The sequence below is a fragment of the Oryx dammah genome, unplaced genomic scaffold (assembly GCF_014754425.2).
Source record: "Oryx dammah isolate SB20612 unplaced genomic scaffold, SCBI_Odam_1.1 HiC_scaffold_18, whole genome shotgun sequence".
Taxonomy (NCBI): Eukaryota; Metazoa; Chordata; class Mammalia; order Artiodactyla; family Bovidae; genus Oryx; species Oryx dammah.
The window spans coordinates 29,478,872-29,550,960 of record NW_024070202.1 but is presented as its reverse complement, the minus strand read 5'-3'; the positions used below and the strand labels follow the sequence as shown (position 1 = coordinate 29,550,960).

The 72,089-nt window shown below is 37.4% G+C and overlaps 1 pseudogene; it reads left to right on the top strand.

Moving 5' to 3' along the window:
- The first annotated feature begins 14,501 nt into the window (after positions 1-14,501).
- LOC120878280 lies at positions 14,502-50,975 on the top strand (annotated as a pseudogene).
- The last annotated feature ends 21,114 nt before the right edge of the window (positions 50,976-72,089 follow it).

Here is a 72,089-nt window from a genome sequence, read left to right as displayed (position 1 = left end):
AATGAGAAACATTTTCTATATTCAGGCTTCTCCTATATTTACTCCATGTCATCCAATTAATGATAATTTTAATACAGATTCTGACAAAAAGAAGCCAGTTTCTTAAAGCATCAGTAACTGCTATATTTTTCTTGACGCCAGAAACCATGACTTAAATATTTTTATCTGTTAGATGAACTTAGGAGTGGAAGTGATACATAATAAGGACACAGTATTTCTTTAATGAATGGAAAATTTCAAACCACTCAGAGGACCTAGTTTAAATTGCCTTTAAGTACCAAATAGATTAAGAAGTGGTTATAATTATATAGGCTGCTGATGCATGAATACAAAAGTGAAAATACATTGTGAAATAAGTCTTTTTACCCTATACTTATGTGAAAATATGTGGTGTTGCAGGCAAAAGTTTTATTATTTATTATTACATAAGACCTACTAAGGCAGTAGGTCTTATGTAAAATAAAACAAAAAAGAAACCTTTAGGTGGCGGCCAAGAGCTATGATTATGAATCCATAGCCTGCTTTTGTGAGAATTTATGATCTTGTTTGAAAGAGGTCATGTTAAACCACAAAAATTTAGTGCAAAGCAAGTACAAGAAATAAAAATAGGCCTGAAAGGAATGGATTTGAATAGAATATTTCAATCAATCAATCAAATCTCTAATTTTGATTAAAAAGATAGTATTTTGATTATGAATATTAGGAAAGATAATTGTATTGGTATTGAGTCATGGAATTAATTATTCTTAGCAGTTAAATAATTGTTTTAGTTTTGAAAGAAATCATCTTTAAACAAAATGGTAGCCTTTTAAGAACTCAGAGAGTGTAATAAAGATGTCAAAACTGTCCAGTGCTCCTTGTGCAATTGGAAACTCCACTCAAAGTTGACAGAAAGTCTCAACAACAAAAAAAAAAGTCAATGAGCTAATTCATTCTTGCAACATCTGCCAAGCTATGGCTTCTTGCAGCATAATGTATTCTTTTTTTCTTCTTTTGCTGCTCTCTCAAATGAAGAGCCGACCAAATCCATCGTACACCTCTTTCAGTTTTAGAAAAAAAGAAGGAAAACTGAAATCTTTTAAAAGCATTATGGTTTTTCTGACAGTGTGCACTAGTGTTTCTTCTCTGCTTGTTCATTTCTTCAGTATGCACCAAGTTACTTAAAGAAGAAACAGTTTTAAACATCACTATTAGATACTGCTCTATAAAAGGTATAATTTTAAAGTTTTTACATTAATGATTAGTTCTGTTAGCATTTAGATTCATTATGTACATTTTTGACAATGTTTTTGGCAACATATACTTTAGATATTTGCTTTCATTTAATCAGAACTTTGGTGATTAAGTGTCTCTAATTCAGTTCTTATCCACCTCAGTAGCACACATTAAACATCAACTGTATGCACACCCAGGGGCATGGAGGAAAGAAAACAAAAGACAGATTCAGTATGCATGGAAATTGATAAGCTTTTCAGATGCAACAAGAGAACAGAAGCAAGTAAAAATACTATAGCAAAAAACACACATTGTTTTTGAGCAATAAGAAAGGAGAGAAGGTAAAAATATGAGTTGATATTAATTAAGAAAAGCTCTATAGAGAAGATAAAATTAAACTGGTATTAATAGTTTCCCAGTACACCATTGGAGAAGGCATTGGCACCCTACTCCAGTACTTTTGCCTGGAAAATCCCATGGATGGAGGAGCCTGGTGGGCTGCAGTCCATGGGGTCGCTAAGAGTCAGATGCGGCTGAGCGACTTCACTTTCACTTTTCACTTTCATGCATTGGAGAAGGAAACGGCAACCCACTCCAATGTTCTTGCCTAGAGAATCCCAGGGACGGGGGAGGCTGGTGGGCTGCCGTCTATGGGGTCGCACAGAGTCGAACACGACTGAGGCGACTTAGCAGCAGCAGCAGCAGTACATCATTGGGAAAGTAAGCATTTTAATTCATAAGAAACTTTATTTCAATTACTTAATGTTAATATTCCAAAATTATACTGTAGTAATATAGATGAAACAATAGCATTGAACAGTTTCTTTTCTAAATATTCTTCACTGTGTTAGTCAATGGAGATGGTGACAGTTCAGTCACTCAGTCTTGTCCAACTCTTTGTAACCCCACGGACTGCAGCACGCCAGGCTTCCCTGTTCATCATCAACTCCCAGAGTCCACCCAAACCCATGTCCATCAAGTTGGTAGTATCATCCAACCATCTCATCCTCTGTTGTCCCCTTCTCCTATCTTCAATCTTTCCTGGCATCAGGGTCTTTTCCAAAGAGTCAGTTCTTCACATCAGGTGGCCAAAGGATTGGAGTTTCAGCTTCAGTATCAGTCCTTCCAATGAATATTCAGGACTGATTTCCTTTAGGATGGAGTGGTTGGATCTCCTTGCAGGCCAAGTGACTCTCAAGAGTCTTCTCCAACGCCACAGTTCAAAGCATCAATTCTTAAGTGCTCAGCTTTCTTTATGAGCTTTCTATATAAGAACCCCATGAAGAGAATTAAAAGGGAGATGGTGACAGCCCCACTCAAAAAAGCATTTAGTATGTGGCTGGATTACATAGCAAGCTGCACAAGGAGGATTTCTCAGAAATTATTTTAGTCCTTTAGCAGTTTGCAATGTAAAACTGTCTAGGAGTAAAACTAGGCTAAAAATCTGAAATTTGAATCTATGGGATTTATGTGGTAGAAATATTTTCTATATCACTGTGAATGTATTCAAAATTATATTCTTGAAGCTAGAAATCTGAGAGTTGGCTCTTACACTGTCTCTCATGGTGAATATGGTGATAAAGTTGTGGTCAGAGTACATCATTTCTCTGGAAGTATCTTCCTTCTATGTAACATGAAAGAGGAAAACTGTGTCTCTAAATTTCCTCTTAACTCTAAAATGTTACATTCAAGGATTTTTAGAGAATAAAACCCAAACATAATTCAACATTATCAAAGTAGTTTTTTTCCATCTCATGAGTAAAAGCATGCCTCAGTGAGAACTGCAAAATGAACCTAACTGTATATAGTACCCTATGCATAGGTCAAGGTGACTCCCTAGCATTGTGCAATATTCAGCCTGCATGACTTATATGTTGGCTTTATAATTATATCAATAATAAGGAAAATAGGTATAGAAAACTCCTCTACAGGAAAAATTTTATTATAGGAGAACACAGAATTTTACAAATTTGGTTTTGTTTCCAAGTCACGGTCCATTTTAGAATCTGAAGTCTTTAAGCAAGATAAAAACTGTTAAATGCAAAAGCAGTAAACTGAAGAAAACAGAAAGAGCAGATATTTTGACTATGGTGAATGATAATGATTGACCAAGGTTTTGAGTGCTGTAAAACCAGTAGATATCATGGGGCATGAGTGTTTTCTGATGGATTTAAAAGGGTGAAAATTAGTCAGTGACTGAGTGTGACTTTTAGGTTCTTAATAAATATAATTTACATTAAAAATTAATTTCAAGTATGACAAAGAGAGCATACATGAATAATCTGCCACTGTGCTAATAGATATATTGTAAACTGCAAGTGGATAGAAATTTGGCTACCTTGGTTGAATGGGAAGGAAAGTTGATAGCTTCAGTTGGTTATATCTTTATTCTGCTTTGTCAGTCAACCAACTATATATGAAAGTTATTTTATATTGAGTGGCAGCAACTCACCATGCTGGACTTACTAATTTCTAAGTTCTGTTCTTCTCTACATGATTAGGGTGAATAATGCCTGACCTACGTAAATAAAAGTGACAAATCTCATTGATTCTGCTCACTGTGAACTTACAGGGAGGACAAAAAGACTGGTTAACAAGAAGCCAGCCTACTATTTAAGATGCTATTTCCTAAAGCTGAGTTTTTCTTCCACTTTTATCATAATAAATTGCTCCAGTCATAATCTTTGACACAAAGTCTGGGATTCAAAGAATCAGGAAAAGTAATACATGGAAAGAGAAAAAGAATTAATCCAGAAACAATACATAATAATAAAAAAAGATAGAGCAAAATTTACAAATTTCTAGGAGAAGAGGAAGAACAAAGAGAAAAAGAAAGGGTAGCAAGAATGAAAATAAAGGCAGGTAAGGATAATACAGATTGAAGAGGAAAGACAGTAAGAAACAAGAATGAAGCCAGTGAAAAAAGTGACAAAAATGTAGAGCAGAAACAGCAGAACAAAATGGGGGAAAGGAGGTCAAAGCTTAAGAGCAAAAGCATAAAAAGGGCTAGAGGACAGCAGGCAAAGAAGTGAGAAACAAATGGAGAGGGTGCAGTTATCTGGATTATAAAGCTGGGAGAAAAGAAGGCAAACAGGATTGCAGACCAGAAAGTCACCAGAAACAGTGGTTTTCCTTTGTCTTTTATTAATGGACTTCATGCCACTTGAATGGAACTTGCAGTTGAGTGTGAATTATTTTACTGGTATCATTTATCATTCCAAGTCTGCTATAATGATGTTAGGGATTTGGCATAGGGGTGTGAGCCTTAACTGAGGCTATCAACTTCCCTTCACATTCAACCAAAGCAGTCAAATTTCTATCTACTTGCTGTTTACAAGCTCTATTCAAATGGCATAAACTGGCAGTAGGTTGACTAGTCAAATTCTGGACATTAAAAAAAAGAACTAAAAATAATCTCTTTGTATTAAAAAAATTAATTGTATGCCCATTTGCTCACAGTCTCATTGTTAGTGTATAGGTTGGGTTGGTTGGTTGTTTCTCAAATCAAGTTGACTTAAATTTAGGCACTTTCATGAAAATTCCCCAAATTCTTGAAACATGTAATTGCCACTATGAGAGCCAGTCAAATTGTTAAAATAAAACAAACCATCCAGTCACTATTTTAAAAGGCTTTTTGCCCAGGTAGTGAGTTTTAAAAACTGATTTGGGGAAAAAAGTCTATTTAAAGTTGCAATTAATGATACCAAGAACGATTTGTTATTAGCAGGTCAAAAGAGATCAGAGGTAGTTTGTTAGCTTTTAACTGCAACTTGAAACCTAGATATATTTTCTGCTTTTCTGTCTTTTCATTTTGCTGTTTAATAGCTGCTGAGCAAACTATCCATCCTGTGAAGCTTTATATCTTCAAGTTCATCTCTGTTTAGGTGTTCATTTTTATTTCTCCATGGGAACAACTGTGTTGCCAGGGAAACTGGATTGCACAGAATATAGATAGTTCAGAAAGCTTTGTAGGAAATAATCAAGCTCCTAACACAAAGTAAACTACATAATGCAAGTACTTAACACCTAACAGATTATGGCATCTCAGAAATAATAATTTGATCCTATGGGTTATCAAAATTTGTAAAAATAAAAGGAAATTATACTCTTTTCTTATTAGAAAAAATATAAAGATTTATTTTTCATTAAAAAATAGAAACTGTCAAACAAATTAATTGTGATTATTTTCATTGAATAAAGATTCCTTCAAAGATTTTCTTTATGAGTGTTCTTTGTACACTGACATTGTCATCCCACACCACATCTATGGTGAAGTATGCCAGACCTCAGATCAGGGAAAGAAAAGTAAGCAGGAAAAAGAGGACTGGGGTCAAGACTCTGAAGTGGGTAGGTGACCAGCATTCCTAATTGTAATATCGGAGATTAGGAAAACTAGGATTGTAGTACAGAAATGATTTTTAAGGGGTTAGAACCTGGTGGGAGAGAATATGGCAACAGTTCCTGGCGGTGCTAACTTTTAGCTCCAGGCAAGGGAAGGATGGAGCTCATTCACTTGGAAAGCAGAGCTCTGGTCAGTGTCCAGGGAGGGGGTGTGAGATACCAGGCCAGATTCTAGTCAAGGGCAGGTCCCTTGTTAAACCAGCAGATATTTAACTTAAAACACTGGTTGCAACCCCAGGTGTAGAGGATGTTAGCAGGGACAGGAGTCCCATAATGCAGACTGGACATCAGAATTGTTGAGTGGGAGAGTAGATGCAGCTTTCTGGGAGCACGAATGCATAGAACAGTCCACAGACACTCTGGATTCTGGGCTCAGGACCTCATGTTTAATTCTAGCCTCTACTTAATGGTTTTGGACAGAGCTCTTAATAATTTGCCTGGTTTCATTAGGATTGACTTGGAGATTGGGAGGGGCAGAGACTGAAACAGCAAAGTTTTAGGCAACTGGAGAGGCTGATACAGTGATTGAAAACAAGACGAGACTTGATATGCTGCAAATCAACCCATAATAAGAATTCTACATTCACGATTTAATGTTAGTACAACTGTGTGTAGGAAGCATTTGTAATTCAGTGGCAAAAGGAGAATGCTCATACAGACCCCACATTTAGTTTCATGTTTTCAGGGTTATGCTATCCCAGCAATAATTTTATATTATCTTTAAGTAAGCAAAATATCTGATGTGACAATGACCCCTTTAATAAGTAACAAAATAAACTTTAGTGAAAGAGTTAACTTTCTAAACATAGGCTTAGGTGCCATCTACTTAACCTTGTATTTTCCAGTCCTCCGTAGCTGTTTGGCAGAAGCTCAAAGCTACTGCAGGGAATCCATGGGAGCTGCACCTTGGTTCATGAAGTCTGAGATCAACAGACTGTCAACTCAACTCTAAAGCTTTCTGAAATAATGTAGTCATGCTGTGTGTGCCTCATTGCACTTTGAGGTTATGGTTCATTTAATTTTGTGGAATAAATCAGGTTTCTATGTAAAGTAGCATTTTCACCTATAAGCTTGGAGAAGGAAATGGCAACCCACTCCAGTATTCTTGCCTTGAGAATCCCTTGAGGAGCCTGGTGGGCTAAGCTAGTAGCAGTAAAAAAACAAAAACAAAAACAAAACCTAATTTTTAAGTAAAATCCAGTGCCTCACATAACTTGCATGTAAATTCCCCATGCCACAATTAGAAAAGTCCTCTTACTAATATAAAACAGAAAAATGTGGAAAGTAATAGACAATTGTTATTTTTAAAGGAAGTGAACATCCAAAAGAGGAAGATGTGAGGTTAAAGGAAACATTGGAATTAAAAATGATACTGGCAAAACTAAGAAAAAATGAAAATAAGCTGATGAAGATTTTTAAATTATTTTTAAATTGTAAAGCTTAATATAGTGTGTGATGTCCCTCTTATGATGTGTAGGTTGAGACAAAAACTAATGCAATATGTTAGATCCTTTTTCCTCATGGCCCTGCCTATTCACAGTAGTCAGATAACAATGTTCTCCCTTTCTCTATATGCAGTTATTTAAAGATTTCTCTCAAAGAATTATTGCCTCAGTGGTGGATAGGTATCTGTGTGACAAAATACTATTTAGTGATTTCATACATAGTGTATATATCTGTACATACATCTGTACAGAAATCTGACAAAATGTTGTTTAATCATTTTACTTTATTAACCTGTGAACAAAAAACAGTTTGCCATTTGTAACATGGGAAACACTGTACAGGTACTGATCTGGGCACTTGGAGTATACAAATAAGCACAACATAGCAAGTAAGAGGGATAGTTCAAGGTTTACAAAGTGTCGAATTAGAAGCAGATATGAAGTGCTGTCAGAAGTGAACAAGGCAGACACTAAGGGGGTAAATATAGATTTTAATCAGTAATGGCTATTGCAATAGGGAAAGCAGTCCAGCATGCCCTGCACTCAACTTTAATTTGTACACAAGTGGTTCAGGGTTTTAAATGGAGAATGAGGGAGTAGGGAAGCGAGTGATAGACTTTTTCAGGGAAGTAAAGAAAAATTACAGAAGAAGGAAGGGAGCAACTGGTCTGTGTGAAATCCATTTGGGTTTGCTACCTGGCACTTATCAAAATTAGGGTCCTACCCTCCCACAGAGACTGGGAGATGGGGACCCTGTTTTCAGCTGTTGGTTGGAACAAGTAGTGATTTCTTTTGGCAGTATTGAGCTTTTTGGGGCAGGTACTTTGAGGGGACTAGGATCATCCCAGGGATGCGGCCTTGAGCTGTTAGAAACTATCCTAGTGTTTATTCAAGTCTTACAGGCCAAGGTTGAAACCTCATTGAGCAGAGGACTCAGAGGAACCTGACTAGAATTGAGTCAATGAGAAACGTCTGTGCTGGGAGATCCCTCAAGACTCCATGTCTGAAACCGCTAGAGTGAGGCATTAATTTTGCCAGCAGTCACAGTGGGGAAATTAATGGGGCCAAATTTAGTCAGGGCAGGTGGCTTGTGGAGTGGCAGGAAATTAGGCTGAAAGGTAATCAGGAGTGAGATAATATCAAGAGTTGGGATTTTATCCCATAGTCAAGTGCTTCCCAAAGGGTGGGGCTGGTCTAAAAATGACCTTTTGATGGTACAAGGGCACTGCATTAAATCCTAATTAAGTCACACAATGAAAAAAATAATTTCCCTTGCAATTATCATTTAATCTCTCTAATTTAAGGAGAAAAACTTAGGTTGATACTAATTTGTGTCAAATGGTATTTGCTAATCATCATTTTGAAAAAGGAGTGGATTTCTACTAAAAATCTATTGGCATTGCTTTATTTTCATTGAATTTTTAAAGGTAATTTCTTTTATAGTAACTAGTGGAGGTTTTCATATTAATAACATGAAGATTGTTTTTTAAATACTTATCAGTTAAAAATGCTGAGTCCATTGAAAGACAAATATTAAGTACACCAGCAGAAGAGTCAAGATGTATTCCTTTTTTGGAAGTTGCTCAAGGGAGAGAATGGTGCTGTCATTCATTAACTAATATAGAAATTACAGAAAAATGACCAGTGTGAAATAAAGGAAAATAAATACCAAGAATAAGAAATGTCTTGCCAGTTGTTACTCGGCGTCCAAAAAAATTTATTTAGACCTATTGTCTTCCAAGGTCCCATTGCTTTAAGATGAGAGCCAACACACCTTCACATTTTCTGCTATACAGCCAATAAAAGCAAGCCATAAAAACAGCCTTATTGCAAAACCTGCCTTCTTACTGCTTTGCTTCACCTACATCATGCTCAGGTAATTTTTCTTCCTGCCAGGCATTAAGTCTAGACTATGTCTTTGGTTTCTAGTATAATTTGGCCTTAAACTTTGGGGTTTTCTTTGGTCCTTATTTTACTACTTTCACTTTGGGGCATTTCTGAATACTCTCCCTAGCGAAGCATTGAAGCTTTGTATATCAGATCTTGGCACTTGTTCTCCTACAGTAAAATACTGTCTTGTATATGTATGCTCAGTGTCACAGGATGATCCCTCCCTCTTGCATGCCAGCTTAGTAGTGGGACTTTGTAACACATAGCTTTTTGTGTGTTATTCATTAACGTATCTGAGGTAAAGAATGACAAAGCTTTCTTCATCTTTGGATATCAGCCAGTCATTTTCTTTTCTTATTTTTTAGCAGGGGCAGTAGTTAAAGCAAAATCTCTCCTTGGGAACAAGACCTCAACTGTTTTTTCTTTGTTTTGAAATAGATTTCTTTTTCTTTTGAGTTTCTCTTTGAGGCATGTATCTAAAGCTATTCTCTGTGTCTTCTGAGATGCTGTGTTTTATCATATAAAAAATACATGTTGTATATGACTGTTATAACCTTGAAGATGGCTTTTCTCTGCTGAATTGCTGTGGTGAGGTCAGCCTGCCTTTTAGTTTAAATGAGCCCCTTTAACTTGAATCTTAGACTAGCTCTTTAAATGAAAACTTAGCACAATTATATTTTAAATTCTTTTTGTAATCAAATTAAGTACTTCATGGTTTCTTGTTTTCAGCATTTTTGGAAATTTTGTTACATTTTGAGATAAAGTAATAGATTCACATTTTAAAATAAGTTTTAAATTTTCATAGGAAGTTTATAAGTATAATTAAACCCAATAATAGATGCTCCTTTCTGTTGCTTATTTTTCAATTATGGGCTTACTTTTACTGAAATATTGACATAGGTGCCTAAGAATGAAAGGCCTGCAAATAGATTAGACTTGTAAAAACACAAGTACATACTTCCTGAAACATATGTAAAGAAACATTTTGTCTTGACATATTTTATGTATAACTTTAACACTTCCACTTTTTAAAAATAGATGAGTCATTTCCTCTGTCTGGAGGATGACATTTGTTAGAGCACAGGATCCAAGTTCAGTTTCCAATTTCATCGTGACTTAAAATAAGGTGATGCTCTTATTAAGATAAATCAATGAAGGAGTAACTGACTTCGGTTCAGTTCAGTTCAGTCGCTCAATGGTGTCCGACTCTGTGACTCCATGAACCACAGCATGCCAAGCCTCCCTGTCCATCACCAACCTCCGGAGTTTACTCAAACTCATGTCCACTGAGTCGGTGATTGTGGAGGAGATGGAAGGCTTTAAGCAAATACCGAAAATGTATTTGCTCCACTCATGACGAAGGTTGGAAGCTGGGACAAGCATAACAAAGGGTTATGAGCATTCACTGAGTGCCCAAGGCTGGGAACAGATGACGAAGGGTCAATACGCCCGGCCTTGAGGCGTTCGAAGGCTTCCTTCTGACCACCTGTATCTGAGAACAAGGACTGTTGTTTCATGATAAGACTCCCTTTAGAGTTTCGCCAAAGCTATGTTATGGCTTCGGTGGTGGGAACTGTATTTTATGCTTAAATGCTTTAATGTTTATCTGGAATGGCTACGTGCAAGTCAGCCTTATGCTCTATTCCCTAAAAATTATAAAACTACACAATTGGATAATAAACTTTGTCAGTCCACTAGAGGCTGTCCCTGAGTGTCCTTTTCAGAGTGCGGTTCTCCGAGCCTTACAGGTGATGCCATCCAACCATCTAATCCTCTGTTGTCCCCTTCTCCTCCAGCCTGCAATCTTTCCCAGAATCAGGGTCTTTTCAAAAGAGTTCTTCGCATCAGGTGGCCAAAGTATTGGAGTTTCACCTTCAACATCAGTCCTTCCAGTGAACATTCAGGACTGATTTCCTTTAGGATGGACTGGTTGGATCTCCTTGCAGTCCAAGGGACTCTCAAGACTCTTCTCCAACATCACAGTTCAAAAGCATCAATTCTTTGGTGCTCAGCTTTCTTTTTGGTCCAACTCTCACATTTGTATATCACTACTGGGAAAACCATAGCCTTGAACAGATGGACCTTTGTTGCCAAAGTAATGTCTCTGCTTGTAATATACTGTCTAGGTTGGTCACTGTGGAAAATTCTGAAAGAGATAGGAATACCATACCACCTGACCTGCCTCTTGAGAAACCTGTATGCAGGTCAGGAAGCAACAGTTAGAACTGGACATGGAACGACAGACTGGTTCCAAATAGGAAAAGGAGTACATCAAGGCTGTATATTGTCTCCCTGCTTATTTAACTTCTATGCAGAGTACATCATGAGAAACGCTGGACTGGAGGAAGCACAAGCTGGAATCAAGATTGCCGGGAGAAATATCAATAATGTCAGATATGAGGATGACACCACCCTTATGGCAGAAAGTGAAGAAGAACTAAAGAGCCTCTTAATGAATGTGAGAGAGGAGATTGAAAAAGTTGGCTTAAAGCTCAACATTCAGAAAACTAAGATCATGGCATCTGGCCCCATCACTTCATGGCAAAGATGGGGAAACAGTGGAAACAGTGGCTGACTTTATTTTTCTGGCGATTCACTGCAGTGAATCACTACAGATGGTGATTGTGGCCATGAAATTAAAAGACACTTACTCCTTGGAAGGAAAGTTATGACCAATCTAGACAGCATATTGAAAAGCAGAGACATTACTTTGTCAACAAAGATCCATCTAGTCAAGGCTATGGTTTTCCAGTGGTCATGTATGGATGTGAGAGTTGGACTATAAAGAAAGCTGAGCCCTGAAGAATTGATGCTTTTGAACTGTGGTGTTGGAGAACAGTCTTGAGAGTCCCTTGGACTGCAAGGAGATCCAACCAGTCCATCCTAAAGGAAATCAGTCCTGAATATTCATTGGAAGGACTGATGCTGAAGCTGAAACTCCAGTACTTTGGCCACCTGATGTGAAGAGCTGACTCATTTGAAAAGACCCTGAAGCTGGGAATGATTGAAGGCAGGAGGAGAAGGGGACAACAGAGGATGAGATAGTTGGATGGCATCACCGACTCAATGGACATGGATCTGGGTGGACTCCAGGAATTGGTGATGGACAGGGAGGCCTGGCATGCTGCAGTTCATGGGGTCCCAAAGAGTTGGACATGACTGAGCAGCTGAACTGAACTGAACTAGGTGGTCATAACTTCCTTCCAAGGAGTAAGCGTCTTTTTATTCCATGGCTGCAGAAACCATCTGCAGTGATTTTGGAGCCCCCAAAATAAAGTCTGTCACTGTTTCCACTGTTTCCACCATCTATTGGCCATGAAGTTATGGAGCCGGATGCCATGATCTTAGTTTTCTGAATGTTGAGCTTTAAGCCAACTTTTTCAGTTTCCTCTTTCACATTCATCAAGAGGCTCTTTAGTTCCTCTTCACTTTCTGCCATAAGGGTGGTGTCAGCTGCATATCTGAGGTTATTGATATTTCTCCCGGCAATCTTGATTCCAGCTTGTGCTTCCTCCAGTCCAGTGTTTCTCATGATGTACTCTGCATAGAAGTTAAATAAGCAGGGTGACAATATATAGCCTTGACGTACTCCTTTTCCTATTTGGAACCAGTCTATTGTTCCATGTCCAGTTCTAACTATTGCTTCCTGACCTGCATATAGGTTTCTCAAGAGGCAGGTCAGGTGGTCTGGTATTCCCATCTCTTTAAGAATTTTCCACAGTTTATTGTGATCCACACAGTCAAAGGCTTTGGCATAGTCAATAAAGCAGAAATAGATGTTTTTCTGGACCTCTCTTGCTTTTTTCATGATCCAGTGGATGTTGGCAATTTGATCTCGGGTTCCTCTGCCTTTTCTAAATCTAGCTTCCCTCTGGAAGTTCACCATTCATGTATTCTTGGAGCGTGGCTTGGTTAATTTTGAGCATTACTTTGCTAGCGTGTGAAATGAGTGCAGTTATGTGGTAGTTTGAGCATTCTTTGGCGTTGCCTTTCTTAGGGATTGGAATGAAAACTGACCTTTTCCAGTCCTGGCCACTGCTGAGTTTTCCAAATTTGCTGGCATATTGAGTGCAGGACTTTCACAGCATCATCTTTCAGGATTCGAAATAGCTCACCTGGAATTCCATCACCTCACTAGCTTTGTTCGTAGTGATGCTTTCTAAGGCCCACTTGACTTCACATTCCAGGATGTCTGGCTCTAGGTGCGTAATCACACCATCATGATTATCTGGGTTGTGAAGATCTTTTTTGAACAGTTCTTCTGTGTATTTTTGCCACCTCTTCTTAATATCTTCTGCTTCTGTTAGGTCCATACCATTTCTGTCCTTTGTTGAGCCCATCTTTGCATGAAATGTTCCCTTAGTATCTCTAATTTTCTTGAAGACATCTCTAATCCTTCCCATTCTATTATTTTTCTCTATTTCTTTGCACTGATCACTGAGGAAGGCTTTCTTATCTCTGCTTGCTATTCTTTGGAACTCTGTGTTCAAATGGGTATATCTTTCCTTTTCTCCTTTGCTTTTTGGTTCTCTTCTTTTCACAGCTATTTGTAAGACCTCCTCAGACAGCCATTTTGCTTTTTTGCATTTAGTTTTCTTGGGGATGGTCTTGCTCCCTGTCTCCTGTACTATGTGAGATCTAGTCCCTTAAATCTACTTCTTACTTCCACTGTACAATCGTTAGGGATTTGATTTAGGTCATACCTTAATGGTCTAGTGGTTTTCCCTACTTTCTTTAAGTCTGAATTTGACAATAAGGAGTTCATGATCTAAGCCACAGACAGCTCTTGGTCCTGTTTTTGCTGTCTGTATAGAGCTTCTCCATTGTTGGCTGCAAAGAATATAATTAATCTGATTTTGCTGTTGTTATGTACTAGTAACTGACTTAGTACATAACAAATTAACTCTCCCTTGTTACCATCTCCACTAGAAACAAGTGATATCTCAAGCTTTGAGTTTCTGAAATTCTCTTACCTGAGACTGTAATGAGCTAAATTCTTACAAAGGCATAGCCTCCTTGCTTAAATTTTGGTCACACGATGGACCAAGAATTTAGGTTGAAGAGTGATGTCATAGGTATAACAAAAGAGATGTTAAAGAAAACTTATAAATTTTTGCCAATCTGTAGTCCAGCGTTTTAGCAGAATAAGTGTGAACTTCACCTACCCAACTTAATAGCTGTCATGAACTTGAGAAAGTTACTCAGTATCTTTCAGGTTCAGAATTCTTATATCATTCACTTGTTGTGAAGGTTCAATTAAAAAGGTTGTTGAATATAGTAATATTTGTAAAATGCCTTAGATGTCACCGGGCATATAGTTTTATTTCCCCAAATCCCCCGTCTTGTTCCTTATTCCTTTCCTTGAACGAGAGAGAGAAATTTTTTTTCCCAGCATCACCCATTTCTTGATAGAAGATGATACCTTAAAATCTATAAAGATGAATGGTAGGTAGTGACAGATAATGACAAAAAACAAACAGATTATGATCTGGGTGAAATATCAGACCCTGTTAGGCAAGACTGTTTCCTGCTTTCCCACGTCTTACACATATGAGACAGAACAGGATTTATTTGCTTAGTGGAGGTAGAACACAGTTTGCTTGGAGAGTTCCTGAGAAGTTCTTATATGAGGTAAGTTTTTGAAGGCATAGTGTTGGCCTCACCAGGGGTTTAGGAGTAATGTGTGTGATATAGAGATAAGGTTGTTTGACTACAAGGGAGCAGAGAAGGACAGAATTAAGAGATGAGAGGGATGAGAATGGGAACAAAGCAGAGGATACAGGAGATAGAAGAAAGCCATCCTATGAATAATATTACTTTCCTCAAAACCAGTGAAGTTACTAGACTCCCAGAATGCTTATTATGTGTTTTTTTTTGGTCGATATCAGAAAAGTGACATGCCTAAATCTATGGCAGGCTGACAGGCTGCATGGATTTAGGAATGGAAGCAGCAGGGAATTAAAAAAAGTAAACCCTAAGAGATTTATGTGCTTCCAAAGTAGGTGCTAGTGGTAAAGAACCTGCCTGCCAATGCAAGAGACATGAGACACGGATTTTATCCCTGGATCAGGACAACACCTGGAGGAGGGCAATGGCAACCCACTCCAGTGTTCTTGCCGGGAGAATCACATGCACGAGAGAGTCTGGTGGGCTACAGTCCATAGAATCCAGAGTCGGACACAACTGAAGTGATTTAGCATGCACAAGAGATTTATAGGTATAGCAATAATCTTCACGTGGAGGATTTGGAGCATCAATCTGAAACCAATGGTTTGACTGAGACTCGTTTGGGTCTCTGTGTGTGAATCTCAGGTAACACTGGCTTTATACATGGCCATGTAACATTTCAGATGTTAATCTGTAGAGTTATGATTTACATTAATGCATATTTGATAATCTGTGGTGTATATGTCATCCTTAGACATTATTATGAATCAGAATTATTATGAAATAGAAGTGTCAAGTTCTTAATCTTTTGTAGTAAATATCTTCTTCATATATTAATATGAAGCAAAATCCTTTAATAGAATCCTAATTCTGATTTATTCTAGAGGTCAGATTATATTCTCTTTTCATGACAACAGAGCTAGTAATGGAGATCCCACTCTTGTTCCTATTTACCATCATTTTAACAATATTTAGTATTTAATCTTTGCTGTATTCATGACAGGTCTGTTATGTACACTGACAAAAGATTGTTGAAGACTTAACATATACCTATAAAGGCAATGATAATCAAATGACTAGCAGTGCTATCAAATGAAACCTATCATAGTAGAATGAGAAAAAGCTGTTGCAGAAAGTGACTTTTGGAAGAAAACATAGAATTGGTTGATTTCAGTGCCATGGCTGATGGGAAGTAATCTGTTTACATATATGCTATTAAACATACTTGACTGATTTTTAAAAGAATGTGCATTTTCATATGATGTTTAAATCAAAAGAATCTGAGAAGTGTTGGATTCTTACTCTGAATCTTAACAGATCTGCATGGAAAAGGCATAATTGTGCCTAAGGACACTAGAAAATGGCCCATGCCTTCTTTTTCACTCTCACTGACCTGGTTCAGATGACGAACTTCTGGGTGTCAGTGACAGTCTCATAATCATCTTTCTGTCTCTAATATTTCTCTCCTCTGATTTCTTCTCAATGACTCTGTGAGTGATGTTTTATAATACATTGCTGTTAGGGTTAAAACAAAACGCTTTACAAGCTCATTGTTCATCAGTCTCCTTTGCTTGTGGGCAGATCATTTACCATCTGAGCTACCATGGAAGCCCAACATAGGTCTGTTTAAAGGCAGTGCTCCTGTGTCTTCATTAGCTGTTCCCTTCTTCAGGGGATCTTCCCAAGCCAGGGATCAAATCCAGGTCTTCCGCATTGCAGGCAGATTCTTTACCAACTGAGCTACCAGGGCAGCTTTGTTTATCCGTACAGATATAATTGCAGTTCATCATGCATGCGCTGTGGACGCTGTCTCATCTTTGGGCTTTTATTAAGCATTCAGGACTTTCTTTCCCATCTCCCCAGAACCAGAAGTGGGGGTAAGGGGTTAAAAAATAGTCTGAGTGGTAGTTGGGAGACAAATTTTTCGTTAGGTGCAAATTAATGAATTGGAGACAATCAGAGAAACAAAATAGTCTTAAAGGTAAAATAATCCTTGACAGTGTAGAAGATAGCTATAAGAAACATTCGGGTAATTAATGCTTGTAAGATTTCAAGAAATTTTTTTTCTTTAAACTTTAAAGGGAATATTGGATGATGACTGTGTGTTAGTTGGGGTCATGGCTGGAAACAAAATTCCTCTCAAATGATTCAAATGAAGATACATTGATGCAGTGGTTCTTAACCTTGGCTGTGTTTAAAACACTTGGGGAGCTTTAAGAAAACTGATGCCTGTATGCTGACCCCAAAAGTTCTGGTTTAGTTGGTCTGGTTTGTGGACTGGCCATTGGGATTTAAAAAATCTTTCCAGCTGATTCTAATATGGACCTCAAATTGAGAATCACTGCTTTAATGAAAGGACTGATTTCAGAGGTGTGGGTTGTATTAAGAAAGGATGGTAACACACCAGAGACTAGTAATGAGGAAGAGGAAGAATCATGAACTACCCTTATAGCCAAGGGACAAAGAACATAATAGAAACAGAATGACCCAGTGAGAGTTGGACTTGTGGAAAAGGGGCCGTTTTACCAGAGTGTAGTTTGAGGAAGACACAGCTACTTCCAGACACATTGCTGAAGCAGGGCGTATTTGTCAAGGTTTTCCAGAGAAACTATACTAATAGGATCTCTATGTCTCTGTCTCTACCCCAGTATATATATACACACACAGATTTATTTTAAGAAATTGACTTGTGATTATGGAGGCCAATAAGTGGGTCTCCAATACTCTAATACTTTGGCCACATGATGTGAACAAATGACTCACTGGAAAAGAAGACCCTGATGATGGGACAGATTAAGGGCAGAAGGAGAAGAGGGTGACAGAGGATGAGATGGTTGGAAGGCATCACAAATTTAATGGATATGAACTTGAGCACACTCTGGGAGATGGTTGACGGACAGGGAAGCCAGGCATGCTGCAGTCCATGGGGTCATGAAGAGTCAGGCATGACATGGCTACTGAACAGCAAGTGGGTCTCCAGCCTGTAGACCTGGAAAAGCCTGTGTTGCTGTTCAAATCTGAAGTCTGCCAGCTGGCTGAATCCCCTTTTATTAGGGAGCGATCAGTCTCTTATTCTATTTAGGCTTTCAGTTGATTGGATGAAGTCCACCCACATTGTGGAGGGTGGTATGCTTTAATCAAAGCCCACCAATTTAAATGTTAAGTGAAAGTGAAAGCCACTCAGTCATGCACTACTTTTTGCAACCCCATGGACTATACAGGCCATGGAATTCTCTGGGCCAAAATACTGGAGTGGGTAGTCTTTCCTTTCTCCAGGGGATCTTCCCAACCCAGGGAATGAACCCAGGTATCCTGCATTGCAGGTGAATTCTTTACCAGCTTAGTCACCAGGGAAGCCCAAGAATACTGGAGTGGGTAGCCTATCCCTTCTCCAGTGGATCTCCTACGTCTCCTGCAGTGCAAGCGGGTTCTTTACCAGCTGAGCTATCAGGGAAGCTTAATTTAAATGTTAACCTCATCTAAAAACCATCTCACAGAAACATCCAGAAAATGTTTGTCAACATATCTGGGCACTGTTGCCAAATTTATACATGAAGTTAATGGTCACAAAGAGAGGGATTAGAAAAGTAGTCCAAATTTTTTCTCTTTCCTCTTCCCTTCCTTTTGTCAAACAGCCTCCACAATATGGAAAAGAATGAAAAATCTATCTGAAGAGGCAAATGGAAGATGTTCTGCATGTACCACTAACCCATTTGTCATAGATTTGACCATTGTTTTGGCAATGTCTTTTCTATTGTTACAATTCCAGTTTAACTTGAGCAATATTGTAACATTTTACTTATAAAATGTTTTTATGTTTAAAATAAAAACATGTTTAAAAACATTTTATTTATAAAATGTTTTTATTTTTATTTATAAAATTTATTAAAACATTTTATTTTTTAAAAAGCATAGTAATGATCTAGTGGTTTCTAAAATGATTTTCTAATGATCTTTGCTGGAATAGTTTCTGTTTAGACTAGGGTAACATAAGGGGGCTTGTGTCATAAGCACTAGTGTTGTTTTTATTAACCAGTAAGAGTAGTATTGAAATTTATTGTCAGTTTAAATGGATATACTATCCTATTAAATTTTATATTACATGATGTGACAATTTTCAGGTTTTTAGCAAAACATGATTGTATATTATATACTTTATTATGTTCAGAATAAAAATTGTCTGTGTATAAAGTTGTAAAGAAATAGTATTTGCAATATTACCAAGATGGTGGTTGCAATAATTCAGATGAGAAATAATTGGTGTCCAAGTATGCAGCTATAGAAGTGAAAAACAGAGCTTTGATTTAGTCTAGCAGCCTCACCTATTTCTTGCTTGTGTGTTATAATGGACTCAATAAATGGAGGAACAACATGTTGATAATGATGTGTCTATAATACACTGAAATGGAGATAGTTGAGGAGCAAAGGGAAATCTTCTTTGAATCTTGGAAGAGCATTGTGGGATTGTTGTTTACAGATTGGACAGTCATTGTGCGCGAGTGATGGATGTCATAATGGCCATGTAAAGCCTGCTTTCAAAGAATGTGCTGAAAGAAAGCAGATACGCATTAAGCTTTGAGTGCCACTAGTATTTAAAGAGTGTACAGAGAACTAAATGACGAATGCTCAGAGAAGTGAGAGAGAAACTAAAAAATAAGAGGACTCAAGACAGCAAAACTAAGAAAGGATTTCAAAGATGAAGTAGTACCAAGTGATAAGAAGATGTTAACCTTAGTGAGAACAGTTTCCAGTGTTGAGGTGGAAACTGAACTATAACAGGGTGAAGAAAGAGTGTGAAGTGAGGAACTGGAGACTGTGGGCAGAGAATTCTGTTAAGAAGTGTGGCTGTGAAATAAAGAAGGAAATGGAGCAGCAGCTGGAGAGGATGAATGGAATTTTCTCCCTTGCTCCCTCCCTCTCTCCCTTCTTTCTTTTTCTTCTCTCTCTCTCTTTTCTTTAAATGGAAGAAAAGAGTTAAAATAGTACTTTGTACTCAGAGTTTAATATTCTTGGGTGCTAAGTCACTTCAGTCGTGTCTGACTCTGCAACCCTATGGACTGTAGTCCGCCAGGCTCCTCTGTCTGTGAGATTCTCTAGAATGGAGTGGGTTGCCATCCTCTCCTCCAGGGCATCTTCCCAAACCAGAGATTAACTCCCATTTCTTAGGTCTCCTGCATTGGCAGGCAGGCTTTTTACCACTAGCGCCACCTGGGAAACCCTTGAGATGAGTTAATTTTAGAGGTTGACTAGACCCAGGCTATGACTTGTGGAAGTTGAGTGATGGTAAAGATCTTTGGGATAGAGGAGGTCAGTTGTGTAGCTCAGATGTGGAATAGGGTTTTATAGGTAAGGATGAAGAATGTAGGTCACATAACAATATTACCATTAGATGGCAGGGAATTGTCCAAGGGTTAGAAGATGAGAGCTGCAGGCTCAGGTAAATGGATGTAAAACCACATAGCATGAGCTTAAAACAAGAGGGGCTTCTTGAATGAAAATAAATGTGTGACAAATAGTAAGTGGGAGTAGGGAGCCAGGAGGATGCCAGCCCTGCCACAAGGGCTGAGATGTTTATGTTGACATACGGGAGAATGCAAAGTTCCTGCTAGAGAAGTCAGCATGAGAAGAATTGACCTCCCTTTGAGGTTAGGTTACTATTTAAACAAAACAAAACAGCCATTCAGGACATGTCCTGGGAGAAGTTAAAGATGTAAAGATATAGAGGATTTGGATTTGCTTGCTTCTTTTTCAGGATGAAGAGTTCCAAAGACCCATAGAAGGATCTGGAATGAGGGCAGAAATGGAGGGAAAGGAGAAGAAGGAAGATGGGCCACTAGGGCTAGTGGTCTTATCTGTGATATCTAAGATGGAGAGGGGGGTAAAGAGTTATAGGTTAGCCATAAGTGACATAGGTGGGATTCCATTTATTGATGGAAATTTGATTTCTAGTAATTTTGGTAGTGCCTTGAACCCAAGTGTCCAGTTATCTGATTTTATAGATAGCCTGCTTCATGTAGATACTAAGATGATCCAGCCTGCCAGGAGGCCATGGTGATCATTAAGGCCTCTTGCTGCTTCTTAGCCTCTAGCATGTGTCAGGTGGGTCCAAACTTTAGGAGGAATGAATAGTTGTTACAGTCAGTGGCAGTCATTATAGTAGGCATGACTAAACGTAGTGATTCCATTATTCTCACTTAGCCCTCAGCAGGACATTCTGGAATCTGAGAGGTGCTTATGGGAAACCTGTGGTTCATCAGTGGGATTGTTGAGGAACGCTTGTTTCCATCTCTTTCCTTGTAGGGGTTAGCTGAAATTCCCCAGTAGCCTCATAACAGAGAGTTAGTCTCTTTCAGTTCTAAGAGGGAAGAAGTAGGGATTTTTCAGGAGAAAGGAGAACCCCCAGTCTCAGTCCCAGTATTCTTTATAATCATATACAAAGGGACAAAATTCCTGAGGTCATGGTATGTATTTTCATGCTTTCCACTAGAACTTCCGGAGAAGGCAATGATAGCCCACTCCAGTACTCTTGCCTGGAAAATCCCGTGGATGGGGGAGCCTGGTGGGCTGCCATCTTTGGGGTCACACAAAGTCGGACACGACTGAAGCAACTTAGCAGAAGCAGCAGCAGCAGCACGAGAACTTCACAGGGCATGTATTTTTATAATCCATATCCTATCATCTCAGAAACTTCATCTGGGTGTTTGTATCTTATTGTGGTTTTGTGCATTCATTTCATTCTTACCAGCAGATTATGTCTCTCTTAAAAGCAGTTTTGTGGACATATTTTTTAAAAATATGATTCAGATAAAATTTAATTCTTGATTTTTACTTCTTGTTTTCCCCCAATATCTAAGTTGTGACTATGAGAGTAATTGTTTTGGATTCTAAAAGCATATTGCCAAGTTAGGATAATTATTCTTGTCAATAGGCATTTATGGAACCCACAGGGGAGGTATACTCCTATTGTATTTGAGATAAAGAATGACTAAGTAAAGAACAATCCATAAGAAAGAATACTGGAAATGAAAATTATTGAAAATTCTGCAATATCAATTATTAAACATATCTATTAGAATATATTTTGGAACCATTGAAAAAAGAATCAAAATTGTACAAATGTATTGAGAAAACAGTAGGACAGTATGTTCCAGCATCATATTTCATCTTCAATTTAGAAATTCTTTTAAGAAAATTATATTTTCATTTTAATGAGGCATTTTATTCATTGCAAGTTCAGTGCTATAGATGACCGCTAAGAAGGTTTACCTGGGCATAATAGGATTCTGGGGAGATTGTGAAGTAGTAGGCACCAAGGGTTCATCCCACCCACGCAGTAGTTAAACAGACAGAATTTGGCTGATGTAACTGTTTTGAAACCCTGGAGTCTAATGAAGGCTTGCTACTTTTAAGGGAAGGCTTGGACATTAAATCATGCTTAGTTGCAATTTCAGCACTTAAGAACTACCCATCCCACATTCCTCAGCCCAATGGCATATAGCTGTGCACATGTTTCTGAAGCAGCTTCTACATGGCTTGCAGGAGCCAGCGTGGCAATAAGAACTCTGTCCTTCAGATATCAGGGATTTATGTTCTGATTGCTGATTGCTATTTCTGATCATGGATTTGCAGACAGACACAAAGGTGGGCAGTTGTATTTGTTGCACCACATCTTATTGTTGGAAGCCCCTTCTGCTTCCAGATGAAGTGAATTCCAGGATAATTAAAGGGCCCACATTCCCCTGCTCTACACTTTATTTTTCTTTTTTTCACATTTTGGGAGCCAGAGATTAAAGATAAGAATATTCAAAAGCAACCATGTGTATAGTGGAAATTAGAAAGCAGTCATGCATGCCCAGAGTTCCAGAGAAGAGCAAGGAGAGATAAAGTCTTCTTAAGTGAACAATGCAAAGAAATAGAGGAAAACAGTAGAATGGGAAAGACTAGAGATCTCTTCAAGAAAATTGAAGATACCAAGGGAACATTTCATGCAAAGATGGGCACAATAAAAGACAGAAATGGCAAAGACCTAACAGAAGCAGAAGAGATTAAGAAGAGGTGGCAGGAATACACAGAAGAACTGTACAAAAAAGGTCTTAATGATTGGGATAACCACAATAATGTGGTGACTCATCCAGAGCCAGACACCCCAGAGTGTGAAGGCAAGTAGGTGTCAGGAAGCATTACTACAAGCAAAGCTTGTAGAGGGATAACATTTCAGCTGAGCTGTTTCACATCCTAAAAGATGATGGTGTTAAAGTGCTGAGCTCAATATGCCAGCAAATTTGGAAAATTAAGCAGTGACCACAGGAATGGAAATGGTCAGTTTTCACTCTAGTCCCAAAGAAAGGCAATGCTAAAGAATGTTCAGACTACTGTATGATTGCACTCATTTCACATGGTAGCAAGTTAATGCTAAAAATCCTTCAAGCTAGCCTTCAATAGTACATGAACTGAAAATTTCCAGCTGTACAAGCTAGGTTGAGAAAATGCCAGAGGAACAAAAGATCAAATTGCCAGCATTCACTGGATCATAGGAAAAGAAAAGGAATTTTAAAAAACCTACTTCTGCTTCATTGACTATATCAAAGCCTTTGACTGTGTGGATTACAACAAATTGTGGAAGATTGTTAGAAAGACGGGAATAAAAAACCACGTTACCTGTCTCCTGAGAAACCTGTATGCAGGACAAGAAGCAACAGTTAGAACTAGACATGGAACAATGGACTGGTTCAAAATTAGGAAAGTAGTATGTCAAGGCTGTATATTCTCACCCTGCTTATTTAACTTACATGCAGAGTACATCACATGAAATACTGGGCTGGATGACTCAAGCTGGAATCAAAATTGCCTGGAGAAATATCAACAACCTCATATATGCAGATGATACCACTCTTATGGCAGAAAATGAAGAGGAACTAAAGAACCTCTTGATGAGGGTGAGAGAGTATAAAAGCTGGCTTAAAACTCAACATTCAAAAAACTAAGATCATGGCATCTGATCCCATCACTTCACGGGAAATAGAAGGCAAAATAGTGGAAACAGTGACAAATTTTATTTTCTTGGTCTCCAAAATTAGTGCAGATGGTGACTGCAACCATGAAATTACAAGACGCTTGCTCCTTGGAAGAAAAGCTATGCCAGACTTAGAAAGTGAAGTTGCTCAGTCGTATCCGACTCTTTGCGACCCCATGGACTGCAGCCTACCAGGTTCCACCATCCATGGGATTTTCCAGGCAAGAATACTGGAGTGGGTTGCCATTCCCTTCTCCAGGAGATCTTCCCAACCCAGGGATTGAACCCAGGTTTCCCGCATTGTAGGCAGACGCTTTACTGTCTGAGCCACCAGGGACAGTGTATTAAAAAGCGGAGACATCACTTTGCCAACACAGGTCCATATAGTCAAAGCTATATTTTTTTTCCAGTAGTCATATACAGATGTGAGAGTTGGAAGGTAAAGAAGGCTGCGTGCCAAGTAATTGATGTTTTTGAACTGGAGAAGACTCTTGAGAGTCATTTGGACTGCCTGGAGATCAAACCAGTCAGTCCTAAAGGAAATCAATCCTGAATATTCATTGGAAGAACTGATGCTGAAGCTGAAGTTCCAATACTTTGGCTATCTGATGTGAAGAGCCAACCCATTGGAAAAGACCCTGATGCTGGGAAAGATTGAAGGCAAAAGAAGAAGGGAGCGATAGAGGATGAGATGGTTCGATAGCATCACTGACACAGTGGACATGAATTTGAGCAAACTCTGGGAGACATCGAAGGACAGGGGAACCTGGCATGCTGCATTCCATGGGGTTGCAAAGAATTGGCCATAACTTCGCGACTGAACAACAGGAACAACAATGACTCAGTAATCCTACTCTGGATATACATCCAAAGTAAATGAAAGAAAAGTCGTGAGGAGTTATCTGTACCCTCATGTTCATAGCAGCATTATTCATACAAGCTAAAACAGGAAAGAAACCCGAGTCCATCAATGTATGAATGGATATGTACAATGTGTTATATCCATACAATGGGGTTTTATTCAACCTCAAAAAGAAAGGCAGTTCCGGCACATGTTCCAACACGTTCCAGCATGTTCCGGCACAGTTCCAGCACCTAATCAACCCTGACGACACTATGCTTAGCGAAATAAACCGATCACCAAAAGACAAATAATGTATGAGTTACTTGAGTAGTCAAAAATCATAGTGAAAGAAAATAGAAAGATGGTAACCAGGGACTACAGTATAGGGAACTGTGATGGCAAGATGTAGTTTAATGGGTATAAAGTTTCTGTTTTGCAAGAAGAAAATAGTCTGGAGATGGATGGTGGTGATTATTGCAGACCAATATGAATGTGCTTAATAATACTGAACTTTTTTTTACTAAAAAACGATTAGTTCTGAGTTAGACATATAATGTTTTAGAGTCATTGAGTAGATGAACTGTTGAAGCCCACGATTGAATTAGGTCACTTGGAGAGGGGAGGTAGAGTGAGAAAGCAGAGCATGATCCAAGGTTTTTACAGTCCAATTGAGAAAAAGAAGCTTATGCAAGTATCTGAAAAATAATTACCAGAGTAAAAGGAAGAAAACAACTGGGCAATAAGTAGTGGCAGACAAGCCTGGATAAAAAGGGATGGCTTTAGTAAGCTCAGTAAAATCATATATATGAAATAATCATATATATGAAATATATGTAGCCTAATATGGCTACGTATTCTCTTTTTACATATGTGCTTAGTTTATTCCTGAAAACTAACTGTCAATAAAATTCATATTATGGTATTTACACAAGTTATACATATATCTCTGCAGCCTTGGATATATCTATAGCTGTGTTAATATCAGCACTTATATTTATATTTTAAAATATATTGTATATTTATATATACCAATCTCTAAAAAATTCTGGGAAATATGTTTTTGTGTTTTGGGGGGAACAACATATTTTATCAAAAGGAAGGGTGACCCTTATAAACCAAAGTATAATAAACCAAAGAATAATACCTTCAAGAAAGAGCTTTTGTAAATATTATCAATGTTTTACAAGTTAAATAAGTGAAATGGAAACCTGATTGTATGCAAGATTGTCACAAGGTCATTGGTGAGCTATAGAAGATGACTTTTAGAGGAGTAGTGACAGAAATCAGACTCAATGGATTGAGGAATGAAGGAACCTAAGAAGTAATGAGGGTAGATTATGTAACACTTTCAAGGAGGTCAATGGTAAAGACAAGGAAGGAAATCAGCAATAGTTTTTATAGTGTGTAGGAAGAAGGATTTTCTTTATCTGAATACAAAAATTTACCATTTGTTGGATGAGGGAAGCTGACTCTGGAAAAAGCCATATTTAAAATAGAGGTGATAGGGTAGATGACTAGACTAACATCTCAAAGGAGACAAAAATATTTACATTTAGAACACAGATTAGCCCACCACAAATAGAGTACTCTTTCTTACAAGATAGGTTGCAAGATTATGAAAATTGGTGTCATTACTGGAAAGTAAGATAGGTTGCAAGATTATGAAAATTGGTGTCATTACTGGAAAGTTAGATGTGTAGGGAGGAAGCTTGAACATACGCATATTTGATGGCCTATAGATGTCTGTGAAATTGGAAGCAGAAGTTTTTGCTCAAAGATGAGAGTGAGAGTCATGATCCTCAAATGGTGCTAGAGATTCGGGACAGTCCCTCAGAGAATGTGAAAGGGAGTTTACCAGGAACAAGACAAATGAAAATGAAAGGATTGATGATGAAAGCTATCATGTTTCTAAGTTACAATCATCTATCAAAAACTAATTTGAAAATGCAAGCACTTCTGCTACACTGAAAAATTCACTATGTTTGGAATGTGAAAAATTATTTTTAGTAACATGTACAAAATGCTTTATTTAAGTCGTATTGATGTTTCTATCCACAACTCTGACCCACATATATGAAAAGTCTGTGGCATGTTTGCCCATCATGAAAAAAACAATGGCAGAAATGGAAAATATAAGAGTAGAGGTGTTGAAAATCTCTTAATTCCTGAAAAATAAAGTTAATTGAAGTAATTAATTTAGAAGCAAGCTCTGTAGACGGACAGACTGGATTTGAATTTGAAGCTTCAGTAATTGTTAGGCAAACATTGTCATTGCTCTTCTCCTTTTATCTGCAAGTTAAAAAAAAAAAGCCATATTCAGTGGGTTTTTTGAGACCTATGAAATAATTTAAAATGCTTTAAAAAATAGTAGTTGACATATGTCCAGTTGACTGGACATGGAATGGCAGACTGGTTCCAAATAGGAAAAGGAGTACATCAAGGCCATATATTGTCACCCTGCTTATTTAACTTCTATGCAGAGTACATTATGAGAAACACTGGGCTGGAAGAAGCACAAGCTGGAATCAAGATTGCCAGGAGAAATATCAATAATGTCAGATATGCAGCTGACACCACCCTTATGGCAGAAAGTGAAGAGGAGCTAAAAAGCCTCTTGATGAAAGTGAAAGTGGAGAGTGAAAAAGTTGGCTTAAAGCTTAACATTCATAAAACGAAGATCGTGGCATCTGGTCCCATCACTTCATGGGAAATAGATGGGGAAACAGTGGAAACAGTGTCAGAATTTATTTTGGGGGGCTCCAAAATCACTGCAGATGGTGACTGCAGCCATGAAATTAAAAGACGCTTACTCCTTGGAAGGAAAGTTATGAACAACTTAGATAGCATATTCAAAAGCAGAGACATTAATTGCCAACAAAGGTCCATCTAGTCAAGGCTATGGTTTTTCCAGTGGTCATGTATGGATGTGAGAGTTGGACTGTGAAGAAAGCTGAGCGCCGAAGAATTGATGCTTTTGAACTGTGGTGTTGGAGAAGACTCTTGAGAGTCCCTTGGACTGCAAGGAGATCCAACCAGTCCATTCTAAAGGAGATCAGTCCTGGGTGTTCTTTGGAAGGACTGATGCTAAAGCTGAAACTCCAGTACTTTGGCCACCTCATGCGGAGAGTTGACTCATTGGAAAAGACTCTGATGCTGGGAGGGATTTGGGGCACGAGGAGAAGGCGATGACAGAGGATGAGATGGCTGGATCGCATTACTGACTCAATGAACGTGAATTTGAGTGAACCCCGGGAGTTGGTGATGGACAGGGAGGCCTGGCGTACTGCAATTCATGGGGTGGCAAAGAGTCGGACACGACTGAGCGACTGAACTGAACTGAACGAAACTGAACCTTGACTGTGCTTCTTATACCTAAAGTTTCTTACAAGTTTTTGTTCAAATAATGAGCATTGTTATCATTTTTATTTATTTCTTTTTCTTTTCTTTCTTTTTTTTTTTTTCTTTTCACCATGAGCTAGTGGTGCCTTCATATTAATAGAACTCTACCCCTGGCATTTACTGACCCATATCTGGAGAGGTCAAATACAACAGCTTCTTCTTGGATCATAGTAAAACTTCCTCCCTGTTATGGAATAGAGCAATTAATACAATGTCAAACACTCTACTTCCTCTAATTTAGAAGACAGTGTAGAAAACCAGCACATATATTAGATACAGAGTTAGCAGACTTTCTTAGACTCAACTGTGTGGTTTCACTCAAAAGTCACTTTCACAGCTCAAAAATATTTACTCCTAGGACTGTGAAATTCAATCAGGGTACTGTGTTTATGAAAGCATATCATATCTGAAAGGCTATAAACCATGAAGTATTATTGTAATAATATTTATTTATATCTAGCTTTAAAATAACTCTCCACTTTAAGTAATGATCCAAAAAGAAAAAAAAAAGTTTTCCTCTAGTAAAAATATCAGTGTCAAAATTAAACTTTCAAAAATACACAAGAAATAGTTTTCAGTGACTTTTGTAACAATAAAACTGAACATAGTCACAGATTCCGATTACCAGTAATTTTTTGTAGCCTAAATATTACGGATGTAAGTTTGCAAAATTAATCCTCAACTTTCAGATAAAAATGGCAATCTAAGAATATGTGCTTCTCCAGTTTTCCTACAAGGCATTGAAATGACAAAACCAAAAGCTATAAACAAGGGAGTAAATTTATAACCACTCTAGGGCATAGTAGAGGGCCAACAGTCAAAAATTTCTGCAGATTAGAAAGGATTTGGATTTAGTTTCAAGAAGAAACCAGAGAAAATACATTCTTCAGTAGAGACAGGAAAATACTGGTAAAGAAAAGTAAAGGTTAATGGGTTTTTCCCCCCAGTGCATCCTAGAGAAATTTTAAGCTTGTAGTCGTCAAGAACAAGATGGCATTTACTCTCTGGATCTCAAAGTCCTGGGAGAACAGCATTATAGAAACAGTGAGAATCTTCTAGGGGGAAGAAAAAAGGAGGATCTTATAGAAGCAGGGATGGAGGAAAATAAGAAAAGCATGTTCAGAATGCCATTAAAGACTCAAGTAAAAGAAAAGTAGAAAGGGCACAGTTTTTCAGCTTCTTTGCTACTGACATTTTGGACTGGGCGTATTTTTGTTGTGGTGGACTGCCTTGTGCATTGTAGGATTTTTGCTAACATCTTTGGGCCATATTCATTAGATGCCAGGAGCTCCCCACCCCCACCACCCAATTGTAACAACTAAAAATGTCCATAGACCTTGCCTTCAGATTTAGATGTTAGATGTTTTTCTATTTCTTTAACATTTGTTAGATGTTGCTAGTTATTTATTACAATATTATGATTTATAAAAAATACACATTTGGTCCAGATGACCAGAATATATATTTCTTCTTTGGTCTTTGTCCATAATTCCTTTCTTATAGCTCCCCAAACCCTTGGAATTTCCTCAGTGTTAAGAATGATTAGGGTGTCTTTTGTTAAGAGTGATTAGAGTGTATGTTAACAAACATCTTAGGATGGGTTGCCAAAGAAACCAGCCTTGTGTTTAGAGGGTGGTCCTCCCACTTCTGATCTCAGGGGAGTGGAAACAGGCTAGAGGTTGAATCAGTCACCAGTGGCCAATGAATTAATCAATCATGCTTATGTAGTGAAGTCTCCATAAAAACCCAAAAGTAGAGGATTCAGAAAGTTTCCATATAAGAACACTTATATGTGCCTCAGTGCCAGGCCCCAAGCTCCACAAGGACAGAGACAGGCCCCTGTGTCTAAGGTTTCACTTTATCTGTGTTTCATTTGGCTGTTGATTACTATCCTTTAATATCTTTTGTAATAAATTGGTTATCTAGTGAGTAGATGGGTTTTCCTGAGTTCTTGAGCTGTTCGAGCTGTTCTAGCCAATTAATCTAACCCAAGGAAGGGATCATGGGAATCTTTGAAGTACAGGAAACCTGGGCTTGCTATTGGTGTCTAAAGTAGAGGGTGGACTTGGAGTGAGCCTTTTACTTGTGGAATCTTGATTCAGTCTCTGAGTGGATAGTGTCAGAATTGAGTTGAACTCTCAGACACCAGGTTGATGTCCAAGAATTGCTTGTTGGTATGGGGATATATGGGCTTCCTGTTGTGGCTTAGTGGTAAAGAATCCACCTGCAATGCAGAAGCCACAGGAGACATGGGTTCAATCCCTGAGTCAGAAAGATCCCGTGGAGGAGGGCACGGCAACCCACTCTGGTAATCTTGCCTGGGGAATCCCATGGACAGAGGAGCCTGGAGGGCTACAGTCCATAGGGTTGCAGTGGATACTACTGAAGTGACTTAGTAGGCACACATGCGTGGGGATAAACACACACGCACACATTGAAATTGAGTACAGGGGTCTAATGTATTACTCTTGATCATATTCTCGGTTTTTCTTAAATGTTTTATGATTTTTTCATTATCTCTTCATACTTTTCTCTGATTTACTAGGTTGATTGGTAATCAGCTGACACAAATTTTGTCTACAATTCTGTAAGTACATTTCCCCAGTTGGCCTCTTACCTAAGGGCTGTTATGGGCACTCTGTCAATGAAGGCAAAGTATAGCCTTGCAGAGTTCCTCTCTGGTAAACATAAAGTAGAGTGGAAGTCTTGAGGGTCTCACAGTTAGTAAAAAAAGGAGTTTAATCTGAAGGTAGAGAGCTTCAGTATTTATCACTTGTAAGCAAGTTTCTTTCCTTTTTAAAGTTATTCTTCTTCATCCATTGTGGACTTTACCCTCCCCCCTCCAACTTTTTTTTTTTTTTTCAGGATTTCCATATCTGGCATGATACCACACCCCATGAGTCCTATTAGAAAAGACTCTGCATTTTAATTTTAGAGCAAATTACAAACACTGTCCCTACAGGCAAACAACTACTACTGATAGCTCAGTGTGATGGAGCTGGGAGGAGGTATTTCTACTCCAGCTACCTAGTAAAGATACCTTTAATTAAATTATCTTTACTTAATTAGTTCATATATAAATATATAGTATAATTAGTTATAAATTAATTTGGTTAATTGGATAATAGCTACTCAGTTCACTCCTCTTTCCTGTACTCATTCAATCCAAGATTGGAGTTTTTCTGAGTCTCCATTAGAAAGACGGTTCTCACCTCAGCAGTTTTTCCTTTAGATTGTGTTGCTCTATTTTGGTTTCTCTGTCAATTTTATTCCATCTCCTTTCTGTCTATAAAGCTCATTTTCCTTTTACAAACTGCTGAATGAATCCTATCTGCTCTCAGAGCTTGGACTCTACTACTTTCCTTCATTTCTAGTCTTCCAGTTATCTTCAAGTCCTCACCACCATGGATTTCTAGAAAATAGAAAGTACAAAATAAATAAATTACCAGACCACCAGCATCTGAAGAAAAATAAAATAAAAATAAGGAACCCAAAAAAGTCAAAGAAAGTACCCAAATTCCAAAGCCAAATAAACATACTTGCAATAATAGGAATGTTTAAATGAGATATAAAACCAATGTATATTCACCAGACCATTTATATAACGTGAAAAAGTTATTTCTTCAGTTTCTTTAGAATAAGCACTATAACTTGAATGTCCAAGGAAGAGAGAAAATAGTTGAATTATATTAGACTCTTGATATTCTTTAAGTTACAATTGGAAATGAGTTCTACGAAGTTTCTATTATCTTGACAGACTGTGATTTTTTATGTATAGTTTGTTCTCTCCTGGATAATTTGATTGGTAGTAGATATGGTTTGTTAATTATTGGCTGCATCCAAGTAGAGACATTACTTTGCCAACAAAGGTCCGTCTAGTCAAGGCTATGGTTTTTCCAGTAGTCATGTATGGATGTGAGAATTGGACTGTGAAGAAAGCTGAGCACCGAAGAATTGATGCTTTTGAACTGTGGTGTTGGAGAAGACTCTGGAGAGTCCCTTGGACTGCAAGGAGATCCAACCAGTCCATTCTAAAGGAGATCAGTCCTGGGTGTTCTTTGGAAGGACTGATGCTAAAGCTGAAACTCCAGTACTTTGGCCACCTTATGCGAAGAGTTGATTGATTGGAAAAGACTCTGATGCTGGGAGGGATTGGGGGCAGGAGGAGAAGGCGACGACTGAGGATGAGATGGCTGGATGGCATCACTGACTTGACAGATGTGAGTTTGACTGAACTCCGGGAGTTGGTGATGGACAGGGAAGCCTGGCGTGCTGCAATTCATGGGGTCACAAAGAGTCGGACACAACAGCAACTCAACTGAACTGAACTGAAGTGCTTTTAGGTTGCCCATTGCTTTCTTTTTTATTAACTCATTTGTTACTATAGACAGAACTTAAGGGTAGGCTAGGCAAATAGTAAGGAAACTTTATTAGATTTTACACGTGAGGAAATAAATTATTCTATATTACAAAGTATTCCAAGGTATATATTTAGCAAATTATAGTAGACATGCTAATTATTTTCTACCTACTCACAGCTCCAGTTGATGATTCTATTTTACTACAGTCATAGTTGGCTGACCAGATGTTTATGATAATCTGTAGTTACAGACAGACTCTGGGAAGAGTAAAAGAGAGGAATAATCAATTAGAAGTTTGGAATTAAAGAACTGAGGAATCTGGGTCAGTCAGAATTCAGCCCAGAATTTATTGGTGATTATACAGAGCTGGACTTTTAGCCATGTTAGGCTATGGTAAAGATGGGTAAGCAGAGGAAGATGATAAAAATATTACATATTGAACATATTCATATAATAAATACATAGTGTACACAGTTCTGAAAGAGGGAATATTTTTGGTTTCTAATCTTGTAAGCCCAGCTATATTTCATTTCTGTCTTGGTATTCTGAGATATTTCATATTGTCTAATTGACCTATTTTTGAATTTTGTTAGTGTGAATATGATTTGCTTCTTGCAAATAAAGGAACCTGGTTGGCAGCAATGATCTGATTATCCAATGCTAGTAACAGGATCACTTGTTAAGTGTTGGTGATGAAGGTGATGAAGACAACCAATATTACATATTAAAAGGGAACAATGAGATGACCAATAGATTCAAGAAGTTAAACCTGGCAGACAGAGTGCCTGAAGAACTATGGATAAAGGTTTGTAACATGGTACAGGAGGCAGTGACCAAAACCATTCCAAAGAAAAAGAAGTGCAAGAAGGCAGAGTGGTAGTCCGAGGAGGCTTTACAAATAGCTGAAGAAAGAAGAGACGCAAAAAGCGATGGAGAAAGGAAAAGATATACTCAACTGAGTGTAAAGTTCCAGAGAATAGCAAGAAGAGATAAGAAGGCCTTCTCTAGTGAGCAATGCAAAGAAACAGAGGGAAAAATTAGATAGGAAAGACTAGATATCTCTTCAAGAAAATTGGAGATATCACGGGAATATTTCATGCAAGAATAGGCATGATAAAGGACAGAAACTGTAAGGACCAAACAGAAGCAAAAGGATTTAAGAAGAGGTGGCAAAAATACCCAGAAGAACTATACAAAAAAGGTATAATGACCAGGATGACCACAATGGTGTGGTCACTCACCTAGAGCCAGACATCCTGGAGTGTGAAGGCAAGGGGGCATTAGGAAGCATTACTGCAAACTAAGCTAGTGGAGGTGATAGAATTCCAGCTGAGCTATTTCAAATCCTAAAAGATGATGCCGATCAAGTGCTGCATTCAATATGTCAGCAAATTTGGAAAACTCAGCAGTGACCACAGGACTGGAAAAGTCAGTTTTCATCCCAATCCCAAAGAAAGACAATGCCAGAGAATGTTCAAACTATGGTATAATTGCACTAATTTAACATGCTAGCAAGGTAGAGTTCAAGCTAGACTTCAGCAGTACATGAACTGCAAACTTCCAGATGTACAAGGTGGGTTTAGAAAAGGCAGAGAAACCAGTGCTTAAATTGTCAATATTCCTGTTGGATCATAGAGAAAGCAAGGGAATTCTAGAAAAACATCTACTTCTGCTTTATTAATTATTCTAAAGCCTTTGACTGTGTGGATCACAACGAACTGTGGAAAGTTGTTAAAGAGATGGGAATACCAGATGTCTCCTGAGAAACCTGCCTGTGGGTGAAGAAGCAACAGTTAGAACCAGACATGGAACAACGGACTGGCTCAAAAATGAGAAAGGAGTACGTTAAGGCAATATATTGTCACCCTGCTTATTTAACTTCTATGCAGAGTACATCCTGTGAAATGTAGGACTGGGTGAATCACAAGCTGGAATCAAGGCTGCCTGGAGAAATATCAACAATCTCAGATAAGGAGATGATACAACTCTAATGGCAGAAAGTGAAGAGGATCTAAAGAGCCTTTTGAGAGTGAAAGAGGAGAGTGAAAAAGCTGGCTTCAAAGTCAGTATTCAAAAAACTAAGATCATGATCATCCCATCTGCTGCTGCTGCTGCTAAGTTGCTTCAGTCGTGTCCAACTCTGTGCGACCCCATAGATGGCAGCCCACCAGGCTCCACCGTCCCTGGGATTCTCCAGGCAAGAACACTGGAGTGGGTTGCCATTTCCTTCTTCAGTGCGTGAAAGTGAAGTCGCTCAGTCGTGTCCGACTCTTAGCGACCCCATGGACTGCAGCCTACCAGGCTCCTCCGTCCATGGGATTTTCCAGGCAAGAGTACTGGAGTGGGGTGCCATTGCCTTCTCCACTTCATGGCAAATAGAAGGAGAAAAAGTGGAAACAGTGATGGATTTTATTTTCTTGGTCTCCAAAATCAGTGTGGATGGTGACTGCAACCATGAAATTAAGACACTTGCTCCTTGGAAGAAAAGCTATGACAAACCTAGACAGCATATTAAGAAGCAGAGACATCACTTTGCCAACAAAGGTCTGTGTAGTCAAAGCTGCAGACAGCATATTAAAAAGCAGAGACATTTCTTTGCTGACAAAGGTGAGTCTAGTCAATGTTCTGGTTTTTCCAATAGTCATGTAAGGATGTGAGAGTTGGACCATAAGGAAGACTGAGCACCGAAGAATTGATGCTTTCAAATAAATAAATAAGGGACTTCCTTGGTGGTCTAGTGGTTAAGAATTTGCCTTACAAAGCAGGGGATTCAGATTTAATCTCTAGTTAGGGAACCAAGATTCCACATGCTACAGAGCCCCTAATCCAAGTGCTGCAACTACTGAGCCTGCATACTCTGGAGCTTGAGTGCCACAACTAGAGAGTCTGTGTGTTGCAACTAAGAACCACAACTAAGACCCAACATAGCCAACTAAATAATATTTTTTTAAAAAAAGAAAATAATATTTAACTGGATCCAACAATAAAAGCAAGGCTATGTATTAAAAAATCCACAAGTGATATCAAATTTTTTACTTCTCTTTTATTGTTTCCTGTTTTACCCCTAAAGAAGAATTGGGTAAGATATGAAGCTGTTAGAATCATTCATGCTTCAGTATATATTCTTTGAAATTATGTTTTAGAAAATTATACATACTGAGACATGCATAATAAAATGAGGATTGTCTAGAATGTTGAAAAGCAAAAATTTCCTCTCTCAGAACATGTAGAAAAATTTAGCAACTATTATTGATGAAACATGCCTATGTCTCTGAAACCAAGTCCACCTGAAACTGAGTTCCCAGCTGAGTTTATGATTAATCTCTATCCAGAACTTTATTCACTTTCCTGTCTTGCCTGTTCCCCTCTGGATTGAGGATTAACAAGGAGAAGGGAGGGGTACTAAAACCAATCAAGACATTGTGAGGTCTTCCCAGATATAAAAGTTCCTTCTGTCCCACATTACTTTTTTGGAGGGAAAAAAAAAAGTCTTCCTAGTCCTTTGAGTTCCAAAGAGCAGGCTCAAGCACTTAATAATTAGAACACTAGAGTTACAGAACTCCTAATTCCTCCTGAAGGGATATAGATGGAAATCTGATGTATATCTTTGAGCTGTTCTGTAGAAACTAAGATTCCACCCATGTGGAAAATGGTTATTACATGCTGACCACAAGGGCTTAGACCCCTGAGTGCTTGGAACCAGAAGGCTGACATTCCCAGAACATCACCCCATTACTTCACCACCAACCAGAAGAAAGTCCATGAGTTGGTTACATATCTTCCAACCCTCTATCCTAACACTGTCTTTAAAAACCATAGCCTGAAAGCCATTGGGGAGTTTAAGTCTTTCGAGCATGAGCATTCTTCTTGCTTGGGGCCCTGCAAATAAAGTCTTCACATCCATGCGTGTGTGCTAGTCATGTCTAACTCTTTGTGAGCCCATGGACTGCAGTCTGCTTGAAACCCTTACTTTGTTGCCAACACCTACTTTCAATTTGGCTTTGTGTTTTGGGCACTGGAGCCCTTGATCCATAACATCACCAATAAGCAAATCATGCACAAAGCCAACAGCACTCCAAGTACACACATAGTAAATTTATTTAGTGATTTGATTTCCTGTCACTTTCTTGGAATACATTGGTTTCAACCTCCGGATTTTCCCTAAGATTCCTCCACCATGTGTTTAGACATCTTTTGGTAAAAAGTTGTTGGCTATTTTTAAAGGAATATGTTTATAAGAGTAAGATTGAGTAAATGTATATCAGTAAGGGTAGAAAAATTTGTAATCTTGGGGGAAAAAAAAAGATTTTATCTATACATTAGATTTAGATTTACCAATCTGAGTCCTTTTGAGAACTTTACTCTATGATATGAATGAAACTAGTTTGGGTTTTGAGACTCACACTTTAAGTGCCTCCCTTTCCTTCCTGATTTGTGTTGAAGATGAAAAGCCTTGCGTGAGATGTGGTACTTTACCCAGCTCTGGCTTCTTGATCTGTAAGACAGTAACTTTATTGTCCATCATTCTTGAGTTCTCTTTTTAGATATTAACATAAAACCACTTAAAATCAATGTATTTCTTACACCCTGAAAAATTTAAGTGAAAATAAATGGGAAAAAATGGCTAACAACACATGAATATAGAATAAAACAAACAAGTAAAGGAATGCTTATTATGTTTAAATGACCTTATCAATGAAGTTACCATTGCTTCTCTGTAGTCAAGGCATATTCTGAACTATAATTGTTTACATATAATTGTCACTATTATTAGTGTATTAAACACCTAGTTTTTCAGGACATGTAATCCATGCCCACTCCCTGCTGGAAACACTTGAAAAATTATCAAGAAGATCTTTATTTGGGGAACACAAATGGAATATGTATCTTTTGTGTGTGTGTGATTTTAGTAATTTAATAACATGGCCTTTGATAAAAAAAAAAACTTGAAACTTAAAGTTATATTTTCAACTTGTAAAAAAACTTATATTGGACACTTGTTTACTACAATTTGCAAATATCTAAAATTTCAGAAACAATCTAAGTTTAAAATAAGTTCAATGGAAACATATTATATGTTCCTGGGAGATTGTGTCTCACCATGATCACAGCAGCCCTGCTATCCTGTGTACTCTTTTGCAATGTGACTTTGGCCCTTCACACATCAAAAGATAGAGTCTACACACTTTCCTTGACTATGGCCTTTTGATTTATTTTGGCCTATAAGATGCAACTTTTAAGCCTAGTACTTAAGAGAACTTGTGGAATGAACTTTTTCATTCATTTAGGAGACAGTCACCATCTAGAGAAGTTGAAGATACTCTATGTGAAAGGGATGTGGAAAGAGGCCCTTGAGGATAAAGGCCAAATAGAAGAGAAAAGGAGGGATCTTAGCTGAAGCCAGCAGCAACTACTAAGATGTAAATGAAGACATCTTGGATGTCCTAGCCCTAACTGAATTGCCAGCTGAATGTAGCTACATGAATGATCCCAGTCAAAACTAAGTGGATCAGAAAATCAACCCATAGAATTGAAAGAAATAAAATAGCATAGCTGTGTAACTAATTTTTAGGATGGCTTCAGATATAGATAACTTACATGGGTTTTTTGTAAACATTTTTTCCCCAGCATTTGACTTGTTTTTTCATCCTGTTAACCTGTCTTTTGCAGAGCAGAAAATTAGAATTTTTATGAAGTTATCAATTCTTTCTTTCATGAATCATGCCTTTGGTGTTATGTCTAAATAGTCATCATCAAACCCAAGATTATCTAGATTTTCTGTTATGTTTAAGGAGTTTTGTAGCTTTGTGTTTTACATTTAGGTTTATAATACATTTTGAGTTAATTTTTGTGAAGGGTATAATATCTGTATCTAGATTCATTTGTGTGTGTTTGTGTGTCTTTGTGTATGGATGTACAGTTAGTTGTTCCAACATCAGTTGTTGAAAAGACTACCTTTTCTCCATTGTATCCTGAAAGAGACTATGTTTGAATTAAAAAACAGTACGACAAACAAAACAGTTAAACTTTCTGTGGTGATGGTATGAGGAAGTATATATATATATTTTTTTCTAGCTTGTTACTATGTAAATGCTTCCTTATTATAAATGTGTACAATCAATAAAATACCAACTTCTGAAGATATATCTAAAGAACAGCAGACAGGCACAGATAACCACTGGGCTATACTTATAGGATATCCAGTGAAAATTTCATGATGATAATTCCTGAGTCTCTTCAGTGTAACACAAATTAAATTTGTCCTTTGTGTGAATTAAGAGATAGAAGCTATAAATGGAAATATCCTAGAGATTTTTCAATCTTTAATTTCTCCTTTATTTTGTTAAGCAATGAAGAGCTTTCTAGATTTCCCCACCTTGGCAGTGTTCTCAATTTTGTTCCTAACCCTGAAGAAGGCAATTAAGAAACCCATGGGGCTCCCCATGGAGGGAATGTGAGCTGAGATCCCCAACAGAAATGGGGACATCCAGTGGGAATTCACCCCCTTCCAAGGGAGTGTCCCTTTCCACCTGGGGAATACCTGGGGTGTTACTCGCCCAGTTCTAAACCAATGGGGTGTATGTGGATATACATAAGGTTTTCTTGAATTTGTGATGGTGGCTAATCACATTGCCACCATCACATTTGGCTCCACATTGCCAAAGTCTGCTTATGACTTCAGATGACAAAGTTCCTGATTGTAGAGGTGACTAGTATTTATTTTCTCCTTCCGCACTAAGGTTGTGAAACATGAAGTGCCCAGCTTCGGTCTACGTCTTAGTTTCCACTTCCTCAAAGACTCAAGAAAGAAAAAAAAAAAAAGATGAAAGGAAGGAAGGGATAAAGAAAGTTATCCCTTCAGTGAGTAGGGAGATGATGAGAAATCTGAGTTCATATGTAGGTTTAGATTATGTCTGCTAGGCTGCCTCTAACTTGTCAAGTTATTATGGTTCTTTGCCAAATCCCCAAAATATGAATTAAAAATAGCATGTTGCTTTAATGTGCATTATTGCTGAGTTGTTTGTGGCTTCATCATGAAAGTCTGGTTTCAAAAACAGTATGAAAGCGAGGGTTCTCAGCAGGATTGTGAGTTTTCATTTAAAAACCAGAAATGGAAACAAGGAAGAATAACACACCATAGAAGAAAAATGAAACCACTATATACAATATGACCTAGCCAAAAACAAAAGTAGAAATGCATTTTATAATTTGTCAGAGGCTTAAGAGACATACAGCAAATGTATTTTTGACCTCAAATTAGCTGAATTTCTTCTTGTTTGAGGTTTAAAAATGAAGTACTTTCTCACAGATCTGGTTTAGAGTTCTTGAAACTGATAAATGCTGTATGTTTTGTATTCATTTGGCAGATAAATAGACACATTCCTAAGTATTTGTATAAACAAAATTATTCAACTAAAAATTCCCTGTGCACTAGAGTACCATTTCTTCAGATGTTTTTCCCTTTGAAGTAAGATGTTGGGAAGAAAATGCCATTGATATAACTATCACTATAAATAACTCATTGTTGCGTATTTGTAGGTTTAAAGTTCCTAGCCTTATGACTGTATGTTTTATGCACATTCTTGTAGCTACCAAATAATGAATATAGCATAGTAAGTCCTTGGTATAAGAAAATTTGATTTTTTGAGAGTAGACAATAGTTTGGATTTTCCCATATGACAATACTTTTATAAAACTTTTAATTTAGATATTGTTTCACACTTCCAAGTATTGTAATACTAGTGCAAAATTTATAAATTGTTTGTGTTTTGCCCTATTTATAACTTTCTCTTGCTTCTGTTGCTGTGTGTGTATAGATATATACATATGCATACACATATAAATAAACACACATGTGAATTTATATGCATGCATACATGTATATGTATATACATGTATATCTGTATAGATACATATACTCTTTATGTATGTGTATATTTGTATAAGTATGTATGTATATGTGTATATATATATTATATATGTATGAAGATGTAAGAGCTGTTGTCAAGTGTATATAGGATTGCTATATGGAAAAATTCAAAACCTATGTTCTGTGGCTTGTAGTGATCAGATAATGAATATATTGTGTACAACTTTGAGGTAGGCTTTCATGTCCAACTCAATGAACATGAATTAGAACAAATTCCAGGAGATAGTGAAGGACAGAGGAGCCTGGCGTGCTGTAATCCATGAAATTGTAAGGAGTCGGACAGGATGTTGCAACTTAGCAACTGAACAACAAAGGCTTTGCTTTAACATAAGGAAAATTTTTCAGCATCTCAATTGACATAGATATGATAATTTGTTGACAAATAAATGCCTCTCTTACTAGATGCTGAGGCATAATTCATTTTTATTGAGGATATGTAAGAGAAGAATTAGATATTTTCTAAGTTCCTATAGTGATAGGAAAGAAAACCATTTAAATTTACAAAAGAGCCTCTTAGTTTTTGACTTAAGAGTTCAATTTGTGGAGAAGTGGGGTAGATATCTTATGTGACACTCTGTATTTTAAATTTATATGAGAAAGTGGCAAATACAATGGAAACAAATGATTGTCAATAATATTATTACTTTCCAAAACACCTTCAGATCATGATATGGAGTTAGTATAAACTCTTACATCTGTCACACCTCTGAAGGGAAAAAAATATTTATAAGTACTGTCTTAAAGAATTATAAGTTCCTAAAATTTGACCAAAAAATAAATCAGTACTTAACAGAGAGCTAAGAAAAGAGTAAGTTATTTATAAATAATTGTTGAAATAAAAATGAATTAATCACATTAGTAAGTTTTAGTGTTAAATGGATTTTGTAGTATTTTAAGTGTTTTTAAATGGATAATCCATGTTTGGTTTTTTACACTAACACTCTATTAATTAGAACATTTGATTACCTTATTCTTGAAACATGCCAGATAAAGCTAACTTAGCTCTTCTTTTTTCAATCTGCCAAAAAATTTATCTAACAAACTAACATCTGTTTTGCATTATAGTGTGGCTCACTCTTTTTCTGGGGCTCTGCCCTCAATATGCGCAGAGTCAAGAACTCACACTAGTTCGCGCCATTGTTATATTTTGCCTATGCCATGCTGCTGCTGCTGCTAAATCACTTCAGTCGTGTCCGACTCTGTGCGACCCCATAGAGGGCAGCCCACCGGGCTCTGCCGTCCCTGGGATTCTCCAGGCAAGAACACTGGAGTGGGCTGCCATTTCCTTCTCCATATACGTATATACATGTATAGCTGCATATGCAAATACTTGTATAATATTTATGTGTATCTATATTTAATACAGAGAGAGCGGGGTTGTTGTTAGCTGGATCTTCTAAGATAATAAGACTTGACAGTTGCTGAGTATTTACTGAGTGCTCAGCAATATGTCAGGTGCTTTAAATGCTTTTCTTTCTAAATGTTCATAAATGTTTGAAATCCTATTGTTACCATCGTTTGAAAGATCTCAAAGCTAATATGTGGTAGAAGTTAGGTTCACAGTGTGAACTTATGGCTGTTCACAGTGTGATTCTGGCTATTCTTAACCATTGTACCTTATGACCCACACAAAGACAGTCTTCACCATTTCCATACCTAGACACGGATTCGCGTCTCCATATCACAGTATGCTCCTATGTTTATCTATCTCTATGTCTGCAGCAGCATCAGCAGCAAGAGTAGTAGTTGTCTAATGGGGGCAATTTTGCCCTGGATATAATCAGCAATATCTGGAGACTATTTTCATTATTATATCTGAGAGGGTATTATTGGCAGAGGCCAAGGATATTGTGACTGTCCTAAAATACACAGACTAGCTCCCCACCCTGACACACACACAGCAAAGAATTTCCTGACCCAATATGTTAATAGTGACAAGATTGAGAAACCCTCAACTGGAGAGATAAATATTTGAAGAGAAATGTAAATGTTTATATGTATATTTTTACATAATTATGTTTATTTAGAGAACTCTTTGAGTTGTTAGAAGACAATGGCCTTTAAAATGTTTTAAAATTCTCTTAACAGGTTATTTTGACCCACAAAACACATAACTTTATTTCTAATTCAGAGAACAGTATTGCCATGTTATCCCTGATACTGAACTGTGTTATATGTCCCAAATATCTTGACTTAGTGTTGTCGACTATGCTCATTAAAAACAAAAAGAAAACCAAAAAACTTCAAGCATGTACAAGAAACCTGCCATGAATTGGTCTTTATCTTAGTCTATATGGTATTATTTGACCTATATTGTGTTGAGAAAGAGGCAAAATAGCCAGCAGTAAATAAACAAGTCTTCTCTACACAGTCATTTATTGCTTTTAAACTGTTTGAGGCTATCTCCATTCCCTTAGTTGGCTACAGCAGACCACATTTCACAATCCAAAAGGACCAAGTCATCATCAAACTGCAGTGCCGTCTGGCCTGTCAAATTTCTAGTAATATAAATTTCCTTAAATCAGGTTTAGTTCTCAAATTTGCAGTGTGAGTCATCAACAGCCATAAACAACTCTGAAGAAAGAGTTATTGAAAATGAAAAAAAGAACTAAGACGTATGGAAAAGTATATGAGTATAAATTGATGCATATGCAATAGTCAAAATTTGATGTTTTCCTCTATAAATATGGCAATTTCACATAGTTAGACCTAAATTAGTTTTGGTACTTGAATATATAAGGCACAGTGGCCCTGCAATTAACTTGTTAGTTGTTCAGATTGTGGTTCTACATCTTATTGCTTCTGAACTTGAGACCATTGTATAACCTGTTTAAATCTCAGTGCCCAGAGCCTTCAGTTTGCACATTTATTGAATAAGCATATTTTATTTGTCTTTACAGCAGCAGGGAACTTGACTATTTTTTCATGGTTCCATTCCCATTCATTAGACAATGTTGACCAGAGTGGTTGTGGTCAATATATTTTGAACATTTGTTGAATGAATGAATGCATGAAGAATAATAGCATTTATCTCATGGAATTGTTATGAAGCTTCAATGAGATTATGTATGTTAAAGTCCTCAGTATATATAGTAAATGTTAAATGTTAGCTGTGATTATTATTAATTCAAACAGAAAAAAAGATTACAGATAAGTTTCAGAAGTTTATTTATTATTTTACATGTATTTTCATCTTCATTTTGAAAATACACTTTTTGATTCATTTTCATTAGTTTAAACTTCTCTCTGATCCTGGTGAATTTGTGTGTCAGAATCTCATACCACACTTTGAGAAATGTGGCCCGAATTCTTTTGTGCATATCAGTTCAGTTCAGTCGCTCAGTCGTGTCCGACTCTGCGACCCCATGAATCGTAGCATGCCAGGCCTCCCTGTCCATCACCAACTCCCAGAGTTTACTCAAACTCATGTCCATCGAGTTGGTGATGCCATCCAGCCATCTCATCCTCTGTCGTCCCCTTCTTCTCCTGCCCCGAGTCCCTCCCAGCATCAGAATCTTTTCCAATGAGTCAACTCTTTGCCTGAGGTGGCCAAAGCATATAGCACTGTGTAAATTGTTTAGTAAATGAATAAATAAATAATTTCACTTCCCCTTTTCTCTTTAGTATTTCTACTCTAGACTGCAAGAGATTAAATTTTCTTCAAAAATATCTGTAACTAGGCAGGTTTCCATTGCAAATAGACACAGTTCCAAGAAACCATCTAGTATCTTAAGGTTTTAGGCACATTCTCTCTTACAAAGAGTCCCATGGTTCCTTGGCCACAATGGCCACATCAATCTTCTTGAACCATGTTTATCTTGGGCAGTATCACATCTCTCTGTGCATAATGTAAGGGTGATGATGGTATTGCAGTATTCACTGATTCATAACTTGTTTAAAACTGGTATTCCCTATGGTAGACTAGGGAGTATTTTTCAAGCTTTTGAGAAAACAAAGCAGTTGGGGCTTCCCCAGTGTCTCAGATGGTAAAGAATTGGCCTATAATGCAGGAGACCTGGGTTTGATCCCTGGGTTGGGAAGATCCTCTGGAAGAGGGTATGGCAACCCACTTAAGTGTTCTTGCCTGAATAATCCCCATGGAGAAAGGAGCCTGGTGGGCTACAGTCCATGGGGATGCAGAGAGTCAGACATGACTGAGCGACTAAGCACAGCACATTAATGAATGAACTCTCAAAATTTTAACTCACCTTTACTATTGCTTTATCTTGTTTCACTGAAGTTGTTTTTAATACAAAATTCCATATCCTGTAGCCATCCCTGGACCATTTAAAAGAGTGGTTAGTATTCAGAGTTGTCTAGTTTCATAATCATTTGTAGAATTTAAAATAATTACACTTGCTAGGCTCAACCCAATGGAAATTGTAGGTATAGGAATCAGTAGGTATAGGAAGGGGGTCCAAGTGTCTATATATAGATGACATGTTGTTGTTGTTCAGTTGCCAAGTCGTATCTGACTCTTTGCGACCCCATGGACTGCAGCACGCACCAGGCTTCTCTGTCTTTCATTATCTCCTAGAGTTTGCTCAAATTCATGTTCATTGAGTCAACTGTCTCATCCTCTATTGCCCACTTCTCCTGCCCTCAGTCTGGATGGTATAACATCTTTGTTTTAATCTTTTCCTAGAACAGGGTTTCATTAAACTTAAGCTGAATACTAATTACCTGTGGAACTTATTAATGACATGGATACCCAGGCCCTATCCTCACTGAACCTAATGAAGTAGTTCCAAGATAAAGCAGCCAAATCTGCATTTTAAGTAAGTGTCCAGGTCAGCTTGTGTTTCACATTCTGTTAGCACATTTTAAGAAATGTGGTCTTAAATTTTTCCACATGTAGCACTTTGCAGATTGTTGGATGAATGAGTGAATACATGCACTTGTTAAAACTGTTGTGAGACTTAAAAGGGGTATTGTAGATAGTGTACTAATTAAATACACTAAATGTTCATTGTTAGCTCTCATTATGATTTATATGTAAAAGCATAGATTCAGATGCTTGGAACCTTTTTTCTTTCTCCACATTTATCATTATTATTCTCATCAGTTTTACCCTTCAAGTCTAGTAAGTCAAAATTAACCAAATAATTACATAAATTATTATTTGACTCATTATGATAATGTAATAAGTTAAACATTTAAGATACTGTAGTAATGAATAAAGGAGCTTGGCTAAATGAATCTAGTTTAAGAATTTGGGGAGGTTTTCTGGAGAAAGAAAAGTTAATTTTTGAACTAGAACTTGATATGATAAATAGGAATAAGCCAGGTGAAAAAGTAAAAGAAGAGTCTGAAGTGGCAGGGACACTACAGGCAAAATCCATTTCTTAGTAGAATTGCTTAGAGATGGACAAGAGAAGATGGAGGCCACAAGGAGACTGTTACATTAATCCATGTAAGAGATGATGGAGACCTGGAGTAGGAAGCAGCAGTATTGTGGGTATAATGTGGAGAGATTAATAAACCATATGGTTTTCAGTGACGTATTAGCTGAGGGCAGGGGATGAGGAAATAAAGGTGTTGGGTTGATTTCTACATTTCTGGCATAAAATGATGAGTACTGGTTCTTAACAACATATAATCACCTGGAAGCTTTTGAAGAAAAAAAAAAAACCCACACCTGGATTCCACACCTGGATCCCACTTCTAGTTATTCTGTATTTGGGTGGGGCTCAGGCATAGATGGTCACTAATAGGAGCTACTTGTTTTCTGCAGTATTTGGTAGATTAAAAGCTGGAACACACTGAGGAAAGTACAAAAGTTGTCCTTTACTGAATCAGATAACATTTTCTTTACTTAGTTCTCAAGAAAATGATGTTTTTCCATATGTTGAATATGGGTAGCCATTCCCTTCTCCAGGGATATATATATGTATATACACACACCATAAATATATTAATGTATTTGAAAAATATCCTTTAGAAAAGAAAAATATTTATTTAGTTAATAGGCACATAGGCCAGTTATGTTTATTGCCCCTCAGCTCCAAATTCGTCCTTTTTTTCCTTCTACTCTGTGATAAAAGTGGGCCTGGTTGAACACTGTAATACAGAGTGTTGAGGGGACAATAGAGGAGAGAGTGGCCTTCTTCCAGGTTCAGGTGTACTCGTTTAGTTGAACTCCTGAAGAGTGGATTGGCTTTTTTCAGTGGTGTTCTAGCATCAAACAGCAAGTGGCACCTCCCCAGCCTCCCTCCACACTAACCCCATCTTGGGTGGTTTCCAGCAGTAAGTTCGATGGGACTCCTAAGGGCAGCTAGCAAGTGCTATGGATTCACCAGCTTGTTTCCCAGTGAATCATCAGTGACCCTTTCTCACACCCCTGCTACTTCCAGGTGACTTTCTATGAGCCCAGATAGAACCCAAACTGGCTTTCCAGTGAGTCAATAACAAGCTGAACTTGTAGCTTCTCAGCAACCCTGTTGGGTTGAAATAACCCAGCCAACTTTCCCAACAGCCAGTGGGATTCAACTACACCGTCTGTAGTGAGATCTGAGTCCTGGCTTTGAGGAAGGATTCTTTCCCTCCAAGTTTGTCCTTTCCTTGAGTACTCTCCCTTGGTAGCACTGAGTATCCCTTAGAGTCCACATCCCACCCCCTGACCTTTAATCAATTCCCTATTACTTCAGTCTATTGTTGCTATTTCTTTATACTAAAATTTCCCTCTTTCAAATACTGTGTAGTTTCTGTCATCTGATTGGAAAGTAACTAATGTTTTAGAGAACTAAGAAAAAACATTTTATCTGGTAGGCAAATTCAGTTTTGGCAAGTACAAAGAGTCCAGGAATTGAATAGACTTTTGGAAAAGACTTAAAATGAAATTACTGAATCATTTTCTAATTCTGAATATGATCCCTTTGGTACATGAGAGTACTTCAGGGAATTATTGTGCACAATAACAGTGGGGCAGAGAAAGCATTCATAATTCTCTCAGTACCTAGAGATAGCAAAGACACACATGGAAGTTTTCCAGCTTTGGTCTTTTGTGTTGAAAATCTTGTTTGAGTTCTGTTTTATCTCTTAGTTCTTTGCTTATTGGCCAGAGTTCTTTGTATCATTCCATGAGAATATTATGACATCTTTCCTTCTTTCCTGGTCCATCTCTGTGTAGGAAAGAGACTAATCTGTAGTTGGGAGACACTGTTTCCCAAAACTCCATCTCCACGCACTGCCACCCAAAAGCAAAGTCAGTGTTGAGGAGCCTTGTTACCTGAAGACTAAGGTTTTCTTTATTCCCCTTCTCTCCTTTTCTGTTATGAACTGCCTTCTTTCTAGTCCTTCACTTTATTCCCTATAGTCTCTCTAGTTAGGTACATCTTTCAAAACCTATTATTTAAAGGATATCTGTCATACTTTCTCCTGTTCATTTGTCAAACTTTCAGGTATTTCTTATATCTATAGTATCTACTCTAGATTATCTGCATTTAAATTTTGAGGTTAAGATTTCTTTGCATGTGATCAGTATACAATGTATTGGATTGGCAAAAGGTTTCTTTGGGTTTTCATGTAACGTTGTACAGAAAAAAACCTGAACAAACTTTTTGGCCAACCCTATATAAAAATGTAGATTCCTGGATCCTATTCTAGAATTACTGAATCAGAATCCTGAGAGAGCCAGGATTCAGAATAATGGATTTCTAACAATGTTTCTTCCATCCTAAAATGCTAGCCTCGTTAATAATAGTTTACAGTGTGGCCCCCAGTAGATATTTGCATATCAGTGTGGTACTTCTAGCTGTGAAAGCCATTTTCCATTGATTCTAGTACAGATTAGAACAGAGTACAAACTTGGACATTATGTTATTAGGGACCTCGGAGCCTTTGCGTGAAGGTTGACTACAGACTCCTTTAGCGCTGGAGGCTAAAGTCCCTAGGCTCAAAGTGTTGTGAAGGGTGGGGTTCACACTGAGCTGCTGAAAGCAATTTTGGGGTTATTTCCATTCCAGGCAGCACAAATGTCTATAGAGCAGTGGAATAATGATGGAAGTTGCTGATACTGAGGAGATCCAGAAGCTGTAAGGCCACAGTATTGATGGGCTTTCTATGGAAACAGAGAGTGTCCAGGATAGATAGGATGTGGAAATGAATAGAGAATTCAGACACAGGGGTAAATGTATTTAGTTATGTCTGTGTGAGGAAGTGGGTGTGGGACACAAGATGGACAGATACTTAGTGTTCCTCTAACTCTCCCAACTCCCAGAAATGTCACAGTAATTGAATAATGCTTTATCAAAAATAAATTATTTGAAAATGTCCTGTAACTTCTGTACAAGTATTGTACTGTGGAGTCAAGTGGTTGCCAAATATAGCAGCCCATCACAATCATCTCAAGTGCTAACTTAAAAATGTGGATTATTGGATCTCACCCCACTTTTTTCTTAATTTATTTATTTTTATGAAGGATTGTTACAATATTGTGTTGGTTTCTGCCAAAATTCAACTTGGATCAGCCATAGATATACATATGTCCCCTCCTTCTCGTGCCTCCCTCCTGCCTCCCACCCCATCCCAGCCCGCTAGGTTGTCACAGCGCCCGGGGCTTCTCATTATAGTGGCCTCTTCTTTTGTTGCAGAGCGTGGGCTCTGGGGCACGTGTGCTTCAGTAGTCAGAGCAAATGGGCTCAGCAGTGGCGACTCCCAGGCTCTAGAGCACAGGCTCCATAGTTGTGGCCCACAGGCTTAGTTGCTCCTTGGCATGTGGGATCTTCCTGATCAGGGGTCAAACCCCTGTCTCCTACATTGACAGGTGGATTCTTTACCACTGAGTCACCAGGGAAGCCTGGAATATTTATTTTTATAAGCTCTCTGGATGATGATTATTCAGTTAGCTAGAAATGTAATGAATAAATGAATGAGTTCAAGGAAATAGGTTAACTTGGCTATTTGCAATCCTGGACTATTTAGCAACCTAAAATTATCCTTTATCTACCATACATTAGACAACTCATTTGCTGCTCTGATTAGAAGAATGAGTCCCAATAAATCATTGAAATTCTTTAATTATTAGTCTTTTCCTCTTTCTGTGGAGGTTTTTAACCCCTCATTCATTGAACCAGTCCATATTGAAGACTTTGTCTTCAAGTTTTTCTGTCACCTCATACCAATACTTTGGAGAGGAAAGAAAGTGAGAGATGTTGGAAAAGTGCATTTGTTTTGACTAGTACTGTACAAGTAGCTCCTGAAATCTTTTTATCTTTCTTTTGAAATGGATTCTGTCTCTAGAAAGTTTGTCTCATTCTGCCTTGCTTTTCATTCCCCCTGTGCTACAATTATTTCATAAAAGTGGCACTAAGTTAAAGGGATTCCCCCTTGTGGCAAGTCATTCAACTATTACTCAGTTCTTATCATCTCAGTGTAATTTTAACTGTTAGGAAGTATTGGTGCGAGTCTTAGTCTGCCATTTACTGGTTATTTGACCTTGGCCAACAAACTTAACCTGTCTGATTTAACATTATCATCATAAGAACAAAATGTTTGCCAACTTCCCTGTTAATGTACAGGCTTATTTTGTGCAATCCAAAATACACTGTGTAAACTGCAAAATAAAGTAAATATTAGTTGATGAGATTAAGAATAATGAGAATACTAGTTAGCAGTTTTCAGCAGGAATCTCTGGTTTGGGGGGAAGCGAGTTCTATTTTTGTTTTTCCTTCTTCTTTCTGCCCCGTGTATCTTTTTTTTTTTTTTTCAAACTCAAACTAGAAGTTCTTTGATGGTGTCCCTGGTGACTCAGACAGTAAAGAATCTGACTGTAAGGAGGGAAACATGGGCTCTATCCCTGGGTTGGGAAGATCCCCTGGAAAAGGGCATGGCGACCCACTCCAGTATTCTTGCCCGGAGAATCCCCAGGGATGAAGGGGCCTGGTGGGCTGCAGTCTTCGGTCAAAAAGAGTCGGACATGACTTATTAACTAAGCACAGCACATTAATGAATCAACTCTCAAAACTTTACACTCACCTTTACTATTGACTTACCTGTTTCACTGAAGTTGTTTTTAATAGATAATTTCATATGCTGCAGCCACTCCTGGACCATCTAAAAGAGTCGTTAGTATTCTGAGGCGTCTAGTTTCACAGGATTCAACTGAGTGACTAAGCACAGCACAGCACAGAAGTTCTTCAAAGTTTTATGCCATACAATTCCATGATAGAGTTAGGCATGTTATTTAAATTATGTAAATTCTCACTGTCTTTCCTAAGTTGTATATAAAATTCATAGGCACTCTTTCCAGTTGGTAATGACAAGAATGATGGTACTTGAGTAATTAAACTTCACAAAACACCTAAATATTATCCTCCTGAAGATGTTCCTGGAAAGCTAGTGGGCCACAGATAACAAAAATCTCTTTAGTCAGCATGTTAGAAAATTCTGAGTTAGCATCAGTCTTAGGACCATTTTAACCATCCTTACAGCAATGAGAGTGATTTTCCTGAAGAAACTGGATAGTGACCTGCTGCTTGTGACTGGACCTCTGATCTTCAATCTAGTTTCTCTGCATAGAACACACCAGAAATTTGTCATCACCACCTTCATCAGCGGTGTGAAAAGCCCAAAGCATCTCACTCATGCTTACTTCAAAGAAGAACAAAAACTTCTTAAGCTCAGGCACCAGGAAGACAAGATCCTCACAGAGAAGGAGAAATAAGAGTTTACCGAGCAGCTCCAAGCTAATCAGAAGGCCGTGGGCTCGAAAATTCTGCCAAAAACCAAAGGTGTTTCTCAGCTCCAGGGCTATCTCTGCTCTGTGTTTTGTCTCCCAAATGGAGTTTATTCTCACAAATTGGTGTTCTAAATTTCTTACATAAATCTAATAAAATAACTGATACTAAAAAAAAAAAAAAAACAGCACTGGAATATAGTATCCAGCAGATTCATTCATGTTTTTTCTTTACTGGAATAAGAAAGAAGTCTCAGAAAAGGAAGTTAGGTGGAATGCTTTTGTGACTCAAGAGCTTAATAGTTTAAGGGAACATATGAGAAATCTTTCAATCAACAGGACTTTCCATGGTTACCACTTGTGGAAAAGATGGTTCATCCTGTTTCTCTAAACAGATGCCCTGCTGTCCCCTCTATATCATCGGTCCTAGCACTTTGAGTTCATAGAAGCTTTCCTTATAGATGTTCTCATCATTCCATGGAAATAGGCATGACTGTGTGGGAGAAGATCATAAGTGATGTAAAATGTGAATAAGCAGCAGCATCTTTATTGTTGGGTGTATCTTCTGTGTTTAGCAATTCTTCATTTTGCATAAAAACTCAGAAATATTTATGTAGAAGTTCACTGTGCTGACACACTTCTTCAGTCAAAATAAACAAGGGAAGAAAAGCAAGAGGACTTGGATAATATAAAATCAGTTTTTGGTTTTATTTTAATCCAAAATAAACCTAAAGAAATGTTAATGAATACCCATCCTTGGATTCCTTCATTCAATAAATATTAAATGAATTGTTTCCTGTATATTCTTCCATTTATGTATCTACCTGTCTTCTGAAGTAATTCATACTTATTTTGTAGTCTGTTACCTTAGCTATTATTCTTAGTTATATGGGACTGTACAATAAATTTCATCCAAATATAGCAGCGTATAAAAATAGACATTTATTATCTTCATTTCAGGGGTCTAGATGTAGCTTAGTGGGGGATCTCTGGTTCAGAGTCTCTACAAGATTATAATCCAATGTCCTCTGGGGCTGCAGTCGTCTTAAGGTTCTCTAGGAGTAGGATTGACAGCTCTCGAGCTCACTGATGGTTCACATGGCTGTTGGCTGGAGATAAGGCTTTCCTGTCACATGGGCCTCTCCATAAGTCAGTCCACAACATGTTGGATGACTTTCCTCAAAATGAGCAAGTATGTTAGTCACTCAGTCATGTCTCTCTTTGCTACTCCATGGACTGTAGCCCCCCAGTCTCCTCTGTTCATGGAATTCTCCAGGGAAGAATACTGGAGTGGGTTGCCATGTCCTAGTCTAGGAAAAGCGAGCAAGGGAGAGAGCAAGAGAAAAAGAGAAAGACAGAAGCCAGAGTCTTCTGTAACTTGTTTTTGGAAACAAAACCGTTTCATTTTTCCTTTATTCTATTTGTAAAGAGGTGATACTATGTCCAGCCCAGGTTCAAGAGAAGACGATTATACAAGGGAATGAATAGCAGAGGTATGGATCACTGGGAACCACCACAGTGCTGTCCCAAGGATACACAATATGGTTCCTTGCTTTTGAGGCATTTGCCAGCTGTAGAAAGTAAACATATTTACAAAAGAGTAACTTACAAGGCAGTAAGTAGATCACAGAGTTAGTGGATAGTAGAGATGTTCATAGGAGGAAGTCTGTTTGAGGCAGTCAGGGAAGTTACGGTATAACAGGCTTCATATTTTTGGCCTGGTTGTGTGGATAGACATTGGCTGTGTCCACAGAGAAAAGATCCTTGAAGTTTCAGAATAAGCAGTTGCAAAAGTTGGAAGAATCTTTCGGATTTAAAGTGACTTAAAATGGCTAAAAGTGCTATGCAATCAATAACTGTATTTTCTTTAGGATAAAGTTTAAACAACTTACTGGTCTTTTTTTTTTTGTGTGTGTGTGTGTGTGTGTATATATATATTAGTATATATATGTGTGTGTGTGTATATATATGTATTAGTATATGTGTGTGTGTGTGTATGTGTGTGTGTGTATTAGTATATGTGTGTGTGTGTATATATATATATATATATTAGTCTGTGTGTGTGTGTGTATGTGTATATATATATATATATATTAGTCTGTGTGTGTGTGTGTGTATATATATATATATATATTAGTCTGTGTGTGTGTGTGTGTGTGTGTATATATATATATATATATATATTAGTCTGTGTGTGTGTGTATGTGTGTATGGATAGATAGAAAGATAATCCCCGTGGCTCTTCTGCTAGCACCCCTGAATATGTGTCCTAGGATCTGATCATGCACTGTGTCAAGTGAACCCCAGTTTCTTCACTTATATGCAGTACTAGAGAGTATTCTCTTTAGCCTGTCTTATTCTCTATAATTTGCTTTGCTAACATGTACTTATCACCCATATCAATAAGCACTATTTTCTAAAATGTTTCCAGCTGAAGAATAAGAGGAAGCCATGTCCTATCTCTCTCAGCAAGACTTGCCTTTCTTCCCTCTGGGGGATATTCCACCTCCATGCTCACCTTATCAAGACATATTGTTTTGTACTTGCTCATCTCCCCTTTTACAAGGTAGCTCTTCCAGGATAAGAACTATGCTTTAATTTCTATTTGTGACTGATGTAGTGCCTACTGTTTAATAGGAGCTCTTTTTGTCACTAAAAGAAGGATCATAATCCAATTAATGAGATAAACCAATTGGAATAGAGGGGCTGGCCTAGGGAGGCATGATATTGTTGAAAATAACCACTGACAGAAGTAGTAAAGTCAGGTAAGAGACTCTCCCTCTCTCTCTCCCTGTATCCCTCGTTTTTCCCTCCCTTCCTTCCCCTCCCTCCCTCACTTTCTCTCTCCTTGGTGGTAACTTAGATGTGCCCTTGACTGAGACAAGTGGTTTTTTGCTCATATACTATAAGGTAAAAGAGAGATGGTATGGTTTAATGGAGCATTTACCAAAATGTATTTTATCAATATAAGCTAATACTTACTAAACTAACAAACAAAAGATGCTATAGGAAATGATGATGAGTTAAATAAACAAAATTTTTGTTACTGTTTTTAATTACAGGATTTTGCAAAACCTGTAATGTAGTCATCGTTTATCTCTGGAGGCACATTTAGTATGGGAGATTGCTCAAATTTATACGCTAATAAACTGTTTTTTACAAAAGTATCTCTTGGAGCTCACTAAAGAACCGTTTTTTAAAAAGTAATTCTTCAAAAAATTCTGGTTTAGTGTATTTCACCCTGAACAGAGACCTGAATCCTACAGTCCTGTGTGTTCTACTTGCTTCTGGTATGACAGGCAGCAGCTAACCAAGCTTTCCTCTGCCTCCAGCCTGTAAATGAAAACAAAACCTGACCTTCACCAGCCTCTGAGGGAATCTTGTAAAATCGAATAAAATATAGACAGCAAAATTTGTAAAGCAGATGTTATCCTCGCTCTCTATTGGATCTTCAATAGTAACATGCCACAGAGCAATACTTCCTAGTGTTAGTTTTTAAATCACTTGAAAAATTCAAAAAAATCAGATTCTAAATTTTACTAAAACTCCTGCAGTGCATTTACAAGGAACCTTAGAGAAGTAAGAGACAGAGATGTATACCTGCAGGTAGCTATGAGAGGAAAGGACCAGGGGAGAGAAGTTCCACCTTTGTTGTTGTTGTTGTTAGTTCTTGCCGTTTCTTTGACTGTGTGAGGACTGAAGAGAGGGGTCACCTTGAGTAAATTTATTTTACTGAAAGGAGAGTGCTTCTCTTCAGAACCTATTCAAGTCTTGCTGAGATACTTTCTCTAAAGAGACTACTTTTTAAATATAAGTGGTCTATTCACTGATTAACTGACTGAAGTATCAGTTGGCTTGAATAAGAGTCAACCAGTGCTAAATCTCAGATAACAAGAACCAAAAGCTGAATTTAAAGTATAAGTTTAGAGGTGAAAGTGTAATTTGTATTGGTACTATGTTTGGCCGTGTTGGAACTTGTTTCTAATTCCTCAGCCCCCGCCGGAAGACTGTGGAGCAGTTTCATGAACTTGCTTTAGTCCTACTTTGAGGGATTTGTCGACTGCCCGAATTGAGTCCAGTTACCTCTGCTGGTGATTGTGGCCCCCATCTCTTAATCTCTAAATATGAAAGTTTGCTCCCCTTGCAGAGTTGTTGTGAGAACTAAATGAGATAATATAGATTCAGCTAAAGGCACTTAGCCTCCATTCAATACATGCTAGCCTTGCGTTTTCCTTTGTTCACAGTGTTCATCAGATAACACATTTCAGGCCTAATCTTGGGGCAGCTCTGAAATCTATTATAACTTCCCTTTGACAATAGAAAGAGGGAATTCTTATAGGTTTCCCTAGTGATTTATGTAGCAACTCTTTCTTGATTAGTTCTTTTATATTTTATATAAAGACTTAAGATTATTACTTCATATACTTACTATTCAAACATGAGTTTTATTTTCATTTTATTCTACTATGTGTAACAGAAAAAAACTCTTCTGTTTTTAATACATATGTGCTATATGTTAATTAGCTGTTATGGTTATTGTCCAGTTAAGGTATTAGTAAACTGTGCCCTTGTAATAGACCAGGTCATATACTTTAGATGAGATAGTGTCTCTGATAGGAGTTTCTATAACTTCAGCGAATTATTCACTGAGAGGGAGCATCTGTGGATGCTGGAGTTTGATTCTTTATCCTTGCCTTGAAGGCCAAGTGTGTCCAGCAATTATGTTCATATGGTGGTAAATATATAGCATAGAAAAGTAAATGGGGAGATGGAAGTATTATAGAGATACTAATTTTGAGGTGTCAAATCAGTGTGCTTTAATTTTCAGTCATTTCCAGTTCCTAGGAATCCAGCTGTCCAAATCACTGAATCAATAGCATGTCTGACTTTATGGGGGAAAGCATAGCCCTGTTAAAACCAAGGATATATTGGCATAGAATTTTTAAATGGGAATTTTTTTTATAGTCTGAAAGTAAGGACTTTTGATTGTTGAGAATGCCTGATTCGCTTGAGAAGGAAATGATTTTTTCAGAACTTTCCAAGGCAGACATTCAGCTTAGAGAGGATCAGGCAATTTATATGATGGAACTACAGACTAGGAGAAAAAAAGTTGCAATGCAAGGAAATGTTTTTAACCCATAGGAAGAGGAAAACTCATGTGGATATTGAGAGATGGAGCCTGGGAATGAGATGAAGAGAAGAACCAAAGACCGGGCCTCAGTATTCTGATTCTCCCCTCAAGGGTGAATCCTTAAGGAGAAGATGTTAGCAACAACCAAGTGAGTTTGAGGATGCCAGAGACCAGAGGACCTGATGTCCTGCTTTTCTGGACATAGCCTAGGACAATGGAAAATTTTGCAAAGAGGTCCCACGCATGTGAAATGCCAGGAGTATTTACATAGCAGAAATTGAGGAAGTATCAAATAGGGTGGGCCTGAGTGAAGGTTCACTTCGAAGTGGTGTGGAGAAAACAAATAAAAAGCCCTAGGTCCCCAAGACCATCTATAAGTGCTATATTTCCTAGCTATCAGCAGGAAGATGACTGTAGCCATATAAACCAGAGACTATAGGATTTCTTTGTGCCTGGAGGCTATGGCCAAGTCCATGTACATTTGCATTGGTAACAGGATGCACTCTAAAGACCAAGCTGGACAGCACAACTCAGAAGTATTCTCGGTGGCCACATGGTTACAATACTATAGAAGCAGTGACAACCAGAGGGCAACTCAGAGACCAAGCAGGATGTGATATATCACCTGGAGGCTTGGATGTTCCACCTCCATTTGTGCAGACACGTCAGCTTCATTCTGCAACCAGATACTATATTTGGAAGGAGAATGGAAAGAATTTAAACCATGAGAGAATCTTAAATACATGATAAAAATATATATTCTGACTTCTGTGGTAAGGGATGTCTAGAATAGATAGAACACATAATACTTACAAAACTAATATGCATTTTTGATATTTGAATGTATGTTTATTAAATTCATATCTGCCCAGTACACAAGAGAGCTGTGAAGCTGGGTAAGATCTTTTAGGATAGAATTCATTTATCTGGGAATAAAAATCTTAAAATATGGAAAGTTAACTAAAAATGATTAGGATAGCTTGTAACTGATTTGTTTCGTTTCCTCCTTGAAAGTTTAAAATTATCCTCTGTGTGTCAGGGTAGCTGAGGGCTGAGTTTTTCAAAGGAGATTAAGTGTCTTTGTATAGGCTGCATATGAGCTTGTGGGAATCAGTGAGAAAATTCTGATGCCAACATTATAGTCTGTGGAAACACTTTAAGAACTTCATTTGTGGAATCTCCTATAGCTCATATCTGCTCAGTCTTGAAGGGATTTTCATATGCTTATTCATGGAGGCCTTTTCCTTATCATATTCATGGCAATGGTGGACTCTTCTCTAATCAACCTTCTCTAGCCATAGTCTCCTGAGTGGTTATAGAGGAAAAGCCAAGGGTGATTGTAAGTGTAATGCATGGATGGTCACAGGACTGAATTTAGGAGGAGTCAATAATTGAGTTCTAGTTAGACACGGAGGGTCTGGAGTATAACATGCTTAGGTAGGTAGGAAAGGTGAAGTCCGGAAAGCTGTTATTAGACTGGAAGAAGTAGCCAAGCGTGAGGGAAGCCTATTCGTTAGTATGTCCAACTCCAGGTACGAGGTTTTGATTTTGACTTAATTTAAGCAGAAGACTGGGGGAGGCAGTAAACCCCAATTTGCTTCTTTCTCAGCTCTAGAAATAGAGTGAGTAAGGATGGGCCTGTGAGAAAAAAAAAAAAACAAAAAACAGAAATGAGGCATAAAGAAGGGAGTACTAAGATCATGACATCCAGTCCCATCACTTCATGGCAAATAGATGGGGAAACAACGGAAACAGTGACAGACTTTATTTTCTTGGGTTCCAAAATCACTGCAGATGGTGACTGACTACACCCATGAAATTAAAAGACGCTTGCTCCTTGCAAGAAAAACTCTGACAAACCTAGACAGCATATTAAAAAGCAGTGACTTTACTTTGCCCACAAAGGTCTGTATAGTCAAAGCTATGGTTTTTCCAGTAGTCGTGTATGGATTTGAAAGTCGGACCATAAAGAAGGCTGAGTCCTGAAGAGTTGATGCTTTTGAACTGTGGTGTTGGAGAAGATTCTTAAGAGTCCCTTAGACTTGGAGAAGATCATATCAGTCAGTCCTAAAGGAAATCAGTCCTCAATATTCATTGGCACAACTGATGCTGAAACTCTAGTAGTTTGGCCACCTGATGGGAAAAGCTGACTCATTAGGAAAGATCCTGATGCTGGGAAAGATTGAAGGCAGGAGAAGAAGGAGATGACAGAGGCCGACATAGTTGGATGGTATCACCGACTCAATGGACATGATTTTGAGCAAGCTCTGGGAGATGGTGAAGGACAGGGAAGCCTGGCATTGCATGCAGTCCATGGGGTCACAAAGAGTTGGAAATGACTGAGTGTACAACTGAACAAATGGATCCTGTGGCATGGTGAATGGTTTCTGGCTTTTTTTTCTCAAACAGCACATGTCTAGAGCCATGAACAGTAAGATAGACCTCTTTACCTTTTAGGACCAGTGTAATCCACTGGGCAGATAAATCTGTATGATTGTTACCCTTAGATAACCCGGTTGTTGACTGGTTCTTGCCTTATATTTATTCCCAATACTGATTAATAGGGTTCCACTTGTTTGCTGTGCCTGAAGACTCTCGTTGATAACTATCCATGCCAGCTGTCTTGTGGCAGGCTTCTATTTCGTTCTTACTGTAACTCTCCCCAGTACCTTTAGCCTGGCCCTCAAAATGGTTTGTTCTGGGTATTGATAGTGGTGATGTGGCATGCCCTGTTACCTAATGCTTTCAAACTCCTAGTGGTTACAACATTCATACACAATTTTTACATTAGAGAAATGGAAAACAAAACCACTATATAAATTTGTTAGTTGCATATGTAATGTTAACAGACATCAATAATAGTAAGCTTTTTAAATAGTATATTCTGTAACAATTCATAAAAAGCTAAGTATTCAAGAGGTATATATATTAGGGTCACTGAGTAAGTCAATGACTGAATACTGATTAGTTAAAACTCTTAACTTTTCAGAGTTTTAAGGCATCTCTTTATATTTCTCAGAATGACACTTTTCCTCAAAAATAAGTCTCTCTTGGCTACTTCTAATCCTCTTTCCTAATTGTGAAAGAAAACCAAACAGGAAGTTACTACTTCTCTTTGTGCCAATTCTCTCAGACCACACAGAAGCAAAAGCTAGATGATTTGGCAGTGCTATCAGACCTGAGGAAAATTTGGCAATAGTATGAGTGAAAGGGAAGTTGATTGTGGTGTCACTAGGCCACAGTGGAGTGGTTGCAGGCAGTGCTAGTAAACTGCCTACACCCTGGGTGGGAGCAGCTGGGCTGGGAATTTGACCCATCAAGGGAAGAGAGAACATGTTGGTCCACTTGATGTCAGGATAAAATGGAAGTTGGCATTTTAGGGAGTTATTGAAACCACAAAGATTGCTTGTGGATGAGGAAGGAGTAGTGTAGGCAGAATGCTTCTGATCTATTCTAGGTTGCTTTAAATACTCGATAATACTACTTTCTAGGATTAAGGCCATGTAAGGTAATGCTATCTGAATATTTTGTTGGGATCAAGTCCTAACTTAGAAAAAAACACCAAAACATTAAAAAAAATAGAATTAGATGCAAAGATACTTTCTTGCGTAAGTTTGTTTATGTTATGGTTAACTTTGGAGAAATTAGATTTATCTATTAAAAAATTACTTTAAAGCACTTTCATATGCTGGGTAAGATAGATCCTATGATGGCATAGCATTATTGTTATGGTCATTAGAAGTAAGCTCAATATAAAGTAAAAAATGTATGACCCTACATATTCTGTGAAATAGAGATAGTAATAATAGTTAACTTTCATTGAACACTCACTCTGATCCAGGCACAGGGTGTGGTGCTTTAAGTTTATATTCTTTTTAAAGTTCAAAACAAAATCTGAGCAAGGTGCTTTTTGTATTGTGGCTTGCAAAGGAGAAACTTGAGGCATAGAGAAGCTAAGACAATTTGTTCATAGTCACATATATACAGGCATACCTCATTTTATTGCACTACAGTTCATTGATACTGCTCTTGTTACAAATAGATTCATGGCAACCCTGCATTAAGCAAATCTGTAGCGACATTTTTTCCAACAGCATTTGCTCACATGTTTGTGTCACATTTTAGTAATTCTCCTAAGATTTCAAACTTTTTCATTGTTATTATATTTGTCATGGTGAGCTGTGATCAGTAATCTTTTATGATACTATCACAAAAAGATTACCAATTACCTAGATAATGGTTAGTATCTTTTAGCAATAATGTATGTTTAATTAAGGTAAAACTAATGCATAATATTATTGTACACTTAATAGACTATAGTATAGAGCAGACATAACTTTTTGGAAACAAAACAAAATTTGTGTGACTTGTTCTAATGCAGTACTCTCCTTAATGCCTTGGTATGGAACCAAAGCCTCAGTATCTCTGGGAATGCCCATAGTAGGTATCAGGTCTGGGATTCAGATCTATGTGAGACTCTACTGTCAATCTTTTTAATTTATTTTTAATTGGAGGGTATTGTGTTAGTTTCTGACATACATCAACATCCATCAGTCACAGGCATACATAGGTGCCCTCCCTCTTGAACCTCTCTCCTCCTACCACATCCCACCCCTCTAGGTTGCCACAGAGCGCAGGGTTTGAGCTCCCTGTGACATAGAGAGAATTGCCAGTGGCTATCTATTTCGCATGCGGTAGTGTACATGTTTCAATGTTACTGTTCCAATGTGTCCCTCCCTGTTTCTCCCATGTGTCCACAAGTCTTTTCTCTGCAGCTGTATCTCCACTGCTGCCCTGCAAATAGGTTTATCAGTACCATCTTTCCAGATTCCATATATATGTGTTAATATATGGTATTTGTTTGTCTCTTTCTGACTTACCTCACTTTGTATGATAGGTTCTAGGTTCATCCACCTCATTAGAACTGACTCAAATGTGTTCCTTTTGATGCCTGAGTAATATTTCATTGTATATATGTACAACAACTTTTTTATTCATCTGTCAATGGGCATCTAAGTTGCTTCCATGTCTGATCAACTGTAAATAGTGCTGCAGTGAACATTATGGTACATGTGTCTTTTTCAATTCTAGTTTCCTTGGGGTATATGATCATTAGTGGCATTGTTGGGTCATATGGTAGTTTTATTCCTAATTTTTTAAAAAAATCTCTATACTGTTCTCCATAGTGGCTGTATCAATTTACATTCCCACCAATATTGCAAGAGGGTTCCCTTTTCTTCACACCCTCTCCAACATTTATTGTTCATAGATTTTTTGATAATGGCCATTCTGACCACTGTGAGGTGATACCTTATTGTGGTTTTCAGTTGCATTTCTCTAATCATAAGCACTGTTGAGTATCTTTTCATGTTTCTTAGCCATCTGTATATCTTTGGAGAAATGTCTGTTTAGGTCTTCTGCCTACTTTTTGACTGGGTTGTTTGCTTTTCTGATATTGATCTGCATGAGCTGCTTGTATATTTGGAGATTCTATTGTCAATCATTTTAACTAGGATTCTCAGTTGCTGGTCTAATCCTCTTCAAACTGTTGCCTGAATGCAAGTTAGAACAACAACGTAAATCACTGCATACTTGCTGAAATGACTAAAATTTAAAAAGACTGACGTATGGTGCAACTGAAACTCTTATATACCGCTGGTATAGTATAGAAGAGTACAAACTATTTGGAGAACAGTTTGAGTGTTGCAGGTACAGTTAGCATACACTTACGTAACCCTATAATTCCTTTCTTAGGTATTTACCAAGAGAAATAAAAATATACCTATATACAATGTTAATATCCACTTTATTTATAGTATTCAAAAACTGAAAATAATCCAAATGTCTATTAACTTGTGAATGGATAGACCATTTGTGATAATACATACAATGGAATATTAATCAGCAATAAAAAGGAATAGACTATCAATATTTGCAACTATATGGGGAAGTCTTAAAAGTGTTATAGTGAGAAAAAGACAGACAAAAAATGCACATAGTGTATGATTTCATGTATGTGAAGTGCTAGAATAGGCAGAACTAATCCAAAGTGATATAAAATGGTTAACTAGGACTAAGAAAGTAGAATTAACTTAATAGGGATACCAGAAAAATTTTGAACAATATAAATGTTCTTTATCTTCATTGCGGTGGTGGTTACACAGGTTTATGGATTTGTCAAAACTTATTGGACAGTACACTTAAAATGAGTGTAACATTTTATATAAGTTATCTCAGGATAAAATTGATTTTAAAATATCTTAAGTCTCTGTTGCCTAGGGATTATGAGACTTTATTTCTCTGAACTTCCTGCCCATTCCATCATGTTTATGTGAGTATGTATATACATATAGTATTAATTTATTTATGAGATTGTGTACCAACTTGCTTATAGACTAGATCACTTCAGAAAATTGAATTTTATGTATTTTTCAGTTTTTTCTTATATTTGTCTGTTTAGTCTTCTTTTGCTAACTGAATCAATTATAACACTTTTTATTAATTTGATTATGTAAAAAGCTATATACACCCTGCCATAGTTTTCAAAATACAGTGCATAGTGCCAAATATTCAGGACAAAGTAAAATGAAAATTTCAATTAACTAATAATATTTATTAATTTTCTATTAACCAAAAAAGCCTCTTAAATTAGCATCTCACATATGTGAGACAATGGAAAAGAAGTCTTTAATGGTGACTTTAACATGATAACTCCTAAATTATCATCTAATCATCTCACATAGATTGACTTGTAGTTTTTGCAAGTTTTCCTTACAGTTGAAAGTCAGCATGCTATCTTAGGGAGAATTTAAATGTTGAAGTCAGGTGCATGGCTTGAATTTGAATCCGAGTTTCACTCCTTACCTGCTGGGTGACAATGGGCAACTAACTGCATAGGTTTTTTGATCATCAATTTACATATTTGGAAAAATAGAAATAATCTTATGGGATCATGACAGATAGGAAAACTGTATGGCATATAATGGATGCTAATATCTAATATGCCTGATTGCTATTACTTATTGTATTAAATGTAGTATAATAAAAAGAATGCTAGTTTAAAAGTTGGAATCTGAGGTTTAATTCTCTGTACTTAATTCACCAGCTTGGTGACTGAGACAGTCTTCTAGACAATGATCTAGAAGATCGACCATTTTGTAAAATGGTTATAATAGCAACTACTTTGGTTTATTCATGATGTTCAAATGAAACTTTATAAATTGAAGTATACAGAATACCTGGTACAGAATAGGACCCCATAAATGTTATTTGTTTTGAAATCCAACTGTTATTGAAATTCTCCCATAAAATGAGTAATAACTCTACTCAGTTCAGTTCAGTCGCTCAGTTGTGTCCGACTCTTTGCGACCCAATGAATCGCAGCACGCCAGGCCTCCCTGTCCATCACCAACTCCCGGAGTTCACTCAGACTCACGTCCATCGAGTCAGTGATGCCATCCAGCCATCTCATCCTCTGTCGTCCCCTTCTCCTCCTGCCCCCAATCCCTCCCAGCATCAGAGTCTTTTCCAATGAGTCAACTCTTTGCATGAGGTGGCCAAAGTACTGGAGTTTCAGCTTTAGCATCAGTCCTTCCAAAGAAATCCCAGGGCTGATCTCCTTCAGAATGGACTGGTTGGATCTCCTTGCAGTCCAAGGGACTCTCCAGAGTCTTCTCCAACACCACAGTTCAAAAGCATCAATTTTTCGGTGCTCAGCCTTCTTCACAGTCCAACTCTCACATCCATACATGACCACTGGAAAAACCATAGCCTTGACTAGACGAACCTTAGTCGGCAAAGTTAATATTAATGGTAGTGTTCCATTCACGAGGTATACCTAAAGATAGGTATTGCATAACCTTAGCTTAAGAGAAAAGAAAGACTGAGATCATTGACAAAACCTTTTGAATTTTATCCAGATCTTTGACATTTTAAAGATACAGCTAAACAAGTGGCCAGATAATGAAGAAGGTACTTTATCATCTGTATTTCAATTGCTTGTTTCTGTTTTTTATTAGATTTCTATGAAAGTCTAGAAAGTGGGAAACAGAAGGCAATGCAAACCAAGAATAATACAATACTGATCTTTTTTTTTTTTTTTTTGATAGTGCAAACGTTTCGTCATGCCTTGTTATTAAGCAGTGGAATTAAGCAGATGTCCAAAAAGACTTGAAGCTCCAGGGACTCCAGCTCTGTAAAATTATTCATGATACAAATTAAAATGAGATTTTTTCATGATGAAAATAATGTTCTGAATTATTCTTCTACTGAGAGTGTCTATTTCCAATTGGATATTCAAAATAAGAGATAATAAATAACATATAAACACATATCATACTTAAATCATTTTTGAAAACAAGAAAGTAAAACTCTTAAGAAAATAAAGCATAATAATTAAGCCATATATTCTTTAAAAAATGAGCATAGAAATATTCACACTTTGTCTTGTGAAAGTGTTGATAGCAGCATATCTTCCAGATTTTGAATTAGAAAATCATGTACAGATGTGTCATGGCACAAAGCCAAAAAGATCCAAAAAGAGATCTACTTTTCTACATAAACTCTACCTGTCTACCTGCAGGTATAATTACTCTGATATTAGAATCAGTATATTGTTGGATGTCAAGATGTGTTGCCACTGTCATTATTTTTAGTTAAATAGATATGTTCATATGAGACCTTTTAATTCCCAAGACCTTATTTTTCATATTTAATTAAGGAATTATTTTGCATAATTTTAAAATCTTGCCTGAAAAATTGAATTTATTTCATATAAAATGATAGAAATGTAACCACTAGTATTTAAAATAATAAAGTTTGATTCATTCAAATGTAGCTTAAATAAGAAATTAAACCTCACATATAGTTATTTTCTAAATAAGTTACAAAAATAATAGCTTCCCTCTTTATGCTTGTTACTACCATCTCTCATTCTTTTTTGCATTGTCAAAAAGGACAAACCAGGGCATTATATAGAGGGCATTTTCTACTTTGTTTATGTACAAGTTCCATAATAAAACAATTGTAATGGGCTTGTAAGACAAAAACAGTAATAAATTCATCAGAAGAAAGTAACTGAATAATGACAAAAGAACACTTAACTAAATAAGAATTATCTGTGAGGAGCAGAATTATAAATGTCTTATGGAGAAAACCCTTTGTTTTATAAATCTATGTTGATTTTTGTAAGTTTTAGAACTACTTGTCACATAAATATCCTTTGGGCTATAGTGCAACTTCTGAAAGAAGTTACTTGCCTGGGATTGCATGGTTTTTAATATGCTAAAGATTTTTATTGAAACAAAAACATTCTGACTTTGTATTTACTGATCTTTTTTTCTGTGTTGTATAAAATCAAAAGCACACAGAACTGAGATTACTTAACCAAAGGATTATTCAACTTTTGAAATAATTTTGAAAATTTATGTTTTTCAAGTAATTTGGGGGGGGATTGGGTTCAGATTTACTGTCTAGCCAGCAGTTTATTGCTTATACTCATAAATATTCATACTTAACAAACCTACATTTTTATATATTTATGCCTTAAATGAGAATGCTTCATCTTTGAGTCACTGTTAATAACTGAAAAATGGAGCTATATCAGTAACACCATTTCATTTTAATGGTAAATTTTTATGAACTAAAATCACCCAATTCTTTTCTAGGTTAAAAAAAGGAACTTTTTAATAGTACTTGAAAAAGAAAAAAACCTCAACGAACTGTCTGTGAATAATTCAAATATAATTTAATTACCCTGATTTCTGATTAATTCCACAAAATTTTAGAATATAGGAATAGCAGACAGTCATTACATTTCTGCCTACCTGGTATCCATATCCCTTTTTTTTGGCATAACAATATTTTGACTTTATTTTGGGGAGTCACATGTCCCTACTTTTAGTCTAAGCTCTAGGTATTATTAGGAATGAAGAGCTGTTTCTCATTTAGGGCTTGCTAAGGATGAATGAAGCACAAACTGGAATCAAGATTGCCAGGAGAAATATCAATAACCTCAGGTATTCAGATGACACCACCCTTATGGCAAAAAGTAAAGAAGAGGCCTCTTAGTGCAGGTGAAAGAGGAGAATGAAAAAGCTAGCTTAAAACTCAGATTCAAAGAACTAAGATCATGGCATCTGGTCCTATCACTTCATGGCAAATAGATGGGGAAACAATGGAAACAGTGACAGATTATTTTCTTGGGCTCCAAAATCACTGAAGATGGTAACTGCAGCCAAGAAATTAAAAGACACTTGCTCCTTGGAAGAAAAACTCTGACAAACCTAGACAGCATATTAAAAAGCAGAGACACTACTTTGCCCACAAATGTCCATATAGTCAAAGATAGGTTTTTTCCAGTAGTCATGAATGGATATGAGAGTTGGACCATAAAGAAAGCTGAGCACTGAAGAATTGATGCTTTTGAACTGTTGTGTTGGAGAAGACTCTTGAGAGTCCCTTAGACTGCAAGAAGATCAAACCAGTCAATCCTAAAGGAAATCAGCCTCGAATATTCATTGGAACAACTGATGCTGAAGCTCCAGTAGTTTGACCACCTGATACTACGAGCCGACTCATTAAGAAAGACCCTGATGCTGGGAAAGATTGAAGACAGGAGGAGAAGGGGATGACAAAGAACGAGATGGTTGGATGGCATCACCAACTCAATGGACATGAGTTTGAGCAAGCTCTGGGAAATGATGAAGGACAGGGAAGCCTGGTGTGCTGCAGCTCATGAGGTCACAAAGAGTCGAACACAACTAAGTGACTGAGAAACAACAAAGTGGAGGAAACCTAGCCTGTAGCGAGTGGGTCCATCTTGCTACCAGATGGAGAGAGCTTGATGAAGTCAACAGAGAGGAAAGGAAAGCTAAGAAATGGAGTGATATAGGTTCATAATAGCATTTTTTCACACCGATTGTAGCCAGCTTTACTTCTGCACTTTAGTGAAGTGAGCCAATATTTTGATTGACTGATTGCATAAGCCTCTCTGATTTGAGTTTCTGTTACTTGTAACTGAAAATGCACTAATCAATACGCTATATAGATAGATGATCATAACTTCAGTCCTTCAACATGAGAGTACAAAGTTAACAACCCTGAAAAATTCATGAAAGTATATGTTGAACCTTGAGCATAAAGGGCCTTAAATATTTATCTATTCTATGTCAATAGAATCATGCATGGGATTCTTCATGCAAGAATACTGGAGTGTGTTGCCATGCCCTCCTGTGTGATGCAAGTGACTCATTCATTCAACTATGCTGTGTGCTGTGTCACCTGGTCATGTCCGACTCTTTGTAACCCCATGGACTGTAGCCCACCAGGCTCCTCTGTCCATGGGGATTCTCCAGGCAAGAAAACTGGAGTTGGTTGTCAGGCCCTCCTCCAAGGGATCTTCCCAACCCAGGGATCAAACCCAGGTCTCTCACATTGCAGGCGGATTCTTTACCATCTGAGCCACCAGGGAAGCCCATTCAACTATACCTTCTGGTAAACCAGAAATATGGATAACTATCCTGGTATGCCAGTTCAGTGTTACACAAAGAAAAATAGGATTTCCTTTGAGAATAGCAGGTAAACATTGTTCAGTCACTAAGGCGTGTCTGAGACTGCAACCTCATGGACTGTGGCATACCAGGCATGCAGGTAAAGTGTATAATGTTCAAATTATCTGAATTAAGGAGCAATCAAGCCAAATTAATGTTGTTTACATTTAAAAGTATATGCCATTTTTTTTCTGAAAATAGGTGGCTTACTATTTGTATCAAATAACACAAAAGCATTATGTTCCCCTAAAGAGGACAAAACATTTTTTAGAACATTTTAAAATATCTGCTTTAAGATGTGCTGTACTCTTGCCTGGAGAATTCATGAACAGAGGAGCCTGGCGGGCGGCAGTCCATAGGGTCACAAAGAGTTGGACACTACTGAAGCGACTTAACACAGCACAGCACATACTTATAGAAAATTGCTGCTCCTTTAAAAGTGGCAGCCTTCGTGCTCTATTTCTAAGCATCTCCTCCCTTGCCTTCCTCTCTCTCAGTCACAAATATTTGATAGTTCGCTCTATGCCAGACACTGTGCCAAGTACAAGGGATGCAGGAGTAAAGACTGACATGAGTCCTCTTCTTACAGATACTTCTAAATTTTATTATAAAGTTAATATTAAAAAAGTAGAAAGGTGTTTTAAAGTCTACCAAAATTTAGATGCTTCTATTTTCTAGGCAAGATCACATTGTGTTTATACTCCAGACAATCAGATAAAAACTGCATAACACCATTTATGTGCTTAGTCACTCAGTCATGTCCAACTCTTTGCGACTCCATGGACTGAAGTCCGCCAGGCTCCTCTGTCCATGGGGATTCTCCATGCAAGAATACTGAAGTGGGTTTCCATGCCCTCCTCAAGAAATGATCCTTAGGAAGCCTCTTTTAAAAAAATAAGATAGGGTTTCATTTATGTTTTATCCCCTATCAGAGTCAGTACCAAGTAGCACCTCTGTCACGGGCACCGCTCCTGCCCTTGGCCTAAGAAGTTCCTCTCCAAATGTCTGAAAAGCCCTGGACCCTGAGAGCTGGCATGGCTCACTTGGACATGAGGATTGACGGCAGGGTTTCCCATGGTGCCCTGAGAGCGTAAGCAGGCAGCTTACTAAGAAAGGAAAGGCAACCTGACCTCTTTTATTACTTTTCTCAGGGAAGACATTTTTGGTCTGGTGACCAAAAAATGTCACAATCTACTTTAATGAATTTTGGACACTGATAAGCAAGTCTTTCCCTATCTATTAAAGTAACGTAAAGGACAAACAAACCAGAATGAGTGCCGGGCAGAACAAAACTAACTTTCATAAAGAATTTGTGGTATGCTATATTCTCCTTCCTCTTTGGCAATGTAGGCTATTTCTAGGAAAGTTCATGGTTTTGACAATAAGAACAATATATAGCAGTCATGGTGGTCAATCTCATTAGTTTTCTTTGATAGAAAAAGTGCTTTTTATGTGGTGTTGTTAGGTGATTAGGTCTTTTTAAATGATTTTCTCAAGGATTTCCTTAACAACTTCATGCTTGCTGACCCATGACCCATAAATTGTGACTCTGATCCCTTGACTGAATCTACACTAATTAACCCTCATGTAATCCTCATCTAAGGTTTACTTATTGATTGGTCTGTTTATTTTGGGACTTCTCAGAGTATTAATATGATAATAAAAATAATGAGTATTTGATAGGAATAGTATGTAGCATCTTCAAAATTATTTGATCACTGACTGATTTTTCCTTCTCATGGAATTTCTTAATATTAGTGTTCTAGAGAACAGTTATCAAAAAGTTAGTTGCTCGTTTAGAAATAAGCATTTTCTTTGTTAAAATCAACCAATTGTTTCTATTTCAAATAATGTCAGAAGTATTGCCATAGTTAATGTGAATACTAACAGACTTTGTATGAAGGCAATGACTGTATGTCATTTTTCTTTTTGTTCCCAGCTTTGCTGAAATATACTATATAACATGTTGACATATAACATTGTATAAGTGTGATGATTTGGTGTGTGTGTATATTACAAAATGATCACTGCAGTGAGTTTTGTTAACATCTTCATTGTCTCACATAATTACCATTTTGTGTGTGTGTTGTGAGAACATTTAAGATGTACTCTCTTAACATCTTTCAAGTATATAATACATTATTAACTATAGTTAACTTCTAAAGGAGATCAGTCCTGGGTGTTCTTTGGAAGGACTGATGCTAAAGCTGAAACTCCAATACTTTGGCCACCTCATGAACGAGTTGACTCATTGGAAAAGACTCTGATGCTGGGAGGGATTGGGGGCAGGAAGAGAAGGGGACAACAGAGGATGAGATGGCTGGATGGCATCACCGACTCTATGGACATGAGTTTGAGTGAACTCCGGGAGTTGGTGATGGACAGGGAGGCCTGCTGTGCTGCAATTCATGGGGTCACAAAGAGTTGGACACCACTGAGCAACTGAACTGACTGAACTGAAGGTCCTTAAAATTTACATCTCGTAACTGGAAGTTTGTACACTTTGGTCAACAACTCCCTTCCTCCAACTCCTAGCCCCAGCAACCACCATACTTTCTGTTCCTGTGAGTCTAACTTTTTTAGACTCCACATATAAGTGAGATCCTTCAGTATTTGTATCTTAATTCTTTCGTGTAGCATAATGCCCTCGTGGGCATCCATGTTGTCCCAAAAGGCAGAAATTTCTTCTGAATACTATTTCTTCCTCATTGAATATTATTCCATGTGTATATAATAATACATACATTATTCTATATATATATCACATTTTTCTTTGCATGTATACACCAAATAATATTCCAGTGTATCTATATACCACATGAACATGAATAATGCTGCCAAGAACGTGAGGCTGCAAATACTTTCTCAGGAAAGTGATTTTAGTTTTTACATATATATATATACATTCAGAAGAGGGATAGCTGGATAATATGATAGTTCTATTTTTTAGTGTTTTGAGGAATCTCCATACTCTTTTCTATAGGAGCTGTATTATTTTACATTTCTACCAATAGTGCACAAGGCTTCCCTTCTCTTCACATCCTCATCAACACTTGTATACTTGTCATTTTCTTAATAGCCATTCTGATAGATGTGAAATGATATCTCATTATGGTATTGATTTGCATTCCATTGATGATTAGTGATGTTGAAAACTTTTCATGTACTTGTTAGTCATTTATTGTCAAGATTAGTTAGGCCCTTTGATCATTTTTTTCAAGTCAGATTATTTGGAGTTTGTTGCTATTGAATTGTATGAATTTGTTATCTATTTTGTATATTAACTGCCTATCAGATATAGGATTTACAAATATTTTCTCCCATTCCATAGACTGTCTTTTCATTATATTTCATTTTGTTGATTGGTTCTTTGGCTATGCAGAAGCATTTTAAGATGATATACTCTCACTTACGTATTTTCACTTTTGTTGGTTGCAATTTTGATGTCATATCCAAAAAATTCACTGTAAGGGCCAAAGTCAAGGCTTTCTTCCCCCGTGTTTTTCACCCCCCCTGGGAATTTTAAGGTTTTAGGTCTTATGTTTAATACTTTAATCCATTTTGAGTTAATTTTTGTGAGTGTTGTAAGATAGGGGTCCAGTCCATTGTTTTCTATGTGGATATCCAGTTCTCCCAGCATCATTTTTTGAAGAGATTGTCTTTTCCACATTGAGCATTTCTGGCAACCTTGTAAAATATTAGTTTACCATCTATATATGGATTCATTTCTGGGCTCTCAGTTGTGCTCCATAGGCCTATAGATGAAACAGATGAAAACATTTCATCTTTTTCTAGTACTATATGTTTGTTTTATTACTTTAACTTTGTAGTATAGTTTGAAATCAAGAAGTAGGATGCCTCTAGCTTTGTTATTCTTTCTCAAGGTTGTTTTGGCTCTTAGGATCTTTTGTGATTCCATATAAACATAAGACTTATTTTTTTTTTCTATTTCTGTAAAAAGAAATGCCTTTGGTATTTTGATGGAAATTGCATTGAATGAATAGATTGCTTTGGGTAGTGGTGGTGGTGGTGGTTTAGTCGCTAAGTCGTGTCCGAGACTTACGATTCCATGGATTGTAACCTGGCAGGCTCCTCTGTCCATGCAATTCTCCAGGCAAGAGTACTGGAGTGGGCTGCCATTTCCTTCTCCAGGGGATCTTCCCGACCCAGGAATAGAACCCAGATCTCCTGCACTGCAGACACATGATTTACCAACTGAGCTATGAGGGCAGCCTTTGGGTAGTATGGATATTTTAACAATATTAATTTCTTCCAATCCATGAACATGGAATCTTTTCCATTTATTTATGACTTCTTCAGTTCTATCATCTATGTGTTATAGTTTTCAGTGTACAGATCTTTCATCTCCTTGGTTAATTTTATTCCTAAGTATTTTGTTGTTTCTGAGGCTATTGTAAATAAGATTGTTTTCTTTATCTCTTTTTAAGATAGTTCATTGTTAATGTATAGACACATAGCTTTTTTGTATGTTGATTTTCTATCCTATAACATTATTAAATTCATTTGAGTTGAGAATTTTGACACATATTTCTTTGGGTATATTGGCTT